The sequence below is a fragment of the Zosterops lateralis genome, assembly GCF_965231275.1.
Source record: "Zosterops lateralis genome assembly, chromosome: 15".
Lineage (NCBI taxonomy): Eukaryota > Metazoa > Chordata > Aves > Passeriformes > Zosteropidae > Zosterops > Zosterops lateralis.
In genome coordinates this window covers 6,992,159-7,062,665 of record NC_139775.1, presented here as the reverse complement: position 1 = coordinate 7,062,665, position 70,507 = coordinate 6,992,159, and the positions used below count along the sequence as shown (strand labels likewise).

Genomic DNA, 70,507 nt, shown 5'->3' with positions numbered 1-70,507 from the left:
CGCCCTTCTGGCCCTGCCCACGGCGCCCTCGGGACCCGCCAGCCGCGGCCGAGCCGTGCCCGCCTGTCCCTCACGGCATCCCGGCCATCCCTCCCCGCAGCCCCGGGGAACGCGCGGCGGCGGCATCACGGAGGGGACCCGCGTTCCGAAAGCTCATTAATCTTTAACGCGGCGTTCGGGTTAATTTGGAAGGTCACTCACCCGTCAGCGTGCGGGGCTCCCGGCGGGAAGGCTCCTCCTGCGCAGCCTTGGCGGGGAGGGGAGAGGAGAAACGGGACCTGAGCGGGAGCGCATCCTCCGCCCGGGGCTGGGGAGCGGCCGGCGGCCAGCCCGGCACTCGGGGACATCCCGGGGCCCGCAGCCGGACCGAGAGAGCCCCCCGGGCTGTCCCGCTGGCCCCGGGGCCGGACACTGACCTGGGCTGGGCTCGCTCCGGCGGGAGGCGGGCGGGGGGCGCACGGGGCGGGCTCGGCGGGGCCTCCCGGCTGCTCGCCCCCGTCCTCGCCATCCCCGGCCCGGCGCCGCGGCCGCTCACAGAGCGAGTCCTAAATCAAAACGCCGCCCGAGCAGCGCCGGAGCCGCTTCCTCGGCTCGGGCACGGCTCCGGATTTGGATTTAGCATCTACTGAGCCAAGTCCTCGGTGCATTCTGTGTTAAATAACTAAGGTTAATTTGATTTGATGCACCGCTTCATTACCATAAACAGCTCACAGTGTGTCAGTCCTCTGTAATTATGGTTCCTTACAGCCGGCATCTTGTTCATTCTCCATCAGTGCTGGAGCTTCCCTGCGATCCCCTCCCAGCCGAGCCCTCCTGCCTGAACTCCCCCCAACAGTAATTAGGTGTCATTTATTCTGCAGTTGACAGTCACACTCATTTGCAAAAATAGGGGCAAGGATATAACATTTACTTTTCACCGCAGCCACACTTGCCTGTGGTGGCCGGGACGAAGCTGAGTGTGCAGGGGGCTGCCAGGGAGAAGGGATGCTCCCCAGGGAAGGTGCTCTGGTGAGGGGAGGCCACGGCAGGGAGCCCCAGGCAGCCCCAGCAGCCACGGGCCAGGCTCAGCAGTGCCCGCAGAGAGGCAGAGGGCAAGACGTGGTGCCAGTCACTGCCCGGGTGGGATTTCTGCCTCTGCTCCTGCAGCCAGAGAGGGAATTGCTCTCCCACCACCACCAACATGAGAGTGGGTGCAGATCACAGCCCAGACAGAGCAAAATGAACACACAAAGCCACCATAAACACCTGTCTCTACCTGGGCCCCTTTTGGGCACCCAGAGCCTTTGCCAAGGTGGGCACTGCTGCCCTCCTCCTCCTCCTCCTCCTCCTCCTCAGCTGCACCTTCCCATGGCAGTGCAGGAACAGCTGAGAGCCAGGGACGAGGATGGGCACTCCAGGCTGTCCCTGTGCTGCTGGAGCAGGGAATGGGGCTGCCCATGCTGATCTGTCCTCCAAAACTATTTCTTCATCGTCTCCCATTTAGTTCCATCCTTGTGCTGGAGACCTTTGCCATCTATTTTGCTTGACAAACGACTCCAGGGTTTGGAATCTGCCTTATTTGCAGCTACAGAAACAGAACCACGCTGGCTCATCCCGCAGCAGAGCAGCTGGTGGGACAAATTCCTCAGCTCCACATGTTCTGAGCTCACCAACCTGCTGCAAGCCAGGAAAAATCTGGGAACTGACCAACGAGCAGCACAGAGGAATCTGAAAGCATCACACGTGGCTGTGAGCAGAGCTGCAGGTGCCACGACCAGCCTGACACACGATGGCAAGGCTTGGGCACCCAAAGAACACAGCAGCAGCCCTGCCCTGCACTGAGTAAAGCTGCTCCCAGTGCCAGCGCTGGAGAGTGGGACACAATGCAGGATGAGGATGTCTAGGACAGGAGAGGAATACCCATTATAGCAGAGCAATACCTGGTAAATGACAGGAATACCCTGAATGCCCCAGGAGCACCCAAAATCTAGCAGAATAGCCAGCACACAAGAGGAACACTCAGTACACAGATGAATCCACCAGAACAGCCCAGTCTCCTGACTGCAGGCTGAGCTCCATCTGCTCCTGCTGCCTGGGAGAGCTGGTGCTGGCAGTGGACCCATCCCTGTGGGGTCCTGTGAATCCCCCTAGGCTGGTCACCCTCCCCTGCTCCCCGGGGCTGAGGTTCCTTCCCTCCCCCCCAGCCGAGCTCCCACAGGCTGCCCCTGCTCCCCACAGAGCAAACAGAGCCCAGCCCTGCCCGTCACACCCAGGGATAATTTCTGGGGTCTGAACTGGAACATCCCTGGAGCTGAAGCCCTGGTGTTTGCACAGACAGAGGCACCAGAGCGGCACTGGGCTCTGACAATATAAAATAGATATTGTTAAAAGCCACTTAAGCCTTTCTGTGGGAGGATTGTGGACCTCTGGAGCAGAGCCCGGGGGACAGCTTTTTATTGCCATCGTGACCAGGTCAGTTTCTCCAGAACCCAGCAAATTATTTATGAGGTGGTTGGCCTGTTAAAACATTAACACATCCATCACCTTGCTGCTGATCCCGCCCCTGCCCTCACAGCACTCTGCTGGGCTTGGGAATTTACTGGCAGTTGATTTGCTCCTAAGCTGCATTTGGAAGAAATTCCCCACGCCCAGCTCTCACTGTGACAGAGTTACAGCAGGATCTGCTGGCTTCTCCAAAATCCACGAGACTATTTTCCCTTCTGGTTCTGTTTTTGCTGCTGTTGCTTTGTTGCATGGTCTAAGCAAAGGCACAAATTGGATCTTTATTTTACAGTGATACCTTAGAGCAGTAAAAATCAAATTCAGCCATTACCATTGGAGTCTGAGCTGCCCTTTAAGCACGAGTGCTGGCGGTGGGAGTGGGGATGAGCCAGCCCAGCCTCTCCTCTGGAAGTGATGAAGAATGGAATCTGGAGGACAAATGGGCTGTTAGGGCTGTGGCACCCCGTGGTGACAATCCAGCAGGGAGGGGCAGAAAGTGCTTCCCGGGGAGTGGGGGCATTCACTTCTGTCAAGACAGAGGAAAGATGGAGAACATACAAGGAATGGGAATTAGTGTCTTAATCTACCACGTTTACTCTCGTTACTCTTTTTCTCAGTGTCTTTGGCTACTCATTTTCCTGCATCTGATATTTTGTTATCACATCTTTTATGACATTTCCAGAGACTTATTGAATCAAAAGTGTGTGCTGAGGATCCCAGAGACCCGGTGGAGTGGCTGGGGATGCCTGGAGAGGGTGTCTGGGCTCAGCTGTCCCCTGGCTGCTGAGGGGGGAGTGGATGCCCCAGCTCTGCTCATTTGGTGAGAGAAGCGGGAGGAGGAACAAAACCACAGTCCAAGGAGAGCTGGGCAGACCCTGGCAGCCCACCCCAGCCCTGTTGCACAGCCTCTCTGGCTGGGGGGCCCATCCATCCCTGTCCCACACCAGGTCACAGGCTGCATAAACTGTCCCCAGAACCAGCTGCTGTCCCCTCTGAGATGGACAAAGAGCTGCTGCCCAGATGGGAGGAAGAAGCTGCTCTCCATGCCCACTGTGGACAGCCCAGGAAGCAGCTGGTGTGGATGGGTCCCTGTGAGGACACTCAGCTTTAGCAGAAGGGGCTGTGCCAAACCTGGAGCTCCCTCGTGCTCCATCTTCCCGAGGCAGCAGTCAGGGTGGGGCTGCCTCCTGTGGGCTCCTTCCCCTGCTGTCAGCACCCCAAAGGTGCTCTGCACATCAGCCACAGTGCAAAACACATGGCAGGGACAAACTGCTCACCCCAACTCAGTCCCCTCCCCAGGCTGCATGCAGCAAACTTGGTGTTTGCTGGGGGTCTTAATTACCCATCATTTCTCCACAGCCTCTGATGAACTCATTCTTTATTCTCTGAGCTGTCCCTGGGGGCTCTCCTCTGCTTCCTTGGCTCTGGGTTTTGCAAGGGCTGGGAAACTCAGGGTCCTGGCCAGGTCTGTCAGCAGAGTCCTGGTGTCCTGCAGAGTTCAGCTCTCATGTTTGAAGTTTTAATGTTGACAGCAGCTCGGGAGCAAACTCAGAAGCAGAAATGGGAACCTGCAGCACAAGGCCCCTGTGGATGGAGCACTGGGGAGAACTGCAGGGGGGACAGTCAGGAAGCTCCTCTTGGAAGCTTTTGAGGAAAGCTCTGGTTCCTGAAGGGAGGTCCTGGTGGAAGGTCCCTGGTGGTGGCACCCAGCTGGCTGCTGGAGGGTGGCTGCCCCCTCTCTTTGGATCAGGCACCTTCCCAACCCCTTGGGAGAGATCAGTGCATGAGCTGCACTGGGAGCAGCAATAGGAAGAGAAGCACCTGAGGGCAGCCCTGGAGCTCCTGATCCACAGGGAGCAGCGGGAGCAGAGCACAGAGTGACAGGGCTGGGCTCACTGCCGTCAGCCCCAGAGCTGGGAGGGAACTATTGGGAGGGAGGAGGAGGAGGAGAGGGGAGGAAGTCTCCCTGCATGGGGTGGCTCTGGCTCTGTGACTTGAGGAGCTGCTGCAGTGGGGTTTGGGTGTCCCTCAGCCAGCACAGCCGGTGCACAGCTGGAGATTTGCACCCAGGAGTGGCCCTGAGCCCTGAGACACGACATCGATGTCCCGGCACCTGTGGCACAGGGGAGACTCCCGTGGGCTGGGTGTGTGACACGGGGGCTGCACATGAGGGGGATGCCGAGCTGGCACCGGGGGTTCCACCACATCCTCTCCCTCATCCTTATCTCACTTTTACATTCACGGGAGCGGGTTCTGGTGGGAGCACGATTTCTGCCACGAAACTGTTACAGAGCCAATTAAACCCAATAAAAATCCGGAGTGTGAGCAAAGTGCTGCGGCAGAGCAAAGGAGCGGGCGGGGGCTGGTGCCTGGTTGGTGTGCTCAGGGACAGCCCCTGCCAGGCACAGACAATCCGTGTGAGCAGCAGGGAGAAATCATCCTCCAGCAGCGCCACCGCCGTCCCTCCGATGGAATTAAACGGGAGCCGGACTTGGGAGCGGCAGCAAATGTGAGAGCAGGGCTGGGCGGGGGCCGGTGCCAATTAAAAGCCTGTGGAGCTCATTCCCGCAGATGGCAAATCCCGGCTCCAAACACGAGCCCGCCTTTGCTGAAGGCGCCCGGCTGGAGATTGGCAGCCGCCTTCAGCAGCTCCCGGAAATCCCTTCCTGTGCTGTTCCAACAAGATCCTCAGCGATGCCTCTGCAGCATACGGATCCCTTCAGCGGCACAAAGGGCTTGCAGGGCCCGGGGATGCCCCGAGTGCTCAACACGGGATCGCAGCCGCGATAGGAACGGCGGCTCCTCTCGGTGTCAGCCCCAGAGAGCCTTGGTGAATAACTAGTTCAAGGACAGAAAATGTGAACTCGCTGCTGGCGGCTCAGCCTGCGGCGGGTGCAGGCGATGGCGGGGCCGGGCACTGCCCTGGGCTGTCCCCGCTCTCCCGAGCCTGCCCTGACAATGCGGGAACAAAGGGCGAGCCGGCACAGGGCGGTAATTCATCCCCAGCCCGGCCCGCAGCTGCCCTGGCCCCGCCGCCCCAGACACGACTCAGGGGCCTCCGTTCCGTGGTCTCCAGGGAGATGGCCATGGAGCTGCATCCTAATGCCGGGCAGCGCCCGCGGCGGCTCCCCCGGCCCTTCCCGGCCCCGGGGATGCTCCCGGCCTTACGGGTCCAGCCCCAGCTCCCGCACAGAGCCACAGGGACAGAGGGGGTGGCATCGCTGGGGACATCACCGGGGCGTCGGGAGAACACTAAAAACGCGCATTGTCTGAGCTTCACGACTGGCAGCCCGGCATCACCGCTGAGCACCCGGCACCGACAGCCTCGGGATGCGGGGGAAGAGGAGCCGCCCCACAAACCCACCCGGGCACGGCCCAAACCCCGGCACGGGGGCAGCAGAGCCGGCGGCGACAGACCAGACCGCCTTGGCCCCCGACCCGGGGAGCCCTTGGAGGAGCGTCTGGACATGAGGAGGACGGACACTCGGACACTCGGACACGGCCCTGCCGCCTGACCCCGCCGAGCCCCCGCGTGATGATGAGGCACGAGGCCGTTAATTGCTGGAAGGGTCTGTCCATTCACTCACCGGGTGGATGGGGAGCCGCGCTGAGGGCAGGGCTGGGCAGCGGCCCCGCCACGCCGGGCAGGTGAAGGCTGATATCTAATATCTTTGTATTTACCTTTTTTTTTTTTTTTTTTTTTTTTTTTTTTTTTTTTTTTGCACATAGGGTCACACGCTGCCGCGAGCATCGGTGGCACCATCACGTGCCGGGGTCAGGGCTCACGTGGTGAGCAGACCCGATAAAAGTGCCACCACCACCCATTTTGCGTCGACCCCCCAAAAAAACTTGGCTGTAGAAACCTAATTTATAAAGGGGCTAATGAAATCATTAATTTTCCAAGCAGGCTTGTAACCTTCAGGACCGAGCGATTTCGAGGGGAGGGGACAGGAGAGCAAGAGATGCGAATGAAGTGCCAAGATTTTGATGAATATTTAATAAACTCTCCACGCTCCTCAGCAGCTCCCGCGCTTGGAGCGGCGCCAGCAGCGGCTGAATCCGCCCTTTGTTAATAACCAAATGCACGCCGCTGTTGTGGGCTGGTGTTTGTGCCTCAATCAAGCTGGAATCTGTCACGGTGGATCGGGAGGGACTCGTTGAGCACCCGCCCATCCCCACGGCTGGACAAGGCACCGGGCTGGGCCCCACCCTGCCGCCCCTACAGAGCCCCATAGAGCTACATGCATGCGCTTCTGTTGAAAAATGTCTGTGCATGTCTTGTTTTCCCAGCCAGAAACAGCAGACGACACTTCCAAAGGCTTGTTCCTGCCATAGCGAGAGCAGAATTCTGCATTGTTTGAAATGTTCTTAATTTCGAGCAGAAAATAGCAAGGCAGGTAGATTTCTGTGATCCCACAAACAAATATCTGCCCCCTCCCCACCTGACCGAGCTTCCCTGGGTGGGACAGCAGGGGCAACAACAGGATTGTCACAACATCCCAAGTGCGGGCGGGCAGGGCACAGGGGTGTGAGGTTCGGTACAAGGGCAGGGTACAGAGCAGCCGCAGCCCCACCGGGCATCAACAGGCTGTAATTCCACCTCAGTTCTGCCTGCACACTGATGGATAGATCAGGGAAATCTTCCCTCTGGAAATCCAGCAGTGCAGCAAAGTCAGAAAGGCCAGCTCTGTGGAGAGGGTCGAGGCCCGGGCCTGGAGCGTGTCGGTGGGGAGGCTGTGGGTACCGGCCAGCCCTCCTCACTCTCAATTAGTTTAACTAATTGGGCGACAGCTCCGGCGTAACCGCCCGGATTCCTCCAGCCTGGGCTGCTCTGCATTCCGGGGGGATGCGCGCTGCAGTGCGAGCCCTGGGCCTCATTGGCATTCCCGGCACACGGAGCCGCGGGAGAGCGCTGGCTGTGCCTACAGCTCCTGGGAGCTGCGGGAGGGAACACCCCACTGGCCACAGGCCAGGGAACAGGGGAAGAGAGAGACACAAACCCCGTTTTCATCCCGTGCTCCAGCAGCTGGCGGATGGTGGGGAGTGGAGATCCCGCACTGGGCAGCTCCGGGCACTGGCACAGGGTTTGGTAGGGCAGTGCAGGGTGTCAGTGCTGCTGCCTCACCCCTTCGTGGGGTTATTTTGGGAGGTGCTGCTGCCAGAACACACCCACAGCTCCTGTAGCTTCACAAGGGCTCTGGTGCCAGAGGCACCAGCACAGCCAGGGGGAACGAGGGGTCAGGACCAGCAACACCCTGCTCTGGGGAGCCTCAGAAAGGCAACACCCTGCTCTGGGGAGCCAAAAGGGCTGGAAAACCACTAGGATCAGGCAACCTGAAGCTCTGGGTGCCCATGCATGGTGCCAGCCTGGCTGAGTGCCCAGCCCCAAGGATGGGGGTCACAGCTGCTGCCCCACAGCCCAGGTCACCTCTGCTCCCCCAAACGTGGTCACACACCTGCCAAAGCAGCTCGAGCAGCTCATTCCCATTCAGGATTGGGCTGCTCCTGCCCCTGAGTCCTCTCTGCTCCTCCAGTGCACAGAGAACTCCCAGCTGGGAAGGACAGAGCAGGTCTGGTGGCCAGGGCTGGTGTGGCTCCACGATGGGAAGGAGGTGCACCCATCCTTCTCTTCCCCCAGCACACTGTGAAGACCCTGCCCTCCGTAACTGCAGCACAAGGGCACGAAAGCAAGTCCCAAATTCCAGCCAGGTCACCACCATGCTGTCCCTCATGCTGCCCCCACTGAGCTCAGTGTGGTGGCTCCATGGAGCCCAAAAAGGGCAGGGTTTAACACCTCTGGTGCTGGGAGCAGGGGGTGCAAGGGGAGGCTGGACAAGGAGTGGGGTTGGCACTGTTGACCCTCTGCAGTGGCACCAGGGCCCAGTATGGGGGTGCCCATGGGAGTGATCCCAGCCCCTGAAACTGAAATTATTCCATTTCTTGTGCCAGACACCCACCCTGGCTGCCTCGTGTGGGACCAAGGCCGCCTTTAAAATCAGGTTCCAAGCACCTCTTACCCTGTTCCTCTTTGCTCCTAAGATCCCTGGTTACATTTTCCTGGGCATGATTTGCCAATCCTTCCATTGCCTACATGGAAACACAACACGGGTGCACTTGGTGGGTCTCTCCTTGCTCTGCAGCCTGCAAAGCTGAGGGGGCTCACAGGGGAGCCCCTTGCCCTGGTGTCCAAGGCCAGGCTGGATGAGGCTTGGAGCAACCTGTTCTAGTAGAAGGTGTCCCTGCCCATGGCAGGGGAGTGGAACTGGGTGGTCTGTAAGGTTTCTTCCAATCCCAACCTGTTTGTGATTCTCTGATCCCCTGCCAGGCCCTACAAGCATTTAGCAATGCTAATGGAATGGATTTCACTGCATTTCCCTAAATTAGAAAGGTTTGGAAGCCAAGCAGTTTTGCACTTACCCTCGAGAGCAGCTCTGACATGGAGGTTCCTTCTCGCTCGCTTGGCACTTTACCAGCCAATGTCACGTGCTATGACAAAAGAAGTGACATGTTGAGGTCCCTCTGGAGGGACAGGGTCACACCCTGCACAGACCCAGGACTGGTGCCAGGCACAGCCCCTCTCCTGCCTGCCCAGCCAAGGCTGCATGCAGCATCCGTGTCTGTCCAGGGTCTCCATTCCCACTGCCCCACATCTCCCCAGTGTCAGTCACCAGAGCTGGGCACGTGGAGGAACTGCTACATCTAATTAAAACATTTATCCAGTTAATTACTGATAATCATGCATTTTCCTCTCTAGTCCAGGCTCCAGCAAAGCTTGTGCCGAGGACAGCAAAACAAAACACTTTGTTTCCAGTAGTTTTTTAAAATGAAGAAGCTCAATTTGTCTTAACATGACACCAACAGGCAGCACAGCATTCCTGGGCTCCAGCCTGCTCTCCCCAGCCATCCCTGCAGTCACAGACCAGGAGATTCAATTATCTGGCAGAACATGTCCCAGAGGCATCCAGATAATTGCAAACATAAGTACAAAATCTGCCACTAATTATTAAAGAAACACCAAATAAGGAAACCAAGTGATGGAAAAGTTGCTGCTGGTGCAGAGACCCCCACGTGCTGGAGGAGCAGTGTGTCCCAAGGGTGTCTGTGTCCTGGTGGGACCCTCAAACCCTGCTGGGCAGGGGGAGAGGCCTGAGCCCATCATGGGCCCCTTGCTTCCAAAGAAAGGCTGCTCCATCTCCTCACACAGTGCCACAGGCTGAGCACCCCCAGCTCTCCCAAACTGTCTCTATGGGATGTAACTGTGATTTAAAAACCAGAAAAAGAAGAAAATAAACGAATGAGAACCAACCCCACAGGTGGATTTGGACCGAGGATTCACCACTGTTGGTTGGTTCTGTCAGTATTCACCAACTTCTACTCCTGGAGTTCAGCTCTCTTTCCTCCTCAGTTTTCCAAGCTCAGCTGTTCACCCTGCCCATGATTCAGATGCTCTTTGGATCCGTTCTCCCTCTGCCTCACAAACTCCTCAAGGAGCTTGGGCTCTGCCTGGCTGCAGGACAGTCACAGCCAAGCCCCTTCAGCCCTGCTATAAGTGATGCTGGAGGTGTATTTGGAAACACCTCCGCAGCTCCTGTGTCCCTCCCCGTGGCCAGAGGGCCGTCCTTTGGCACGGAGCTCACTCCTGGCTGGGGCAGGAGGATGCTGCACACGCTGTTGTGTGAGGAGATTGGAAGGCAGCCCATGTTTGAGGGCTCCTAAAGGGAAAGCAGCTTCTCCCTGACAGCATTTTGGCAAACCAGTGTTATTTAAACACAACAGTTTATTCAGTCAAAGGAAATAATAATTAAATAAACCAAATTAAAATCGGGAATACTCAAAAATATTCTCAGAAGAGTCTGAGCATTTAGCTCCTTGTGGGCTCATTTCAGGGCTGGAGTTCTTGGTGGGCTGGGAATGTGGCCAGTAACCAGCAGACAGTGGTGGGACGGGACGGGATGGGATGGGATGGGATGGGATGGGATGGGATGGGATGGGGCTGGGGGGGTAGGGATGGGAGTGCCTCTGCATCCTCCCCACTTTGGGCTGCAGGTGTCAGCCCAGCTCATCTTCCCAGCGCAGTTTGCTCCTGGTCTTCAGGGTCAAGGACAGATAGCAGCAGACAAACAGTGCCAGGGCTGCAGCCCAGCCCCAGCTCCCAGCTTTTGGGCTACCCCACGCCCATGGGGCAGAGCTGCCCTTGTCCCCCACCCCTGCCCTGTGCCCTGGGTTAGAAACAGCTGGAATAGATGTGCAGGACAAACAGCCAGGGAGGGATCCCCAAATCCTCTGATTCCAGACCCGAGCACATCCACTCCCGCTGGGCTGTGGGGACAGGGGACACACAAGAGCATCCCAGCCCTGAGGCACGGCTCACCAGCAGGATGTGTGTCAAACAGGACTTAATTATATCTCCACGGTGACTTTCCCCCCATGTTCTCATTTCCCTGCATTCTTAAAACCACGTGGAGTGTCTTCATCTGCAGCACAGAGCGTTTGGCCAGCTCAGGCCTCCCGTGCTGGGCAAGGCTCTCTGCTTCCATCAGCACAATCACAATAACGATAAAACCAATGAAAACATGATCTTTTTGAGAGCATCCTTAGGAAGGCCGGGATTCTGGAGAGTTGCCAGCTGCCCTCGGGGCACGGCTTCGGGCGGGGAGTTCCCGCCTCCCGTCTCTGCTTCGGTTCTCAGCTGGCAGAGCATTGCTGAAGGCCTCTGGCTGGGGACCCGCGAGTGTCACCCACGTTTGCACACATCTTTATCTGTTTTCCTGTGAAACATCACGATATGTCTGTGCTGCTGGCAACACTCAAAACAAAGCAAAACATCCCCTCTCTGGCGGCTCCCAACTCAAGGAGCTGGGGGCCATGCCAAGGATGCCGAGGCAGGGCTGCCCTGTGTGGTCCCCTGGGAGCCCCAGGGCACGGGCTGAGCCCCAGCAGGTCGGTGCCTCTCACCGCCCGGCCCGCCGTGCATGGCCACATCACTCCGTCGTGGCTGGCCTCGTGTCACCAAGCCAGCGCCAGCGAGCCCGGCAAATAACTGTTTGCAGCTGTCATTAGCTGAAAACAAGGCGAATCTGCATATGCTCGGTCTTAATTAGGCAGCTTGGCAAGGAGCCCTCGCTCGCTGCTACCAAACAGCCATTTCGCTCACAAAAGGGTGACAGCAGCCCCGGCGTGTGCACACACACACACACACACACACACACACACACACACACACACACACACACAGACACACACACACAGAGTGGATGGACGGCCAAGCCTCGTCCTATTCCGGCCCCTCGGAGGGTGATGGGGCGGAGGGCGCCCGGCCCGAGCAGCCCCATGCACATCCCCAGCCCGGTAGCGATAGGGGAGCGGATGGAAATGAAACCCGAGGAATTTCGCCCCTCAATGCACCATCGCTAATTACTCAACTCTCATTTACCTCTCAAAGGCACGGGCGTTGGCACAGCTCGCTGGGGCATTTCCATGGAGGACGAGGAGGAGGAGAGCCCGTTTGGAGGGACCCGCCGGGGCGGGCTCTGGCAGCAGCCTGGCGCGGAGCGGCGCTGGATTAGAGCTTGGAATTTGCGAGCGAAGCCCTCGCTCCGTGGGAAGGAAAGCGGGTCACGGGCTCGCAGCGACGCGCTGTCCCCATGTGCCCGGCGCTGACGTCACCCCGTGCCAGCACTGCCCGGGCTCCGCGCTGCACCTTCCTCTTCACCACCATCCTCCTCCTACTCCTCCTGGGGAACCCTCCCGCCGCTGCCCAAAGGAGCCGGGCACGGCCCAGCGGGCGTTCCTCCATTGCCGTGCACCAATGCAGCCGTGACCAAGGTGTCACCGCAGCCACAGGGCTGTCCCCAGGGCCACCGCGTGTCCCCAGCTCGGCACCCGCCCTGCCGGGGCACCGGGGCCCGGGTAACCCCGGGGATGGGCTGCAAGTAAACGCCTGGAGAGTCTCCAAATCTTCAGCAGAAGCGGCCCCAAAAGTGGATTTTGGACAAACCCATCCCATTATTCCTAACCTGATGCCCCCCTGGACACGGCAGTGCCAAGTGCCTGTGCTGCCTTTGTAGTGCTGGATTCCGAGCTTTAGCAATTTACAGCACATTCTGCACAAAAGGGAATTGAAATAAGGCTGGGAATCATCAAAACATTTCACTTTTAATTGAACTTGACTCCGAGATTACACAGCAGGGAGGCCAAATGAAAGACACTGACACCCAAGAAAACTCTACCTGAGGCAGACAGGGCTCCAGGCTGCGGCACAGCCCGGCCACGCCACACAACCTCTTCAACACCTCAACTGGCTGGAACTGGGCATTAGGACAGACTTCAACGACAGCTTTCCAGCACAAGGTTATATAAAAATACATAATATTACTGGATTTATGGAGTTATTCCATTAAAAAAAGTTCAGAATCTGATTTCAGTGCAGGTTTACTCATTAACTTGACTCTCAATAATAAAGCCCTTAACAGATGCCAGCTCAAGAATCCCATTTCCCCAATTCCTGAATTTTCAATTTCATTAGGCCAAAGCATCCAGAGCAATTTCATTAGGCCAAAGCACCCAGAGAAGTCCAAGATCAATCTGTTTTCCAGCCTCACCCTCACAAGCACAGACTGTGCCAAGGGAGACTCCGAGGGTGCTTTTCCTGTGCTCCCACCCTGCCCCACACACAGCAACCCCCTGCCAGGCACCTCTAACATCATCACCCACCCGTGCTTTTTCAAGCTGGAAAGCAAAAATGGGAGCAGATGAACCAGAAACCTGCTTTTCCTTGGGCAGAAAACACCTGGAATCCACCAGGAAGGCCTGATGTTAAAAGGCACAAAGTCCTGGGGTGAAATCCAGCAGTGATCCTGGTGTGCTCTTGTTTTACCTCTCAGGATGCTCTCTCTGACCCAGATGTCTGAGGTGCTGGCTCACCCCCAGGAGAACCAGGATGGATGTCCCTATTTTACCATTTCTGTGCTGCTCAGCCCTCAGGAGGGCCCCTCTGCATGGTGACACTTTCTGCCAGCAGGAAATGCCGCTTCCCCACACGGCATTTCCACACCAAACTCTGGGCAAATCCCACAGGCAAGGGCCCTGCCATGTCCCTGCTCAACCTCAGTCACAGGGATACCCTGCCCTTAGTGACACCCATTCCCCCCCCCCCCCCGTGCTGGCTTTGATGGCTGAGCAACACCTCCACTGCCACCTCTTTTTTAAAATTACATCTTAAAACTGTCCAGCTATTGATTTCCATTTTCTATCTCCTGTCACTGCTCAGAGCAAGATCCTGCCTTTCCAGGCTTCCCTATCCTGCCCCTTCTGAGCCCCACACATCAATCACAGAGGGGTCAGGGCTGTCAGGTGTCACCCCCATACCCAACACTGACCAAACAGTTCTGTTTAGAACATCAACACCTGGTGAGCAGCACTGGGAAAGAAAATGCAAATTACAGGGAGTTTAAGCCTGTGTACAAATGTGTGCTGGGAAATTCCAGACTGGTTTTGGCTGGAAGGGACCTTAATGACCACAGAGCTCCAACTCAAATGGACAACAGCTTCGTGTGTAACATGACCTGAGGCAGTCAGTGCCAGCACCAAGAGGGGCTGCAGCTTTGGGGCCATATACCATGTTCTACCCTACAAACCCCCAGCTCCTTGGCATACACCACCCCCAGCACTTCCTCATTCTCCACCAAGGGCAGGTCCTGCCAGTTTTCCCAAAATTAAACCCCTTTGTAAGTTATTTTTTCCCACACAATGGTTCCCAGCAAGCTTTTCCTCTGGCACTACTGTTAGAAACCTGGCATGGTTTGGGTTGAAAGACCATAAAGCCCACCCAGTCCCACCTCTCTGCCACAGGCAGGGAACACCTTCCACTACACCAGGCTGCTCCAAGCCCTGACCAACCTGGCCTTGGACACTTCCAGGAATGGGAAGGATTGATTGGAATGTTCTCTGCTCACACGCAACTCCCACTGGAAATCTCACATTGGGTCATTTACTGAAAATGTTTTTATTGTAATCAAAAAGTGACATAACAGGGCTGTAATGTATTCTGCATTTCACCCGCTGGTATTTGGTAACTGGTACCAGCTGCTTCTGCCAGGCAATTAAAAAAAACCCGAATGTGAGAATCTTCACAGTACAGTAAACTCCACCCAAAATAATTAACGGTGGTTAAAAAGAAGATGCCCCAGCAAAACCTTTCATGTTACATGGTCACAACTCACAATTCTGTACAAAATGTTCACTTTTTATAAAGCTCTGATGTAAAAATCAAATAATCAAGCAGCAATATTTTAAGTGCAGCACAGGGTCTTTCATGTTATTATTTACAACGCTTGAAGTCGTTTACATTTTAACAAAGATCATACAGATGACTTAGTAATTAAGTCATTTTTTCATTATCTGTCGGTTTATGTCGTGACAGATTTCACTTTTTGGTCGTCTTTCTCTTTATCTTTGCTCTTCTTCGATTTTTTCTTCTTGTGTTTGTGTTTTTGGCTCTTTTCCAATTCTGTTTCATTGCCCACATGTTTCTTATGCTTCTTGTGTTTCTTGTGCTTCTTGTGTTTCTTCTTCTCTTTCTTCTTTTTCTTTTTCTTGCTGTCCTGACTCTCCCCTGAGCTGGCACTGCTGCTGTGGCTCCGTGTCTGGCTCTCGGAGGGGCTGTGGCTGCGGCTGCGGCTGACGCTGGGGCTGCTCTGGCTCTGGCTCCTGCCCACTTCGGGCTGCTCGGTGGGAGCCGGGGCTGCCGCCTCCTCTTTCACCTTATCCACAGCCTTTTCCTTGGCCTCTTTGGGCGTTTTCCCCGCAGCCTCCTCGTCCTTTGCAGACACGTTGCTCTCGCTGTCGCTCTCGTTGTAGTCAGGCACGAAGGCGGCCTCGTCGGTCTCGCGGGTGAGGTCGGACGAGAGGCGCGCAGCGCTGCTGGGCGGCGGCTTTGGTTTGGCCGCGCCCTTATCGCTCTGACCCGCCACACTCTCCTTCTCTGCTTTCACCTCTGGCGAGTCCTGTTTCACTGCTGGTTTATTCCCAGCTGGCTCTTTCTCCTTATTGTTCTTCACTTCTGGCACGTGTTTCTCCTTCTCCTTGCCCGGGTTTTTATCCGGAGGTTTGTGTTCCTCGGCGGGGCGCTTGGGGTCGTGCACGGCTTTGTGCTCGGGGGGCTTGCGCTCCCGTGGGGGACTGTAGCTGCTCCTCTTGGCCTCCGCAGGGCCCTTCTTGGGTGGCTCCACACGCTCCTCCCTTGGTTTGCTCTTCTGCACTGCTGTGGAGTCTCTGACACGGGATGGGGAGTCTTTCCTCCGTGCTGATTCACTCTTCTCATCCCTGCGCTTGGAACTCAAATGCTCCCTGCTGCCATCATGGTCAGACTTCTTGTCTCGGTTGGGAGTGAAGTCCTTTGCAGCAGAGCCACGGCCACTATCGTGCTTCTCTGAAGATCTGCCATCTTTGGAAGATTGAGATACAGTTTTTCCATTTCCTTGTTCAGCTGCACGTTCTGAGTGCTCCTTTTCTGGCTGAACACTGCTCTTCCTTTTCTCAGAACCGTCCTTGTCTGACAGAGAATGATCCCGGTCTTTGGTTTTACCTTTTTCACTCAACACAGAACTTTTTGAACTCTTGGCATCGTGTTGGGTGCCTTCATAACTCGTCTCCTTTGCAGATTTCTGTGTCTTCTCCAGAGGCTCTGTCTCCTTTTCAGTGTGTTTGAGAGGGTTTGGTGCCTTTGCACTCACAGGTTTGATAACACTGGTGGGTTTTCCCATAGCTGGGGGCATCTGGGTGGTGGATTTGATGTCTTCCTCTTCAGACTCAAAGTCATCTTTATCCCACTTGGACTGAGGGACCTGGATCATGATAATGACATCCTCAGCAGGGGCTGTTATGTCATTGTTATACTCCTCCAGGGTCTTAATGACAGTTCGTTTGGTGTCTGGCTTCTCCTCAGGCTTCCTGACAGGGCTTCCCCCAGTGGAACTCGTGCTAGGAGGAAAAACATGGACATTAGTAACGGGATGCACAAACAGACAGCTTTGGGAACGTTTTATAAACTGGCTTGTGTTTCAATTCTAAATTCTCAGCATTTTCCTCAAGGATATTCAATTAAAGGAACAGACAAGAGAAAGGCTGAGTCCACTGGCTGAGATTATGAGCAATCAATTAATTTAGTATCTTGCTACTATACATTTAATTAATAAAGACACAAGATTATCAGATTGGAGACTGTCTGATCTGGTAATTCCTTCATGTCCTATTTCTCCCAGTGGCAGATAAATTAGATATCCATTCTTCTTTCAACATGAAAGCAAGCAATTATAAAGAGGTACAGACAGGCAAGGTTTTGTAAGTTTTATCCTCATGCTTCAGTTCTTCCTTAGAAAAACTGGTATTTTAGAAGTTTTTTAGATTACCAAGACACTATCTTAAGTCTTCAACAATTGTCTTGTGTTTGCATCACCAGTGAATTAACCCTACCAGCTTCCGTACAGTACAAACTGCTGTTTTCCTTAACAATACCTGAGTTTAACCCAAGTATAGTTTCATAAGGAAGACCACAGAATATTCCCTCATTTAGCACAAATTTAGCTGTTCCTTTCCTCAGGCATCATTGAGAATTGGAGAGGGGGAGAAGGAAAGAAAGAAAAGGAAAATAACTGCTGAGGTACCTTGTGTAATCCACAAGAGTCGAGCTAGCGCCGTCAGCTGCCGTCACTTTCCTCCTTGCTTTTCCCTTTGCCTTTTCTGCTTTAACTTTGCTGCTGCTGGGCTCAGGTTTCTCCACAGCTTCTTTTCCAGGTGGCACGTTTTCTCCGCTCACTATCTTTTTTCCAGTTTCTCGGTTAAGTTTAATCTTTTTGGACGGGTTGTTTAGAAAAGCAGCTTTATCCTTTTCTGGTGTCCGCTCTCCTTTCTCCCCCTCGGGCTCAGCCTTCCCCTTGGGCGACGTTTTCAGTTCTGCAGTTTCGGCTTTAGAGGCCTTTGCAGAAGTGGCTTCATGTTCTTTATCAGCCTTTTCCTCTGCCTTTCTTTTCCTTTTCTCAAGTTTGGCATCGGAAAGTTTGCTTTTCTCAGCAGGTTTTTTTGATTTATCCTCCTTGCTGGAAGGCTTCTCTGCCTTGGCTTCTTTAGGGTGTTCCTTCTTTGCCTTCTCCTCCTTGGCTGGTCTGGTTTCTGGGTGATCCTTTGCCACTTTGGGATGAGCCTTCCGTGGTGTACCAAGAGCCTTCTCATCCTTCTGAGAGGAAGAGGCTTTAACACTGTCAGTCTTTGGCAGCTCTTCCTTGACTTTTTTCACAGGAGGTTCTGTTCGAGGCGATTTCTCACGATCGGGGTCCACCTTTTCCTGGGAAGCTTTAGGTGGTTTTGTCACATTGTCCTTCTTCGGAGCAGCCGCTGCTTCCACTTTCCGCTTTGTTTTCTCAATCTTTGCTTTTGGCTTATCCTTCTCTTTTTTCTCCTTTTCAGACACTGGTTTGAAAGCAATGGAATCCGCTTCCATGGGCTCATCCCTTACAGGGGTGGCATCATCCCTGCTTGGCAGCATGAACAGAGAGTCTGTTTTAGCATCTTCTGTTGGAACTGGCTCTCTTGGTTTTCTTGCCCCTTCTAACAGCTCAACGTTGGGAAATCCTTCATTTTCATCTCCTTTTCTTCTCTTCCGGTGTTTTTTATGCTTATTGCCTTTGCCATCTCCCAGTGGATTTTCCACCTCCTTCTCTTTTGATTTTGTAGGATCTTTGATGCCATGGCTCTCTCTCCCAGGCTTTTCAGGGTAGTTTCCAGCTACATTACGATTCCTGTGGCTCTGCCCAGCGGGATACTCCTCCCTCCGTCCCCGAGCATACGGAGAATTCTCTCGTCTGGTCCCAGGCGGGCCAAACCTTTCCGGAGAGAAGTTCTCTCTGTTCACCGGAGGCCGTGGCTGAGCGCCCACGGCGTAGCCCTTGTAAAACTTCTCATACCACTCTCTGTAGTTCCTCTCCCACTCTCTGTACCTCTCCTTCTCAAAGGGGTCCCTGAAGTCCACCGAGCGGCCATAGTAAGCTTTCATGTCGTAGGGGGGCACCTCCCTGTAGCGGTTGAAGTACTCGCGCTCGGCGTCGCTCTGCGGGACGGCACGTTTGGTGGGGGACTGTCCGCGGAACACCGGGGACCGGGAGCGGGAGTGGTAGCGCCGGTACGGGGGTGAGCGGGAGCGGGAGCGGTGGTAGCCGTGGGACCGGGAACGGGATCGGTAGTTCCGACTCTTCCCTTTGCCTCGTCTCTGGTACGGCGGCGACCGCGAGTAGGAGCGGGAATGGGAGCGGCTGAAGGAGCGCGAGTAGGAGCGGGAGCGCGACGAACCTGAGCGTGACTTGGAGTAGGTGTACGAGCTTCTAGAGTAGGATGAAGCACTATAGGGAGACTTGGACCTTAAAAAAACACAACACAAAAAAAAATATGGATGAAGTTAATTCCAAACAGTCATTCTCCTCAAATATTTTCCTCCCACATTTATTTTTTTCTTTCCTGTCCACATGCTTATGTCAAAGCTTCTTTCAGCTGCTGACATAAAGCTACTGCAAATTGAAGAACTTGATAACACGTAAAAGTTTCTGCTCACAAGACAGAACAGCTGCTGCTTTGTTAGTGTCAGAACACAGAGAAGGGTCAGTCTACTTCCACTCACTCTATCACATGAGCTACCAGAGCTACAGACAGATTTCAGGTGGTTACACTGGCCTCTACTGGTACAGGAACACGCACATTTGTCACTACTTGGCAACCACATGCAGTGCAAATAATTTTTGTTGCAGTAAGATGCAAAAAGAACAAATCTGAGTGGCTACAGTGCAGAATCACATCGAGAAAACACCACGTAGCCTGAAGACAGCAAAGCCCAATGTTAAAATGCCAGCTTGGTCTAGTTAACGTCACTCTTTTTTGGGAATTTGGACAGAATGCACAATCCTAATACTGCAAAGGACCTATAGACAGGCCTATGAAATCCACACTGCCAGGCAGGTGTCCCAAAAACGTCCTGCACATCCCTCCAGCTCTAACCAAAGCAAGTGACTGCATTGCAAGGAAAATCCCATCTAAAAGCTCCTATCCTCAGTCTAGTCACATGCCCCAGTGCCACGACTCTGGGAAAGCTCCTGACAGCACTGCTAACAATCACTCCTGCCCAAGGGATTTTTGGGGACAGAAAACAGCAGCTACCCTCAGGTTTTTCTTCTACTATTTTTAATGAATCATTTCACATGATTCCTATGTTCATTAGCATCATTCCTCCTCTCCAAGTCCCTCATCAATTTCAGGTTTCCTTACAAATAAGTCTGAGCTTTTAATTCCCAAGAAAAATTTAACCATGTCACCCAAAAGTGAAAGCCCCCAGTCCACGTTCAAACATCTCATGTATCCACATGAGATGGACAAAAGCAGAAATGAGGATGATTTCTCTCACCTATCTCCTCCAGACTGCTTGAACTGCTTGGTTACAATCAGAATAGCAAGACACTGAAAATACAGGCCTTACAGCTATTCTGTTCCTGGCCTCCTCAGGGCTGTCAGGTAGTGAAGGACACCACTGCAGAGACACCTTAGCAAGACAGACCCTTAGCGCTCCTTCGTGCCTGCTGCCCAATGCTAATTCAGTCACCTGCAATCTCTTGCCACACTGGAGCCAATAACCTGCACATGACACTCTTGTCACTGCTCATCCCTCAATCATCCAATCCATCTAACGACAGGGAGGTGGAGTGGAACTCCTCCTGATTCCTCTAGACAATCTGCTTCTCCATTACGGACATGTAAAGCAGTTACCTGGAAAACGAACGCCTACGCTCCTTTTGAATCTTTTTATATTCCATCAATTCCTTAGCAAAATCATTTGTAAACTCATCAAGTTTGGACTTTTTCTTTTCCCTGTTAAAATAAGTTTGACCTTTATTACAATTATAGTTTGACCTTTATTACAAAAGACATCAAGAAACAAAACATGGCCAATATGAGAAAATGTTTACTGCATGCAATGCAAAAGGTGAACATCCTACTTAAGCAAAAACAGTTCCTACAAGTTTTAGGAAAAGTTCTAGAATTACATTTGTCTCGGTTTAGCTTTGCATATTTACCATCTGCAATGAAAAAGTATATTGGAAGAAACACTATGTCACTTTTGCTAGGTCAGATGCACTTTAGTGTAACCGCAGTCCAATACGCTCCCCCGATACAGACACAAAAACAAGGCAATGTTAGCGAGCCAAATACTTACTCCTCTTTAAGCCTCCGTTGCTCTCTGTAAAACTCCTCCCTAGAGAGAGGAGGTGCTTGTGTCGTTGGGATGGTGTTTGAATGAGCCGCTGGCACTGCTGTTGGGACCCAAGCTGATGACATGTTTGCAGGAGCTGGGGGATATCCGGGAGGGGGGACAGTGTACCCAGCGGATGGAGGCTGCCCAGGTGGAAACTGAGGAGGAAACTGTGGTGGTGGTACCCCCGGAGGAAGAGGAAGAGCATGGGGTGGTGGAGGATACAAGGGAGGTGGAGGCACAGGCACAAAGACTGGTGCTGATGCTGGCAGTGATGGGGCCTGAGTCCTTTGGGCACGGTCACTGTGCGGGCGTCCTCGATTTGAACTTTAAAGAAACCCAAAAACACGTGTCACTGTTTGTCACAGCCTGCCCTGAGCGTACAGAGGAAAGCGAAGCGGCAGCACGGCGGGAGCACTCCTGGTTTTCACTGGTCTCCGGCTTTCTGTTCACTCGAGACTACACTCAGTCCTGGAGCCTCATACTTGCCTTGCACATCCTGGCCCCAGCAGCTCCCTCAGCCTTCTCGCCTTACTGAGCTTTGGGACTGTGGGTGAGGCTGCCATGAGACCCCCATCTCCCATGAGCCAAGCACCCAGTGCTCCTTGCCCCTCCTGGACACACCTTGAGCTCCGCACTCCTGAGTCTCCAAGCACTGTGCAGGAATTAACTCACCTCTCAGACCTCTCCTAACCTCTCCCACATCTGTTTCCTGAGCTCCTGCCTCATGATGTATTTGGCCTGTTCTTGTCCCTGAATTGTTTTTTCTCTTGTTTACTGGATTTGAGATTTTAGATAACCTGGGGGATGGATCCTGGATTTTGCTTTGATTTATCTTTCAGACTTTATAAAAACAATGACCCTTACAGCCTGGCTATAACGAATCTCTAACAAATAAAGAACTAATTTGAGACTGTGATAACAGATAAACAGGCTCCTCTCTAATGAGAAAAAGCAGCTTGGCACTTTGAGATGACTAAACTAGAGAAATACAAAACTCTCATAAAAATAATAGCCTCTAATTTTTCAATAATTTGCTCAACCAATATCAACTAAGTTGTTAAAGAAAGAATGTTGGAGGGTGATTCCTACCGGGAAATCAATTTCTTCAGCCCTATTCAGTCAGCAATCAAAAGGGTGCTTTTCCATCTGATCTTTTAATTACATTTAATTTTTAGATGTATTTTAGGTTTCCCAAAAAGTGTTCATTATTCAGAATCTTCTTTTCAATTATGTACTGGAGTTTTATTTTTCAATAATCTGACTGTAAGCATAGGTCCCCTTTGTTAAAGCTAATTTAAATTAAGCCACTTGAAAATTAATTACCACTTGAATTCTCCACAACTATTATTTCATTATAAATCAGCTGTTGTCTAAGTGATGTGTTACAGATTAATATAACCAGTTACAAGTAGTAATACATTAAATTTCTGTTGAATACTTACAGTTCCCAGCCTGGCCTGCGAAGTGCACCAGCTCTCATTGGATGACCTTTTGCAGCAGGGACAGGAAAAAAAACAAAACCCAGTAAGTATCTGAAGACAACTTTTTGGACAAGGTTCTAAAGTTTTAGTTTCTTACCAGTTGTGGGTATTGATTGTCCTTGAGGGCCCAGAAGACTTGGTATCGCTGGTTGTCTCAGCACAGGAACCTGATAGCCCTTGGGAATAAATGCAAACAGTCACAAAATAAGCTCTACTAGAATGTAAGAATCATTGTATGCGTTGAAATAAAATTTACCTTCTCCTCCAACAAACTGCTGATTGACAAAGGGGAAGATTTGGAAAGCTCAGCAGCAGTCATCAGAGCAGGAGGCAAAACAGCATCGGCATCACTGTAAAAACAACACATTTTTATTATTGAAACACTGCTTTGAAGTGAAATATATTTTGAAATATAAAGTTCAAGATGAGAAAAGGCTGATTTTACTAAATGAAAAGATATTTAAAAATAATCTTCACCAGATTTACACCTGTGAAGTTGGCAAGCTCCAGAGGAACCACTGCTGAGGAGTCTAGATATTGGCATTTAGAGAGGAAGCTCTCTGGAAAAATATTTGATTAAGCAGCACTTGAAAGGATGAGAATCCATATAAGCCATGCACTGAACCTCAGCTTTGGAAGATGCAAGAACTGAAATTCCATTATAAAATGTTTCTGTGCTCCTCTGAATTGTGACTCTTGTACTGATGGCACAGCTGAGCCTGGTAGCCCTCTGGACACACTGGCTCTGTGCATCCAAGGCAGCATAGTTAAAGGATGTAACCCCAAACACTGGTACAGATTTTTGCATGAAAATATTATTTCCTCAGTACTAAAGAGAAATTAATGAGATTTTAAGGGCTGATGGAACTAAATGGCTACTCTAGGAATGGCTGTCCACTTCAGATCAAAGCCAGTCCCTCCTTCAGGGCAAACCTGTGCTGAAAGACTGGTAAGGGAACCAAACAGAAATATTGCCAAGAAAATTCTTGTATGAGGTGCTTGTTCTATTTACTGAAGTGTCCTCATTCCAAGTAAAAACAGACCCACAACTTCCACAGTGACCTGCAGCTGTCACTAATGATACACAGGGTGCTAGCTGTGAAACTGGAGAAAAATCTAACCTAAGCACATTGATTTCTTTAGCATTGTTGTGGATCTCCAGATCTCCTTACCGGAAAGGTCCATCTGGCTTTTCCCCGCGGAGAGAGAGGGACACAGCTGGAGGGAGATCAGAGACAACCACAGAGGAGGGATTGACGGGCAGCCCAGCTGCCATGGACGGCCCGGGGCCCAGGGAGGAGAGGGCAGAGCGGGAGGCCAGGGAGGCCAGCGGGATCATCAGCGGGTCCTGCTGCCGGGCCATGGCCGGGCGCATCAGCGGCTGCAGGGTGCGCGTTATCGTCTGCCGCATCAGGGGCGGCGGTGGGGGTGGCGGTGGTGGAGGCAGTGGCTGCTGCTGCTGCTGCTGTTGTTGCTGCTGCTGCTGCTGCTGAATCTTACGGAGCCTTTTTGTGTAACCAGTTTCATTTTTGAAGTTGTTAACAGCCTAGAGGTAAGGGAACATGTTTGAAAAGGTGATAATGAACTTCGGTAGAGATATGAACAAAAGCATCCCTACAGAAAAATCACTGTGTGTTCCTCTAAGTGCTATTTATCCTAAACCAACCAACACACAGCTGTGAACACATCCCAAACTCTGGTATCAATGACTGTACCTCAGAGTCTCTGGATTAAAAGTACTTTGCTGTTAACACCCAATTTGAAAGTGAAGACATCCCATTAAACATGAGTGTGTCCTGAATTTGCCAGATTGTCTCTAATGAGCCATAGGCTTCTGTAAAAATAGATAATGTATTTGAAATGTAAACTTAGCCTTGTTGAGTTCAGCCTTGCTTTAGGAGATCTAAATGAATACTTTTGTCCCTTCCAGCTCTTTACAAATAGATTAAACAAAGAGTTGAGGCTAAAGTCACCACGTTACCTGGCGCAGAAACTTGTTGGCAATTAAAGCATCAGGAGAAACATCTGTCTGATGGCAGGTAGGGCATGTGTGTTCCTCAGACTCCAGTAGTGCTGTTCTAATACCTGAGAATAATTAGAATATTAAAGTAGTTTATAGCCAAACTAAGTAAGCTTTTTTGCTTCTCATTAATTACAAAAACAAGCATATGGTTAATGGTGAAATATGCTCTTGAATGGAAAGCCTGAAGCCGTAAATGTTCTATAGTGCAAAAAACTGGCAGAGGTTGCCCAGAGAAGCTGTGGCATCCCTGGAAGTGTTCAAGACCAGTTTGGATGGGGCTTGGAGCAACCTGGGCTAGTGGAAGGTGTCCCTGCTCATGGCAGGGAGGCTGGAATGAGATGAGCTTTAAGGTTCCTTCCAAGCCAAACCATTCTGAAATTCTAAAACAATTTCTAGCATACAGCAGAGGGTTGATATTTCACTGTGGTAATACACAAAGATGCAGAACAGACTGGCACGTGACATCTCAACTGGTCTTTTTTCCACTCTAGTACAGCAAGAAGTTGTTCCATGTTAATGAATAAAACACATCCCAAAAAACCACAAGGAGGTTTGAGTTCTGAAGGTTTTAACTAGTTCTAGGGAAGAATGTGGATGAAATGCCTCAATGCCAGCTCTTTGGGCAGTAAGTGCCCAAAGTTGGAGACATAATTCTGTGTGAGGGGAAAGGGCTTTGGACAAAATAAATGCATTCGATATCTAATAAAGTAACCACCTGCACTAACATGCACTCCCCTCATCCTCTTCCTTCTGCAGGCAAAGAGGATTTAACTAGAAACTTAAGGAGGTAAAAAAGCTTTCCACCTCATCTACACAAGAAGAATCTTTCCCTGTTCAGGACATGCTGAAGTATTCAACAGAACTAACACAGCAATTTCCTTATCTCCTATTTCTGCTCTCAGAAGATCAAATTTGATGTTTGGAATTAACAAATCTGGCAGTAACACTTACATTCATCACAGTAACTGTTTCCACAGCAGGGAATAACAACCGCATCTGTCATTATATCCTTACAAATGAGACACAACAGCTCATCTGGAATAGGATCATCTTCTTCTGAGGAGGAGGATGGCTCCTCGGGTAGGAAGGGAGGCTTCTCCTTCTTTCCTATAGCATAAGCTTCCCTGGAAGTGGCATGGGGAAAGCAAAAGAAAGAAGTTAAAGGGAAAACTCTTCCAAGCTTTGAATTTTATCAAAGAAAAATAATATGTGGAATAATTCTCCCTCTCCATTGGCCTTCCTAAACACAGCTATTTAGTTTAAACCACTTTTCTACAGCCCTAACACAAGCAGAGGGAGGGAGGAATTCTCCTGCAGAACTATCCCGTTCATTGGATCAACTAAGAAATCAGTTCAGACTAGAAAACTATTTGACAGCTCATATCAGGTAAAATGAATCCCAGCTCTCCTTTGCCAGAGGCTAAATGTAAATTGGAGGCTCAGGATAAAGCTGGTCTCCCAGTTACTACATTTTCTAACTGAAAGAAGTTTGTGTTACAGCTTCCAAAACAAGGACATCCAGGAGAGAAAATCAGAAGGGATACCAAGCGTATTTTAGAACAGCCATTGTACTCAGCATACACAACTGTTTTCCTAGTTTAAAGCAACAGGAAAACTTGAGCCTGCTTCACAGGGAGGGAGTCACAGTCCAATAGCTGCTTTATTACATTTTACAGGAAATTTTTGAAAGACAAACTAGAAGCAAAATGAGCTCCCAGAGAGAACACTCACAATCACAAATGCTGCTGAAATGTTCTGCAGAAATAGTCTCAGCACACCCCACATTTAACCAGCTCCCAGGGCAGTGAGCACCAGGACCCCCATTTTAATGTCAGGCAACATCATGGATTTTAAAGCTGTGATCCAACGCCAATGCTTTCTCCCCACAATTCCAGATGCTGGCCAATGTGGCTGCACCACCACTTGTGCATTTCCACCTGGTTTCTCCCATTCCCTTTCTGGATCAGTCCAGCCAATCCCATACTTACGCATCTATGGTTGGAATTGCATATTTCCCAGTGTTGGTCAGCATGGCACCCTTTGTGTTGGGGTCCTTCACCTCCATCATAAAACTTCTTGGAATTCCTGTGCTTTTTTTAATTCTGGGAACAGACTCGAAATTTTTGTCCTGTTAAGAAATGCAGACATATCTCAAGGTCCACAGTGAAAATGAGATTTCAGTGACTATTTTAAGCACAAAAACCTTTAACCCTCTCCTCTTACCTAGTGTAAGGGTTGTTGGACTAAAACACTCTTTTCCCTACACGAATGCAGCCAGGATGTTCCAGAGGCCAAAGCAATGTTTTGAACTAACTGACATTCTTTGGCTTAACTACAGGTTCCTTGAGGGTGAAATCCCCCAAACTTGCTCCTTCTCCAAAGGGCAATTCAGGAGGGAGCTGGATTCAGGGCTTGGAGAAACTTATTTTGAGATATATCAAGCTATACACAGAGGTTCACAGAAAAAAGATATATGGGAATATTTGGTGCCTCTGATGTACTGAAAAAAAAAATTTTACAATTCCAAGTTTTTCTTGAATCCAAAGGGCTCTGCAACACTGCTATGTAACCTCTGTATTTCACACCAAAAGACACAATGCTTACAGTGAGTATTCACATTTGTTATGTGACTCTCCAGACAAAAATTAAAAACTGAGCACCCCCTAAGTCCCCCAAGCCTTACCCCATTTGTTGGACAGTTCTTTATGTAGTGCCCAGGTTTGCCACAGCGAAAGCAGGTGTACGAGGGTGGAGGTGGCCCCACGGGTTTCTTCATGTAACTACAAGTTTTTGGGGAAAAAAAGGAAAAGAGATTCATGCATCTCTCTTGTTCAAAATAAACCATCTCTACAATTTTTACATCAAAGAACGAGTTTCACATTAGCAACACTTACTTGACTGGATCATATTCATGGCCAGACTGTGTCATCATAGCTTTTATTTTATCCTCCTCGGAAGCATTGGCTTCAGCCAGATTGGCAGTCTGTGCAACAGGTAATTATTTGACACACACATTAGAAACACATTTAAGCCCACGCAGCCCAAGACAACACCACTCATCCAATCCTGTAAAGAGCAGCACTACACTAGCTGAGCTTGCATGAGAGCAGCTGCTTATACCAAACAGATTTGTGCTGAAGATGGTCTGGGGAGTCCTTATGCCATGACATGATGTTTATGTGCCTGAGAACCTACTAGAAAAGAGCACTCTTGGGCACTCAAACCTTAGGCTCTGTTTGTACCTTACAGCAAGACTTGTGTAACCAATCCAATTTCCTTCAAAGGACTGAAGCTATGTGTAGATAAATAACAATATCAAGTATTTTTTCGCTGATTTTTAAGCTCCAGACTATATGCAGGAGAAGCTCTCCACTGGACAAGGAATTAAGATGGATACAAGCAGCATTATTTACATTTTGCAGTATTAAAAGGACACAGAACTGCAGAGGTGGGGCAGTTAGGTTTGCTTGCTGAAACTCAGCTTCAGACAAACACATATTAAAAAAACCAAAGGATTTTACACTCTCAGCAAGGCAAAATTCTTTTCAGCAGAAATTTGCACAGTAGGAGCTGCAGGCAGTCCAAACTGCATCTTCTCCCCTCCTAATTTCTTCCTGTGAAGTGATTTAAACTACAGTGAAGATAATCTGCAGTTTTCCAGTTGACTATGTCCTTTTAACACACAAACTGTAATATAAACCTTCTGCACAACTAGATTCTTCAAATTACTGAAGCCAGCTGATTTTTAAGTCATATTTATTCAAATGTTTTTATTACACACTAGTCCAGATACAAGCAGGGTCTAAGGGAGTGACTGTAAATGACTTGGGCCTTCAAGCACCTATCACTCAGCTCAAGCACTCATGGTTTGGTTTTGTATGCATTCATTCACAAAAGCAACCAACTAGTTTCAACATTTTATTAAATGGTTGTTTCATATACACAGTGTTTCTCCACAGTAACAGAATCCGGATCGCCAACTATGAAATCATTTCCAGTAACAGTTACAGAAAGCTTTACAGATAATACTTGACTAATTTGTTTGAACCCAAACGGTTTACAAAACACATCCAAAAGCCACAAAACATTAGTAGGAATAGACCAAAATTCAAATATGGCATTTCATACATAGTAATAATCACCAGAGAACTGTTAACACATTGCCTCCGTGCTGAGCCGGGCTGCACTAGAGCCATTAGAGGGAGTAACAGTGCTGAGCCACTTGGTGTCACCTTCCTGCATTTTTCTGAAATACCTAAATATCCTCAAAAGCTTAAATGTGTACCCCCACCCCTTGGACAGCTTTGCATATTTTAGAGTAAAACTTCAAATGAGGTTACAGACCTGAGGACACATTTAGGGACAGCACTAATGGGGACCAATTCTTTGGGTGGCTACCTTCCAAACTAGAGATATTTATATATGTAATGGGTTTGGGGTTTTTTTGCCAAATGTATACAATTTAATTTCTGTAGTGAAGGGAGGAAAAGTTACCAGTGGGAAGAGATTTCTTTTTATTAGAAATGAACTCCAGTCTTTATCTTGATGACAAAGAACTAGCTGCTCTGCCTCAGACCCTGCCTACTCTACAGCCTGTAGCTTTAGGGACTGGTGGTTGAGCACTTGCCTGTCCACACAGTGCAGTCACTAGTGCTTTCCCAGACAAATTACACATTGGTGAGCAAAAATGCAAGCAGTTCCCGAGCAAAACATGGCATTACAACAGTTTCAAAAGGTCACAGCTGCTCAGATGCCACACATACACATTGGTATATTCCTATAAACAATGAGGTACATTTACACAATTTACACAGTCTGCGTTCAAACAAATTAGATCGGGTTGTCCACTGTATAGATCCCACAATTTATGAATTGTGCAGCATTCAGAGAATGGGTCTGTAACTATGACTAGGGGTTCAAGAATAGCCATGCAATTGTCCATGGTACAGAACCGCTTCTCTTGTGGCTGGTCACACCCCCCTGGAATGTCCATAATTTACAGCCAATTAAATTCTTCTGTACAAACTGGGTTAGTTTCCAACGCAAAATTAATGAAACGTATGAAAAACGGTAAAACAGCTTCTGAAGAGCTTCTTCTTTGTGTCTTGAGGATGAGTAATACTGCAACATTATGCTGAGGCTGATAAGGTACTCCCCTTCTATCTTCCCAAACTGAGAACTACTCTTTACAGGATAGTATCAAAATATACACACATTTTAAAGTAAGTACTTTTAAGTTAATAAAAATTGAAAGGGGCTTTCCAATGACAACAGTTATTCCCTTATAGATCACAGTATCAATTTAAAAATAGGAAGCAAACACTTTTTTAAGTATTTGACAAGAATATATATATACCTTAGTAAGCTGGGCCAGAGAAATAGATGCAGAAGAGTCATCAATCTGTTCACAAAAAATTAAACACATATTCAAGTTCTACAGTCAAAACACAGCAACAGCTATAGCCTGAATCTCTGCACTATATCCCCCTGAGTGTCACCCAAAAGAAATCCCAACCCAGTGTCATTTGTATTTATTCAAAACAAAGTCCAAATCTATGATGGCTTAATAAAATCTACATGCTCATGAGAAGAAATTTAAATAACCAACCCCAATGGAGATCTACTTATTGCTCAGAATATCTCAGAGAGGGACCTCTCTCAAAAGGGTAAGGAAGCTGTCAATTTTCAGCTAAAAAGGAATTTTAAAAAATTAAATTTAATTGAGGAAGAAGTATCAATCCAGGTAGCATAATATTAGTGTAGTTTGTAAATCAATCAGTGAATGCCTCATCATTTCTATATGCACACAGTGATGATTTTGTGAACCCACATCTGCCTGTGAGAATGAAGGTCATCCCCAGCAGCCCCAAAACACACACACACTGCCCCTTCTGTCAGTACCCAAATAAACCCAAATAAAAACCCGTCTAAAACAGCAGCCACAACCTGCCACTTTGGAGAAAAACCAACTGCTCAAATCATTTATATAAAGGTGTTTATAACAGAGTAGACTATAAAAATTGAGAAAACTAATTTCTTGTATGATACTAGACCACAGGCCCTGCCACCCACATCAGTGAGAATTTAGATGACTCCTTGCAATCAGACCAAACCTGATCTTTAACAGCAGCCCAGAGCTAAAGGAACAAAGGAAAGTGCAAAGCGTACTCTCGATGATAAAAACATGGATTGAGAGCACAAGCCTGGAATTTCTGCCTCCACTTTTCTCCTCCCAGCTGCCCATGGAACAGCTCTCAGAAATGACATCCTCAGGCTGGAGGCCAGAGAGCTACTGCTGAAGAGAAGTTTAGCCACAAGTAAAAAGGTTAACTCGATCTAGTTCCTTCTGCAGCATACTGAATTATATCATGCCATGAGCAGCACTTGAGCTAGCACAACAGTACCAGAAAGACACTTGAATCACTGATTACATCTAAATTGCTCAAAAATGTAAAATAAAATTTCACAATGTGAACTGAACAGCTCTCCAGGAAGTCACTTAACGGGGCAGCAAAGAGATTAAAACCTTTCCTTAAAAAAGGTCTTGTCCTTTACTACCTAATGTAACAGAGAATTTGAGGGAACCAGTTTTAGCAGACTGGGAAAAAGTATTTCCATGCACAAGATGATTCCTCACACCACTAAATTGTTCCTCTTCTGTGTTTTCAGGAAAACACAAACAGCATTCCTGCATTACTAACTAAAGAGTTCTTGAAAATGTGTCTTTGGAGAGAAACACGGAGACCTAGACAAGAAAACCATCAATCTTCTGCAAGTCTTACCCCAAGATCCATCTTTCCTTCCTTCCAGGATGCTTTGTACCTAATTCTGTTCAAAAGGTCTGCACAAGCATTTTGAAGCTTCACGCTCCATATGCCACGTGAAAAAGCAGGCCAGTGTTCTCTCAGGGCAGGCACAGCTATAATTTTGTGGCTTTTTCAGAAACAAACAAGAAATTAGGAAAGCTCTGGTGTTAAATGGTCTAGTACTGACCAGGAACTGAAATCCAACAGTTAAACTATTAATTCTTTCCTCTAGTTTTTTAGGAAGCTGCTATTATACAGTCTGCAGGCAAGAGTCTAATTTCTTAAAGGAGGCAATACTGAACAGCTACCAAAAGCAGCAAACAAATAATTAATGCACTCTTCAGTGCCTTTGCCCATGGCCATCTTTCAACCATCCTACACTTTTGCCATTTTTCCCTTTTTAAATTTCTACAGAAGTATTTCCTGGCAGTCCCTCAAAACTGTCAAGTAGAAACAACATCTCTATAAATTTGTAGTCGACCCTAAGATAACACTGCAGAAGTATTGTTAAAAAAAACCCAAAATACAACCCAGAAAAATAACCCCCAAACCCTAAAGTCAACAGCCAAGGTTTTAACCCCCATGTGGTGCAGCAGACTGAACAGAAACTGACAGGAAGCCAAGTGGGTGAGGGGACAGGAGAGAGGAGGAGAAGGCTGCTCTCACTGCTGGGGTGCTACACTGAAATGACAGGGCTGCCCCAAAGCCAGAGCTCAGCCAGGGAGGCTCAGCTGTGCCCGGGGGCACTAAACCAAAGAGCTCGGCCCCTGTGCAGCCTCCAAAGAGCCCCAAGGCACCCAGACACTGCCCCACACCCTGGGCTTGGCTGTGCCAGGGGTGGGATGGCAGCTGGCAGAAAAGGGTGACAATGAAAAGATATGAAAAATAAGCGGCTTTTGTGCATCCTTTAAAAAAAGAAAACTGATTTTAACTTTGCAGCTTCAGTCTCCATCAATAGCTGATAAGATTCCTAGTGATTTACTCCAACTGCACAAGACCCAGCTTCTACTCTGAAATATATGCAGAAAAATGTGTGTTAAAAAAAAAAAAAAAAAAAAAAAAAGGACAAACAATCCCCCACACCAAGACCTGAGTTAGCCTTAAGGATAAACTATTTGTCTCCAGCCCCAGAAGCTGCAGAGGCTGCAGGGCTTTTCCAGTGGGAGAGGGCCTGTACAGACGGATGCAAGGCTTCCACCCTCCCAGACCAGGGACAGTCAGAGAACACCAGGGAATGGCTTTGCTTTGCTTTTCCTTTCCTGCTGTTAGTTCTCACTCACACTGTCTTCCCTCCCACTCTGCGATTTTTCCTTTTTTCTTTTTGACACATCTACATTAGCTTATGGTAAGATGCTACTGAGCAATGTAATACAGACATGCCAGGGAACACACGAGGCTAAAAGAATGTTAACTTTATTTATGAACATGTGGTTTGTGTTTATACACATGCTAGTAAACAAAAAGAAAAAGAACTGTTTTCAAGAAATAAAACCCCATCTGAATTAGATCAAATACTATAAACGTGGTTTACATAAATGCATTACATTAACTGCTAGGGTCACTGGGCCAGTTCAACTAACTCCAACTCATAATGAGAGGCATTCATCTCCAAAAGGAATTGCAATCAATCAGCAATAGAATTATGGATGTTACATTTAGTGGTTTTAGACCTACACACAGCAAGTTTTCAATTTGAAGTTGATTGTTTCCATGGGAACAAGAAGCTGTATTCTTCCCAGAACACAGCCTCACAGTTCAGGAATTTCTGGATTAAATTATCCTAATAGCTGATCAAGTGATCAGAACCAATGATCCAGGGTTAGTGTAATGCCTCACACCAGTCTAGTGAAGGAGAAGCAGTTATACTTAAAATAAAGGTAAAAAATAAACCCCACCAAATAGTACTTTGATACTCTAAGGACTATTGGAAAAGCACAGTTGCACACAGTACTGACCCAAGTGAAACACCAGGATCTAGCCCATCCCCAGGCACGGATTTCCGTGTGGGATTATATGTTAGCAGTAGTACAAGTGTTTGCAAACCTGAAGGAAAATACTGCCCTTTTCCAAATGTGAATTCCAAGTGGTGGTATACTAAAGAAAGGCTTAACGTTTGGGAATTACAGCAGCAGCCAGCCCCGGAGTCACCCAGACCCAAAAATGTGCTGCAGGCAGAAGTTAAGAAAAGTGACAGGGATTGCACCCTCAAATGCCCCAGGCTATAACAGGGTGCCAAAATTTGTGTTACATTTGCAGACAAACTGTTGAACTAAACTGCTTCACCAGATAAAGGGGAGAGATCAAATGCAGAACTTTAGAATACCACTCTGTGTAGCAGCGATATTGAAATTCACGTCAGGCTATTAAAGACATTTCTGTACTCAGGGGGGCCCAAACAGTATCACTTCAATTATACAGTTTTAAGAACAAATACCCAAATATTTAGGGACACAGGAAGGAATCATTTAGCTGCACAGAACTCCCCTGAAAGCATCTGGGATATGCTGGATTTGGTATTTGTTTGAACCCCCAAGTCAAAAGTAAGGAACAGCACCAAGTTTCACAATAATGATTTCTCAGTGGTTTTTGATAACATTTTCAAAAACCATTAGGCAAAAAAAAAAAAAGTTATTTAAAAACAAAAGCTAAGTGATACAATGTGAAAATGGCAAAAAATACACTCCAAACAGTTTTTATTGCAAGAAACAAAAAGCACACAACAACCTATACAAACATACATATCACTAGCTATAGACAGACAGATGTAGAACATGGCACCATGTTCAGTGTGCAAACCTCGAGCCTACAGGATCTGGAAACGATCATACATTATCTGTACAACACAGAGTCATACAGGAGAGATTCTGGCATATTCAATATGAAATACAATGCATTACTAGGCACAAATACCAATATTCACATTAGAACTCTGCAAATGATGGCATTACCCAGTTTTTACTATGCTGAATCAAATACAATGTATTTACAACATACACTAAGTTTTACTGGAAAATATATTAAGTTAACGTTTGGCAAATTAATAAAAGGCTGCATTGTTTAGAACTAAGTGCAGTGTGTAGGAAAAAAAGTGTGAGATTGTGTTTTTACATACTGCTTTTGATGTTCCACTCACTGGCTCACTTCGACTTCTAGAAGAAGAAATAAAGGTGATCAGAATTTAAAACAAATCACTTGTACCCAACACAAAGATTCCAGAACCTGAACATCACATTATGCTCCAATACTCTAGTGAATGTAGACATTTATCTGTAACATAAACTGTTCTCTCTTGGTACATTCACTGAAACTAAAAAAAATCCCCCCAAAAAATCACATTTCTACATAGTCACAAATTACTCAAGACTTACAGATCTAGAACACAACAGTGCAAGAGGAAGTGCTCAGACATTTTGTCTCTGCTCTCTAAGTATCAAATCCATGAAGTCTGTACTAGAGTTCTGTGTTCTCAAATAATCAATCACCAAAGCACGGGGCAGCTTTGGCCAACACGTACATCCCTGGTATCACACACAGGTACCAGGGACAGGGCTTTGGTTTCTATGAAAGAACAGTAAAAATCTACAAGTGCAAGTTTTCTGGAGTGAAAAACACAGTCGTGTGACAAAGGGGCAACAGAACAGTGTCAGCAGCACAGTCTCTAGAACAGTGTCTCTTTGTGGAAGCCCAAGCACTGTGTTCAGAGATCTACTATATTTAGCCATCAAAGTGCCAAAATATTAAACATGTTACATTTGATATATTGACTAAAAGTAGTAGTAGAAATGTCACCTGAAAGTAGTTTCTAGGATTTTGTGCGATTTAGGAGTCCTGTGACAAAAAAAAAGGTCTTAATTGCCAGAATTTGCTATAAGATAATCTTGAATATGTTACAATGTTTTAGGAAATATGTATGACATTTGAAAACTTGCTGAGATTCCACATACTCTGTGGTCTGGACCTGCATGCTCATCATGAACCACACATGCAGCCACTGAGAGAGCTAACAAACAATCCAGGCATCATCCAAGGAGTCCCATGAGCAGAAGCAATGCAAAGGCTGCTGGGGAATTCACATGCCAAAGGAGAGGCTCAGCTTCCTGCCACTGCTAAACCCCCCTAGGCTCCCAATTACACTTCCTGAAGGTGAGGGAGCACACGGAAATACTTTGGATTACCACACAATAGTTGCTTCAGCCATTTACTGCAAGGTGAGTAATGCCTTTCTGAAGGCCTCTGCAGCATCCCCCATCCCCAAACATTAACCACCCCAGCAGTGGTTCCTGCAGTGTTTCCAGCTGAGGAGCAGAAAGCTCATCTGCCTGGTTAATTTTCAACTCTCCCACAGCAGTGTTGTTCTCTCCTGATGCCCCACAGGTACTGAGAGAATCTTTGATGCCAGCTTTGACTCTCTGGAGCCCTTTAAACCACCAGATGAGGTGCACTGGCAGGACAGCACTCAGCTGGAATGAGCCCCAAAGCCAGGCTGTGTTTACGGGCACAGTGCTGTGGGTGCAGAATCCTGAGGGAGAGCTGGGGAGCACTGCACCAGCTCCTGCAGTAACATGCCCCAAGGTTACATGCAGAGCCACATCCATTCAGGGTTTTTTGCTTGCAAATGGTTCATGGGTACCAGGATGCTGCTGTATTGTTTGTTCAAGACACACTGTAACTCCTCAGGGTACTTTATTGAGAACCAACATCAGAAAGACATGGCAAAACCACAAGCTAATAATATCTCCTGCTGGTGGTGAAGAGGCATGGCTTTAAGGAGGTTGAAAAACATGCCCATTCCAAGAGAGCTGATGTAGCTATTATAGATCTGGACTGTATGAAAACATCAACGCAGCAATAATCCTGTAGTCAGGATTGCGTTTGCATATCTGTGATTTTAATCAATACTGAGGACAGAGAATCAGGTGTAAACCTTAGAAATACAGAATTAAAATCTGGAGCACAGATTGCCCAGCTTGGGTACAGACAGAAAAGTAATCAGTACATTTGATAATGTGCTAAACTGCTTCTGAGATTTGAGTTTGGACAGGATTAACTATTCCTTCATGGGACTTGCATAAAAGCCAACACCCTTTAGGGTTCTTTTTCTCTTGCCTCAAACAGATACTGTGTGTTTAGGAAACACACAGGAATCACTTAGGAATTAAACTTCTTGTTTGCATGGCTCACCAGCTGGCAACTCTTGGTCTTTCCTCTACAACTACTATACAACCCGCCCAGACCTGAGGCAGAAAAATACCTGTCATATCCTGCCCCACCTCCCCAGACACAGGTGACAGTCCAACACCCAGAATCACTTCTGAGATAGGAACAAATGCTAAGTTTACACTGCAATGTGAACCTGTCTTTGTGAAAAAGGCAGACATGTATAATAAGGAATCTCCCCATGTAGAGGAAAAAGGATCTGCCCTTGAATCTCAGAAAAACAAACCCCAAACCAAACTCAATAGAATTATCTCCAAAGTTACCACTGTTGCTGTCTGAACACCAAAATCCAAGTCTCCTTTGGGACAGACACACTGAAATCTACCCCATGACAACAAACACCAGCAGCAGCTTTACCAAGCAAGTTACACCCCCAGTGCCTCTGCAGGTGCTGTCAGTACCAAGGTGGGCACAGTGACCCCCCCAAAGGACACAAAGTTTGCAGAACTTACATCACGTATGTTTTGCTGGTTGCTTTGACTCCTCCAATGGGGATTCTCCTCACAATCACCGATGAGTTCTTGGGAATCAGAGCACTGTCATCAGTGTATTCTGGAAACAACATCAATACAGAAAAAACATTAGTCAATTTGTAAGAATGCATTTAATATGTAATTACAGAGCACTTTTGAGAATCCCTTTACAGATCTAAAAGCAAAATTTTATACATAACATCAGGCTTTCATCCTCTCAACACACCAACAGCACCTGTCAAGGAATCTTCAGGTTTGATTATCAAACACAAGCAGCAAAATCATTTTCAGTTTTTGTAGTTAGTTTGAATGCCAAGAGCAAAATAGTTTCAAATTACACTAAAGTAGAGTCTGATAATGCATGAGGTTTTTCCCTCATCTGTTTTAGGCTGTTTTTGCTTCTGACTGGCTATGAAACCAAGAGATCTCTGGAGAAAAACAAACCAGAGCCAAGCCTCACCTGCATAAAGCAGACTCTGAAGTCTGTGACTGCTGGTCCTGAACAAACCAGGCACCAGCTACAGCAGAGAAACTCTGCTCCAGTGTTTTCAGTGTGTTAAGTACACCTGACTCCCCTCTGCCCTGCTCAGGCCTGGCAGAACAGCAGAGCCACCAGCTCAGTGCTTGGAGCTGCACCATCCCCAGCCAGGCTGGGCAGCTGCTCAGGGCCTGACAGAGAAATGCAACTGAAACTGGCAGCACTGCAGTTTGGAACACAGAAATTTGGGCGTTTCTGAGCCTGCTTTCACAAGTAGGACAGAAGTGGCTCAAACTAAAGTAGTACCTCATTCCCTTAAAATCACCATCTAGTCTGAAGTAACCAAAGGGATACAAGTTCTTTCCACTCATTTTCTGTAGAGAAGAGAGACTCAAATGAAACGACTTCTGAAGGCAGCCTTGAAAAGCCTTTGGGAAACAGCATGTGCCTGAAGCCACCCCTGCCCTGCCTTGGCCTGTCCTGGGCTGACTGTCTAAAGAGAAGAAAAGCCCCCTGACCTTTTGCATAAGGCCCAAACAAAAACCCAACTCTCAGACACACTTTGAATAAGCCTAAAACACAAAGCCCTCTCCATAAGAATGGTTTTTATACGGACCTTACACAGGCTGGATACAAGTAAATACCGTAAAGCACTATGAGCAGTCCTTCCCTGTGATGTGCCTGCAGTATTAGTTATTCCAATCCCTTCCCTTTGCAGACTGAATCAGAACACTGCTCTGAAACTCAGGACTGTTGTGTACCTAGTCAAGCTCTGTCAGGATGAGTTTGCCCAGTGATCACACACAAAATACAAGTATCTCACGATTTATGCTCCATTTTTCAGTATATTGTTCCTACAGGCAGGAACCTCCCTTAGACCAAAACATACCTAGCAGAAGACATCACTTCAACCATGAAATTAAAATTTTACTTCTACTTCCAACTAACAGAACATTTCTTCAGAAAACTGAGAAATCATTTAGCTGAAACTAATTCCTGATCTTCCCCCCAGGGAACCAAACAGTGAGACTCCTCTGGACTGCAGAGTAGTTTAAAACTCTGTGTGAAAGGACCAGCAGCGACAGAAACAGCAGCTCTTACAGAAGTCACATCCTGACACAGGCCCTGGAGCTCTGCTCCTCACACAGGCACCTGTCAAGAGAGGTTGCACTGGAACTTTCTGATGGGGAAGGAGCTCAAGCAGTGCTGAGGCCGAGACAAACACCTGGAGGATGGTGCCAGCTGCAGTTCTAGAACCAGAGCAGCTGTTTCTACTCGTGGACCAGAGCCAAACAGGAGTGTTATTCCTCAGATCACAAACCACTGGACTGTGATTTCAGAGATACAAGATAAGCAACAGTGGCTTTCCAAAAAGGCTTTCAGATTAAACTGGCATCTCCCAACAGGAACTGCTGCTCCTCATGGGCAGCAACATCCCCTGGACAGACTCAAGTATCCCAGGGCCTGCACAGCCCTGTCACTGTCTCTCCATGACTCCACACCTCGAGGTGAGCAGTGAGGCCAACTCCACACAGCTACTGCTCACACTGGTCCAAGCAGAACTTTAGCAGAAAAAGCTGGAGGCAGCAGCACTGCTCATTCCCACTACCACATAGCACAAATTCGTTTTACCACCAGTGATGGCCAGGAAGGGGCTACTGGAATTTTTCAACCTCAACTGTGACTAAAAGTACACAACTAACCCAAAATGCCTGCAAAAACAAAGAAATATCTTGATATTAAAGACAAGAGCAGAAGAGACACAACAGTCTAAAACTTGCTATTTATCCTACAAGAAAACAGTAGCTTGAAAGAGTCCAGAGAAAGAAGTATTTCAAGGCATGAATGGAGGCAAACTAGTTAACAGCAGCTACCCTGACTGCTGCCTCACACTGACACAGAAATCTGACATCAACTACTGCATTAGTGTCCACAACTTTCTTACAGCTAAGTGCAAAGAGCTCTGATTTGCTGACAAGTTTATGCTGCTTCACATTGAATGAGCAATTTAAAACACCCACCTTTTAACTTATCTATTTTATGAATTTCTGCTAGTTTTAATGATTTGTGTTTATGCATGCTATAAACAAATTACTGACAAAAGTTCCCATGTTATTTTGTGGCCTGCTTTCATCCACAGTTCCATCTGACAGCATTGCCCAAGCGGCTCTGAGCACTCTGAGTAATTTGTCACCCAGGTGAAGTACAGAACTCACCAGGAGACCTTGGAAGGCAAGGCCAGGTGTGCCAGGGCAGGGAAAAGCCTTGCTAGGCAGCTGCTTGGGGAAGGGCTGCAATGCCTGCCACCATGCCAGGCTGTCCCCACCAGGACACAGGGACTCCCTGGAACACGGTTTCTCCCCAGACAGGATTTAACTCTGTTCTCATCACCACCACTTGCTCACCTGGGGACAAGCTATCACTGTAGCTGGCTAGTAAGCAGCCTTGAAACTTCCCAAGCAACAGACTGGGCCAGTCCTGTTGGATTTTCTGCTTCCCCAAGAACAGGAATCCCTGACCTCATCTACAGCAGGCAGATCATCACTTCTGGAACAAGCTGGCCCAGGAGGCCAAACAGCCCAGGGAATCTCCATTGCACTGTGCCCCACAGGAGCCCTTGCACTGCTCTGGAGGGATGAGTCAATCAAATCCACCCTACTTGCAGTCACTAATCCCATTACACCACCCGGGCCCTGCTTTAAGGTGCTCCTGGCTCTGCTGTGGTGTCACTGTGGGGCTGCAGTGCCTGAGCACTGTCCTGCCTTAAAACCATTCAGCCATCCCACACCAGTTCACAACTAAGGTTTGGGATTATTTCCTCTGTATTTTGACCTGTAAGTATGGCACATTCTCCAAGTGCTCCATTTCAGAATGTCACAGTGCAGGAAAGAGCACTCAAGAAACCTCAGCTGTGGAGCTTGCAGCTCTTTCACAATATTCTGGGAACACTTGTTTTAGAAGAGAGGTAAAAAATCCAGATCCAATGAAATGGAGGCAAGTTTAAAGGCACCACTCTAGAGTGCAGGCTCTGGAGAACATGCCTCCATAGCAAGCATGGGAGAGGAACCCCCTACACAAAACTGGTCCCACCCACCCACTCTGCATTCCCAGAATCTTACACAATCCATCAGATCCTTTTTTCCCACTGATATTTAAAATCCTTTGTACTTTTAGCCTATAATAGTTCTTCTATTGCTAGCCTTCTATTAGGAAAAGTAACAGCTCCAGAACTGTAAAAGCTTCCAGGATCTTGGAGCAATCTGAATATCCAGCACATCTCCACTCATGGCTCACTTTGTTCTTTCCAAATACCATTTTAACATTTACTCAGGACTCCTGAAGAGACAAAGTTATAAAACCCCAATACTTACGTCCACATGTAAGAACTCCTAACATCCCACTTAGGTAGAATACCCCACCACAGTTGTTATTTTTATTTCTGCAGGTTAATTTAAGCATCTACATCTGATTACTAAAAACTAAGATTCACATTTATGCATATAAACCAAAGATTTGACAGACATAAGTTTTGGAAATACATTCTCTAGCTATGCTCTGCAAACCACAGAGGGATTTTTGCCTTTTCACATGGAAAACACCCTTAGGAAAGGCTCAATAAGCATCTGTGTCACTAATATAGAATTTAAAATTATACATTTTACATGGTTATATATTTATAATTTAATACTCATTTTGCAGAGGTTAAAGTGTAACACAACATGCCTACAGGAGCCAGGACAATGCCTTTTTACCCTCACCTTGAGGCAACACCGCATTTAAAACTTCTAGTGAGGCACTTTTCCTTCCCTGAACTCCGGTTACATATGAAAACAAAGTAACACCCTGGTAAATCTAGTCTCACGGATGCTGCAGTAATACTTTATGAGGTGACGTTTACGAGCATCTTTTTTTCTCTTAACAGCTTTGCTTTCTGTCCACCTGCTAAACCCAACTCCGCGTGTTTGGTCTATTCCAAAGCGGTTGTCGCGGTGCCCGTGGCGGGGCCGCAGCCCGGGCTCTGTCCCCACAGCCCCGGGGACAGCAGCGGCTCCTTCTGGGAGCCCCGAGTGCCCCAGACACAGCGGGGACTCCCCAGCACAGCCCCCACAGCCAACCAAACCCAGCCCTCAAAAGCTTCCCGCAACTTTATTCCATACTGTTAAAAAATCCAAGATTTCTGAGCTGTGTCTCTACCTACGTTTATCACACAACAGCGTCCCCTGCACCCCTAATGCTGCGCTGGGAAGGCTCTTCACACTCTCCTGGAAATAATTTAAATATCTGTAGATAAACAGATGCTTAAACTCCAACCCCTCTGAAGGTCAGGGCTGAAGTTACAGAGCATTCTGTTTAAACGTCAACACATAACACTGAAAGAGAAAAAAATCCGCCAGTGCACATTTTAAAGAAAAGAACTATTTAGACACAGAACCACAGTGAGGGGAAATAAAAAGGTTTAACGTTGCAGGAATGAAAACAAAATTCTCTTTATTTCTGAAAAGTCACACTCTGAAGACTTTAATCACATTCAAACTTATCAGGATGGCAGATTACCAAATTGAAGCATCATAGTAACAAAAGGCCATATTCACACCGCAGAATCAAGCACTATTTATTCGATTTAAGAGAATTTATGACTTCCTGAAGAACATTTCTTACACATATTCACTGTAAATGTTCTGCCATAAAACTTCCAGACTGTCCTGATACAGCAAACGCTAAGTGCCAGGAAGAAAAGAAATAAATTAGACAAGAATGATGAAATGATGCTCAATAGTATGTAAATTATGGCGTCTTTTGTTTGAAAAACTTACATTAACCAGGAATGCCCAAGAGTAATTTTGCTACGCAGAACGCTGACTGTGCAAGAGGCTTTAAAGGTCTGCAGAAATTGTAACTCACTGATACACTCAATACAAATTGTTGCTTCTAAGCAATTACTGCAATGGCCACTGGCTTTCAATGAAACAAAGTTCAGTCATCAAACACACTTTTTTCCCCCCATTCAAATTAGCCATGTGCTATTTACTCCTATCGCCTTCACATTTCTCCGCGAGATTTCAAAGAAAGCTGGCAGGTTTGTTATGGTAAAGACATCCTTCCCTCCCATTTTACCTACAACTCCAGGAAACCCAAACTTTTGCAGCACCGTGGCACACGAAACCATCCATGCTCGCCCGCTGTGAGAGCAGCAGCTACAAAGGAACAGCTCCGAGCTCGCGGGAGCCGCCGCTCCATCACCGCTGCCCCCCAACCCCACGCACCTTCTTTGGTCTGCGCGTTGGTGATCTGCAGGTCGCAGTCGGCCGCCTTCAGCTTCTCCCGGCCCATGATCTGGCGCTTGAGGTCGCTCAGGGAGATGTGCAGCCCGTCGAAGGTGACCGTGTCATAGTTGAGCTTGGAGGAGAACTTGTAATGCACGCACGACATGGCGGGGCGCGGGCGGCGCCCGCTCTGGCGCGGCGGGGCCGCGGGGGTCGGGCAGGGCCCGCGGGGGCCGGAGCGGCGGCGCTGGGGCGGCGAGCGGCGCTCAGAGCCCGCGGCGCTGCGCCATGGCCGGGCCGCGGCCTCAGGGCTGGCGAGGCCTCAGGTCTCCATCGTGGCGAGCCCGCGGCCCCCGCCCCGCAACGACCGCGGCCCTCGGCGAGCGCGACGCGCCCGCCCGGCTGCTGCTCTCGGCCCCGCTCCACCCGGGCTGGGCCCCGCTCGGTTCGGGCTCGGCGCGGGTTCGGCCTCGCTGGCTTTGGGCTCGATTAGGACTCGGGCCCCGCTCGGCCCCTCTCGGTTCGGTTCGGTTCGGGCTCGGGCCCGCTCGGCCCGGTCCGGCCCCGCGCGGCCCCGATGGCGGCTCCCGCGGCCGCCCCTGCCCTCAGCGCTGCGCCGAGGGGTTTCCCGGCCGACACCGCACGGGCCGCGCGAGCATGCGCAGATTAAGCGCGTCCATCACGCCGCACGTGACCCGGCGCCGCGCGTGACACGACGTCACGTGGGGGCGGCAGGCCCCGCCCCTTTGTCCCGAGCGCCCTCTAGCGGAGTTCGTGGCGCGCGCCCCTCATGAAGGCTCGGGAAACGAAAGGACGGGATTGAGGTGAATATTGACATTATATCCCAGAATAGTTACCCTCCTCTGGACTGCGTATCGCCACCGTGCCATGCTTAAACCCCCGCCTCGTTCAAGTCACGCAACTGCTGTCGTGTCTAACCCATCTGTTGAAACTTACAAACAATAGTCTTTCACTTTACGAATATTTATTTTCCAGTTCTCAGATCTTTACGCAGGAAACCTTTTGCCCATCAGCTGCCGCACTGCTGTCTCAAAGGAATCAATCCAAAGGCAAGTTTATTTTTCAAATAAAAACAGTGAAGCCTTAGAATAAACTATTCTCATCTAAAATTTTAGTCTAAGCTGTGGGTGGCGGGGTCCTGTGTCCAGCAGAACCTGCCTGGCTGCTGCCTGAACGTTTCAGCCCAAAGGGTCTGACCTGGTCATGGGCCTGGACGTGGGGGAATTTGGACATGGCTGGACAAGGGGGGATTTGGACATGGGGGGATTTGGACATGGCTGGACAAGGGGGGATTTGGACACAGCTGGACAAGGGGGGATTTGGACACAGCTGGACAAGGGGCTTTGGACACAGCTGGACAAGGGGGGATTTGGACACAGCTGGACAAGGGGCTTTGGACATGGTTGGACAAGGGGGGATTTGGATGTGGCTGGACATGGGGCCCGGGACACAGCTGGACAAGGGGGCTTTGGACACAGCTGGACAAGGGCCCCTACCACAAGCAGCTGAGCTGTGAGATCACAGCAGGAACCTCAGGCAGGAGTATGCTGGCTCCCTACTGCCAGAGGGTAGGGTCAGATAGGATATTGGGGAGAAATCCTTCCCTGTGAGGCTGGGGAGCCCCTGGCACAGGGTGTCCAGAGAAGCTGGGGCTGCCCCTGCATCCCTGGAAGTGTCTCAGGCCAGGTTAGGCAGGGCTTGGAGCAGCCTGGGATAGTGGAAGTTGTCCTTGCCCAGGGCAGGGGATGGATGTCCTTTAAGGTCCCTTCCCACCCAAACCATTCCATGACTCCAGGATGTGTCACCAGGTCAGGATTTAGGGAATGCTGCCATACCCTGGACAAACCTGTCTGACCCAAAGGAAAGGCCATATGTGCCTGTTCCAAGCTGTTTCCTGCCTGCAACAGAAACGCTCATGTCACATCCAGTGTTCTCAGCCACCCACATTCATAGCTTTAAAAAACAAAACATGAACTTCCTGATGAGGCAAGGAAATACCCTGTGGTTTTCAGAGGGACTGGGTTACTCTAAAAGCCATTAAACACTAGAGCAGTGTTGAGGCTTGGTAGTCTCTGCACAGCTGTAGGCACCAGGGTTGTTTTTGTAGCTTTAAATTAGTTCTGAAACTTTAAACTCTTTCACTTCAAATGCATTCAGCAGTAAACTGTTCTCTAACTTCTGCAAAACAACATAAAATGTGTTGGCACTTTTTTAGGTCATGCTCACACATTAGTTAAAGAAAGATCAATAAACAGAAACTATTTGCTGTAACATGGAGTTTCAGTGTTTTGCCATGATGAATTATTGGGAGCTGTGTGGGAACTTTGTCTCATTTAGTACTTTAGTGATTTACGAGCAGTTTTATCTGAGCACAGTTCTGCTGCTCAGAGCACCTTTCGCTGAGCTTTGCTCTTTGCTGTTTTAATTCTCAAATACACAAGTGCTTGAATTGTAGAATCATAGAATAATAGGATGGTTGGTTGGGAAAGGACCTTAAAACTCATCCAGTTCTAACCCCCTGCCATGGGCAGGGACACCTTCCACTGTCCCAGGCAACTCCAAGCCCCAATGTCCAACCTGGCCTTGGGCACTGCCAGGGATCCAGGGGCAGCCACAGCTTCTCTGGGAATTCTGTGCCAGGGCCGTCCCACCCTCCCAGGGAACAATTCCTTCCCAATATCCCACCTATCCCTGCCCTCTGGCAATCTAGGGCTGTGACATTTCTTTTCAAGCCTTGAACTGAGGCTGACACAGAATTTTCCCTGTTGTACAACTGAACAGCACAAAAAGAAACAAACAAAACTTCAAAGCCGAGCAGGACAAATCAGGTCTGGCACCTTCCCAGCCCCACACAGCAGGTCTCCTGGACAAGCAGGCTGACAAGGTGGCAGGGTGTGAAATTGTATTTCCTTCTCCAGTTTGTTTTGTCAGCAGCAATGACTCGTTTTTATTTTGTGACTTCAGCTGTGAGCTCTGCATGAGGAAGGGAACTCACCTTGCTCTGAGCACTCCCAGCCCAGCTCAGGACCTGCTGAGGCTGAGCCCACGGGGCCAGTTCTGCTGGAACATCCACACTGCGCCCTCAGCCCCAGCCCGGGGTCATCACTCCACCCCAACTGCTGTGGGCAGGCACTGGCTAAAGCTAAGTTTTAGTTAAGAGTGCCTGGTGGTTTTCCAGAGTTCCTACCAGTTTGCAATCCAGGAATGTTTGCCAGCTCCCTGAGGCTCAAGGGACTCAGAATTGAGGGAAACTGAAAGAGTCATGCTGGAATACTGAAACAAACCCAGAAACCTGCTTTTAGGTCATAGGTAGGGAGCAAACAAGGAAGCAAAGAAGCAAACCCAGCCTGTAATTACCCAGAGTCCAGGCAGCTGCTCCCTCCTTGGTTTTGCTTACAGCCTCCAGCACAGCACTGACCTGCTCACTCATGTGGGCTGGTGGTAGGTGATGACTCCATTTTCAGAGGGTCCCAACCCTGGACAGCCCCACTGCAGCCTGACTTTGACACCCTGTGTACTGAGGAGAAGATTTGCCCTATCAGTGAGTCAGAAAGAAGATGAGAGCCCATTCATCATCACAAATGAATCAGGAGAGGTATAGCAGGACAAGCTCCTCCTTGTGTGAACAGCGTAAGAGTTATTATCAGAGTAAAATGAACTTCTTCCATAATAATCAGAGCTAATTTAACTCGGGAAGCCCTAAAATCATCCAGAGGACTCCAGCAGTGTCCCCCAAGGAGCCTGTCCTGGAGCAGGGCTGCTCCCACCTGAGGATCCCAGCTCCAGCAGCCCACAGTGAACCCATCCTGCATTGTGACCCCAAATTAAAGCAAGATCTTTGCAGAGGGTTTTCCTTTGGTCCTACCCCCGAAGAATGCCAGGAGATGAGCTCAGCTCCGGTGTGGCACTGCCCATAGAGCCCTGTGCTCTGGCAGGGAGGGCTGGGAGCAGAGCCCACAGCATCTCCTCTCCTGCCGCTCCTGGTGCCTGAATTGTGGGCACAGAGGAGGATTGTGCTGCTGGTGGGCACAGCTCGCCTTCCACCCGGGAATCCAGAGGCTCTGGGAAGATCCAGCTCGTTATCTCACCATCACTGACACTGACGGCCATCCCCTCCCAACCGGATCCCCCTCAGTGTGAGAGCACCGGGGTGACCTTGCTTGGTGAATTTCGTGTCACTGATTAAACTGCTCGGCGAAAGAAAAGAGAAAATTAACCGACCATTGCTATCTCGGGAGAGAAGGAGCCCGGCTCAATTTGCTTTTTATTTCAGCTTAGTTTATTTATTTATTTATTTGTTTATTTATTTATTTTTCAAGGAAAGCGAACCCGCCGCCCCCGTCCCCGCCTGCCACTAGAGGTCATTTGAGCACCGGGATAGGGACGGGCGGCGGCGGCTCCTGCCGTGGGAGGAGCCCATGTCCAGTGTCCCAGGCTGCTCCAAGCCCTGTCCAACCTGGCCTGGGACATTTCCAGGGATCCAGGGGCAGCCCAGTTTCTCTGGGCACCCTGTGCCAGGGCCTGCCCTCCCTCACAGGGAAGAATTTTTTTTCCTCATACCTAATCTAAGAGTTTGGAGTCATTCCCCCTTGTCGTGTAAAAAGTCCCTTTCCAGCTCTCTTAGAGTCCCTTTAGACACAGAAAGGGGCTCTGAGTTCTCCCCAGAGCCCTCAGTTCTCCAGGCTGAACAACCTTACAGCTAAAAAAAGCTCTGCTGCCGGTTTGGCTGGTTGTTTCTGTTCAGAAGGGCAAGAAATGTTCCCCTGGTAACACTCAGTCATGTCCAGTGGCAAACTCAGCTGGTTCATGCCCACGCATGCAGCTGGTCCCAGTGTCCCAGAGACTCCCACGGGCACGGGGCAGCCGGGGCTGTGCTGTGGTGTCTGAGCCCTCTGCAGAGGGCAAACACCCCTAGGCACCACTGACCGGGCACTCGGCAGCTCCTGCGCTGTCCCAGTGCCACCAGCTCCTGTGGGAGCACCAGTGTGTCCATCCCCATCAGCGCTCACTCCTCAGCCCCTTCTGCCCCAGCTCCTTGCCTCCAACCTTTCCTGCTTCCCGAATCTCTGCCCTCTGTGCAGCCTCTGGTCTGCATCCATCCACTCACACACATCAAAGCATCCCAAACCTCTCCCCTCATTCTTAACTCCTCAATACATTTGAAACCAGAATTGATTAGAGGGATCAAAGGCCCCTTCTGGCTGTCCTCAGGAGTCCTCCCTTCCCCAGCTGGCCGTGCCTGGCTGGCTGCACACAGCAGCTATCACAGGCTGCAGATGCCGAGGATCAGGAGAGGGAGAGCCAAACCCGGGCACTGCTCCTCTGCAGCCCCTGCGCGGCTGCACTAATCGCTCAGGAGACCGTGCTGACTTTGTGGAATTGGCTGCTGATGGGACCGTGGTTGACTTTATCCCTGGATCCTGCCTGTCTTTGAGTCATCTTCGTTGTGAGTCACAGCCGCCGTTAATCCCTTGGAGATAACGGCCTCATCCAGCTCCCTCCACGCAGGTACTGCTGCCTCTGCCTGCTCTTCAAAACAGAGAATAAATCCGTGTGAGCTGAGGTTGTGCTGGGAGCACTCCAGGACACACTTGTGGGGTGGCTTGTCATGCCAGCTCCGTATCACCTTCAGAGCCAGCCTCACCAGAGCCGGGGCTCTCAGCCACTCCTGCTCAGCAGCCCTGGGGGCTCCTGTCTCCCCAGAACCATTTACCCCGTGGTAAACACTGCCTGTTCCTCCTCTCCTCCAAGGCCCTGGGGGTCTCCTCCCTTCCCCAGCATAGCTCTGCATCCCCAGGGGCAGGAGCAGCAGGACCTTGCTGTGCCTGGTACACCTCCCTCAGCAAGGGTGAGCTGAAATCCATCTGTGTCCTTCGTTCTAAAACCTTCTATATGTGTGTCAGTGAATTGTTCCCAGTTTACTTTCTCCCTTTGTTAAAATGTGTTTTATCCCAGCTTAAATCTCTCTCAGTTACACAACTGCTTGTGCCATCCATCACCAGAAGCTTCCCACATGGCAATCGGAGACCACAACTGAGTGATCTTTGACCCTCTTGACTCGCCTCTTTAATCTTTCACCCCCTGGTAGATTTCCAGCCCTCAAACTGCTCTCACAGCTCCTGTCAGGACTCTGCAGCTTCTCAGCCTTGCTGGGAGCAGAGAGACCAGCGCTGGCTCCCAGATGTTTCTGATCTGACTGGTGCTGTGCAGGGAAAATTTCCTCTCTGAGAATTGCTTTGGTATTTCCCTGTGGATCTCCAGGACCACCATGAGCCGCATCACCACTGGGCTGGCGTGTACTGGTACCCACCCTGTACCTCGAGCCTGTCCCAGTTCCCCATCTCTGGGAGGTGCTCCCCTCTGTCCATGCTCTTTCCTGGCCATGCTCTCACCCTCTGCTGCACCCACTGCCTGCGAGGCAGGGCCCAGAGTGGGTCTGAGGGGCATCAGCTTCTGGGAAACCCCCTTTGATTCCATCTTTTTTATTTCCTTTTGGTACCTGTGATTCATGAAACCTCTGCTGTTTCCAGAAGCAGCATCCCTTTTCCCAACCTCACCTAAGCCCCAGAAGGATGAGGAAAGGCCCCATCCTCTCTTGCAATGAGGCACAGGGGAGCGTTAGGTGCTGCCTGCCCTGATCCAGCCCACTCACACTCCCACAGAACCCACCCTGGCAGTGAGCTCAGCACCAGCAATGCTGCTCTGCCTTCCCCAGCTTTTCCACCCACTCACCTGGTGGGACACCCTGCTGTGCTGGCATCACCCATGTCATCACGGATGATGTTCTCCTCCTCTGTTCTCCCTAACCCAGGCAGTGGAAGCCACATTTGTATGCAGAGTCTGAGAGCAATTAAATTGAATTCTAATTATTGTATATCGCAAATTAGCAATTTCTACCATGCTAATATTAATTGCTAACACAATGATAAGGTATATCAGGCAGTCAGGATGGAGCAGGAGTTGCTTGGAGAGATGTGTGGAAGCAGAAATTGCTGCAGACATGGATATCTCACTGCAGGGAGATGTTCCTGGGCTGGGGGCACTGAGGTTTGGATTCAGAGAGCCAGGGCTGGGGCTCAGAGGAGGCTGGAACTGCCAGGGCTCAGGAAGGGCCACTGTCAAGGGCACCTGAAGCACAGAGTGTGATGCAGATGTGCCTGCTCCCTCCTCCCCAGCTCAGGGAGTTCGGGGGTATTGTTGCATTTGTGGAAAATTCAATTAAAAAGCCAATGACTGGTTGGTTCTTGAGAGACAGCTCCCTAATCTTACCTGCCTAGAGCTGCTCTCACAATTCCCCTGGGATGTTCCTCCTCTGGAGAGAGGGAGGTGGCAAGAAGTGCATGGGCTAGGAGACTCAATGCCATAATTTTATCATATTCCATGAAGTTTCTGTAGTGCCCTTCAGTGCTGGCAGGCTGGAATCACAGCTAAAACCACACTGGGACTGTAGGGACGGGGACTGGTGTCTGTGGGGATGGACAAGGACATCCAGCTCCAGCTGAGCCCCGGGGCTTACATTCTGCTTCGGCAGGACCCGCTCTGAGCTTGTCACAGACGCTGTGGCCGTCAGAAAGTCCTCACCCTATCAGAGGCAGCACGTACAACATCCTTACATCACATGGGGAAATCCGAGGAGATCAGAGCCGAGGCAGCTGGACACGCCGCTGTGGATAAGCTCCTCCCTCGGGAGCGTTAATCAAGGACACAACAACCCCTGCAGCTGTGGAATGAACCCCGACAGAGCCTGCACTGGGCACCAAGCTGGGATTTGCCAGGAAGCCCTTCCCGAGGAGGTTGCTGCGGGTCACTCAGTGCCCCTGGGAGTGGCTGGGCTTGTCGGGGCTCCCGGGAGGGAAGCCAGGAGTGCAGGGATGTCCCTGACAGCTGGAGTGGCAGCTGGGATAAGTCCTCAGCACGTTTCTGTGCGGGTAGGGAGCAGCGAGGCTGCAGGCAGATGGAGAGGGCTCTGGTGCCGGGCAGGCCGGTGGCACACAAGCAGAGCTGGGTGAGGCTCAGCAGGCAGAGGAAAAGCAGTGAGCATCCCCCAGGACTGGCATTTCCCATCACTCATCCCCCTGGGACTGGAATTCCCCGAGGGGCTTGTCCCAAGCAGGCTCTGCTCACCTGCAGCTAGAGTGATTTAATATCAATGAGGTCATTTTGTCCCGAGGGTTATTTATCTGTCTGTTGAAAACCCCCAGCCCTGTATGAGTCACCAGGCTGCACTACAGCCCTGTGATGAATTACACTTGGACACATGCTAAATGACATTTACCAATAAATTTATGCAGATTTCTCCTGTAATCCTTCTCCTCATCAAAAGTAGTAATGCTTTCTCTAATGCAAATGCACCGCGAGAGCCTCGCCACATCAAACGGGAGCTGGGCTGAGTAGCTCGGAATTCAGAACGATAATCTTCATTGTGCTCATGAATAACCATTTCCTACGGATGAATATTCAACAAAGCCTCGGCAGAGCCTGGCGGCTCCTGCCAGAGCCCCTCGGAGGCGTGTCCAGTGCCCGTGTCCAGCGGCTCCGGCCAGCCCTGCAGGCGGATTTCACACTCCGCTCCCTCCGGGCTTCGAGCACCGCATTTCATGGGCTCCATTAACGAGCTCGGAGTGGGTGCAGAGCAGTGGAAGGCTTGCAGCTTTGTGGGTGTTGTGCTGAGCTCTCCTCCCCATCCAGACCTTTCCACACCACGGCCACAACCTCCCCTGGCATCCTCAGCCCAGCCTGTGGGCCCCAGCATGGGGTCACACCATTGCTGAGACCAGGAGGATCCATCACCCAGCTCACCCTGTGCCTTTGGCACTCACCCAGGCTCTTGACCAACACTTCACTGGCCACAGGGTGCCCAGAGAAGCTGTGGCTGCCCCTGGATCCCTGGCAGTGTCCCAGGCCAGGCTGGACAGGGCTTGAAGCAGCCTGGGCCTGTGGCAGGGAGTAGAATGAGATGGGCTTTAAGGTCCCCTCCAACCCAAACCAATTTGGGATTCTCTGATCCTTTCTCTGAAGACTCTAAAATATGGCAGTGTCTGCTCCTTCAGCTCCCAATCCAGCTGTGTGCTCCTTGCTGTGTCACAAGGAAAGGCTCCAGCTTCTCAGCTTCTTTTCTTGAGAGGGCAGGAGAAGGCAGGGGGAAAGGTCAGGACAGCAGGACAGGTTTGCTCAGTGATGTTCCCAACACCCAGCAGGAAGGACTTACCCTGTAACGCCCCAAGCTGCCCCCAGGCTGGGCACACCAGGCACCACTGAACACCCTCAGGGTGCTGGAGGGGGGAAGCTGAATGTGTAGAGCCCTCAGCAATCTCTGATGTGGGGTTTACATTTTTATTCATTTTAAAGATGATTACATTCTGAGCAGTGATGATCCAAGCTAATGAACTGCCTGCCACTTTGTGGCTTGGCAGGAGAAGTTGGATTGTGGGCTTTTTCCTTCAGTCCAAAACACAGACAATATGGAAATAAATTATTTCTTTCACAATTGTTTAATATAATTTTCTCTGTTCTGGGTTTTACGTCCTGCCAGTCTCAGTTAACCCAAGGCAGGGGCAGCTCCAGCACTCTAGAGAGTTCCCTGCACCTGGATCAGCAGCCAGGAATGGGAGAAGAGCCAGGAGAGGCTGCAGCTGAGGCTGCTGAAGGGGCTGCCTGGAAGAGGGGCAGCTGTGCAGGGCACTCGTTCTAGCTCAGCTGAGACAAACTACCCCAAAGGCTCCTTTTGGAGCCAACAACCCCGGCTGCAGGATCTCCGTGATCTGGGAGGTTAAAAGACACTTGAGCCCCGAGGTGAGAGCCTCCGGGACACACTCTGAGGGTGATTTATGGCTTCTCCACTCCAGTGCCAGCTCAATGCCCTTCTTCTATTTATTTTTCTTGTTATCACTGTGAAATAAATATGAAGAGGATATAAATTTAGACTCTCAACCCAGACTTTGCTGCTGCAGGACCAGCAAAGAGGGCTTTTGTTCTACAAAGCTTGTGGGGCTGTTCCAGGTGTGCTGGACATGGTTCCCCACCATCCTGGGTGCCCAGCACTGCCTGGAGCTACAGCTCCCATCTGTCCTGTGCCAACCTCACCTGTGCCACTGCTGCTTCACTAAGATTTCTGAAGGTTCAGGCTATGAAATCCTGCCCTTGGTATAAACATTTTAATTACAAGTTTCTGGGACTTCTTTCCTAAGATAAACATATTTTAATTGCAAATTGCTTCTGCTGTCTTTACCCACCCCCCCAATGCTGCCAGCAGCTGCTGGATTTAATATTTAATGAGACTGCCTCTGGGTTGGGCTGGGCTGGATATGGCAGTGGGGGATGCTGGAGCACCCCGAGAGTGCCTGGAGTGAGCCACGGGGACAGCCTGGGATGGAGGAGAGGGGCAGCTGCTTGTTCCTGGAAAGAAAAGCCACCACAGCTGGGGGTGACCCTGGCACAATGACCTCATATCTGGAGCCCAGCAGCTGTGACAGGTGCCCCTGCCAAAAGGGACAGAGTCACCTGCGGTGAGCATATCCTACCCAGCAGTTGCAGGGAGGCTCTGGGCAGTTTCTGGGCTCGGCCCCCATGGCAGAGGGCCTGGCTGTGGCCACCTGCCCATCACTTCCTATCAGCCACATCATGGTGGCACAACCATGAGCGGAGGCTCCATGTCCCCAGTGCCACCTCTGCCTGTCCCCGGAGCCGCCCCGCGACAACGAGGAAATGCCATTAGCTGCTCGTGTGGCATCTCACGTGCCACCACTTGTAGGTCAGGTCTCTGGGCACGGGGCAGCACGTGTCAGAGCCCTGCAGCACTGAGCCACCAGAGCTGTGGCCACGGCAGCGGGTCCTGCAAGCTGGGGGTTTGTCCCCTGTGTGGTGCCTGTGTGGCTTCTCCGGTGACACCTGAGCTGGCAGAGCTCAGGGGACATCAGCACAGGGTGCTGTGCCATGGGGGAGCTTGGGGTGGCCCCAGGACCACGCTCTGGCATGTGTGTTCAGCTGCCACCCCCCCAACCTGAGTGGCACCGCATGTGTCACCCTTCCCAGGCACGGCTGTCACCATGGCTGTCACCATGGCTGTCACCTCAGCTGTCACCTCTGCTGTCACTGCAGCTCCTGGGGGATCAGCTCTGCCCATGCTGTGGGGTCTGGCTCCAGCTCAGGGAATGTGATCAGCCCCACACAGGCCCTCAGAGTGTTTTAAACCCACCCTGTACCACCAGAATCTCACCAGGAAACCAGCTGAGAGCTCCCACTGCTCTGCCTTTTATTCCTTCACTTTTCTTCCCCTCTTTTCTCTCTTGAAATCTTCCTTTGAAACCCAAACTTCCTGCAGTGTGAAATGGACAATCAGGCCGCCCCGGCAGCTGCAGCCCAAGAGCTTCAGCTCTTGGCAGGAGGATCAGAACTACAAAACTATTTCTTTGAGGCAAATTATGCATTCATCCAGCTCATTTGAAACAAAATATGATTTGCAATTTAACTTTCCATAATGAGCTCCTGCTATTATACCGTTTCCATAATGGCTGGTTTCATTGGAACAGATTGTTGGTGCACATGGTTTACAAAACATTTTCAATGCAAGCCCCGTTTTTTCTTATTTTAAATAGCAACAGCTGCTAAGCATGATAATTATTGTATTTCATCTAAATAAACTTACCGAGTTACTTCTTGGTGCCACTTGTCACAATTTTCCAGTGGACCTGCAGGTTATTAAAGAAGCTGAAACTTTAATTCAGCAAAGTGAGAGCAGCTCCTCATCCAACTCTGCCACAGGCAGGGACACCTTCCACCACCCCAGGCTGCTCCAAGCCTGGCCTTGGACACTGCCAGGGATGCAGCAGCCACAGCTTCTCTGGGCACCCTGTGCCAGGGCCTCACCACCCAAGGAAGAGCTTTTTCCTGATATCTAATCTCAACCTACTCTCTGAGGGTTTGAAGCCATTCCTCCTTGTCCTGTCTCTACATGCTCTGGTAAATGTTCTTCCTCCATCTTCCCTGCAGGTTCCCTTTGGGTACAGGAACTCCAGGAGCAGGCAATGACAAGCTGTAGTAATTAATTCCTAATTGTATTTACCTGCATCAGTGTTTCCCATGGTGTTCCCAGGGCACCTGTCAGGGTTCCCCAGCTCTGGAGTGGCCCCAGAGCTGCAGCCACAGGCACAGAGCTCCTGTCCCCAAACACCCCCAGCTCCTGCTGAGTTTCTCCAACATCAGCTCAGGTGGTGAAGGAGGATTTTCTCCTCTAGTGACTGGAGGGAGGGTAATGGCAGAGGGACAGCAGTTTATTAGTAAAGAGCAGGTAAAAGTGGTATTTGCTGAAAATTTTCTGGGGAACTTTTGAGAGCTGTGTTTAGTGGTTGTAGTCAGCTGGAGATTTACAAATGTGCAGGATAACGATGCTGGAGAAGCTATTCCAGTCCCCAGTGAAAGGTTGCCCTTTACAGCACCTCAGCGTTTGGATTTAGATGGCAGGTAGTAATGGCACCACAGAAACCATTACTGTCCATCAAGTAAATAATCAACACACGATATAAACGGTTTGGCCTTACCCAGACTCTCATGAACTATGGCAAACACTAAAAAAATCCCCCCCAAAAAATCAAACCCAGAAAGGACAAAAGACGATTTTGAGGAAAGAACAGCCTGCAGGATGAGGGAGCTTCCCTTGCAGCAAACGGCAGAGAAGGCAGTGCATTTGTCCTGATGTAAATGTGGAATCAGGGAAAAAAGGGTGACACTCAAAGCTCTGTGCTGCAGCCAGGACCCAGCTGCCATCTCCCCTCCGCGGGCTCCGTGCCAGCACCAGCTCCCTCAGGCTGACAGCGATTCGCCGCCGGGTTTGTCATCGCAGCACCAACACGGCAATTAAACCCCTCCCTTGGGAGGCACATGGGAACGGCAGCCCCCGGGACCGGCACAGCACCGCCCCAGCCGGGACTGGAGCCATCCCCGGGTCCCCCGGCCAGAGCCCTCTGTGTCTGCAGGGCAGCATCGGTACCCGCCAGGGCAGCATCGGTACCCGCCAGGGCAGCATCGGTACCCACCAGGGCAGGGCCAGCACCCACCAGGGCAGCATCGGTACCTGCCAGGGCAGAGTGAGCACCCATCAGGGCAGTGCCAGCACCCATCAGGGCAGAGTGAGCACCCATCAGGGCAGAGTGAGCACCCACCAGGGCAGCACCAGCACCCACCAGGGCAGAGTGAGCACCCACCAGGGCAGCACCAGCACCCACCAGGGCAGTGCCAGCACCCACCAGGGCAGTGCCAGCACCCACCAGGGCAGCGCCAGCCCCGGCCCTGAGTCGCCACCATGCCCTGTTGCACCTGCAGGGAGCTGTGAGTGACACCGAGTGACACCTGGATCCGGCAGTGTCACAGCAGCTTTTCCGAGGGCTCGTTCGGGGTGCTCTCCTTGCTCTGCCGTCCGTGGGATCCTTCCAAGGGTAAAGCCTGCATCACTCCAAGTCTTCTGCTGTGGCCAGCAGAGCCCACACGCCCGCGCTCATTTCGCAGTGTTTACAGTGCTCCCACGATGATCTAACGCTGCACAAAGCCATTGTCGGATAAATATAGAGCTCTGCAGCACCATCAATCAGCCGGCTCGGGAGCGCGGCGAGGATCGGGCTCGCGGGTGGGACGTGGGTCCCTGGCACCCGGACAAGGGCAGCGTGTGCCTGTGCACATGGCAGGGGTCCCTTTGTCACCCCCCTGGGCCGCTCTGCCCGCGCTGGAGGTGACCACAGGCACTGCCTGTGGCTGCTGTCGGAGCGGCGCTGGCAGCCGCCCGCAGACCATGGGCTATCATACTGTTTATCAAGGTCTGGCGGAAAGAAAACAAGGTAATGGGGCATTTGCTGATTCAATTCGTTGAATTTGAACAAATCTTTTTAATCCTCCTCCCCTGGGGATTGGAAAGGTCAGGAAATGGGCAGAATGTGCACTTTCAGGTATTGAAATTAAACTTGTTAAGAAATCCATATTGATTTGCACTTCTCTGAGAAATATTGAAGCCTCCAGATTTAGCCTGGGTATCGATTTTCTCTTCCAGGGGAAAAGACATCGGCACAAAGGGAAGATATTACACGTGGCAGTAAACACCTTCAATCACTGCCCGCTCTGCCTCCCTGAACACAAACAAACGGGCTGAGCACCGCAGCCTTTCTGCGCCCCCGGGGAGAGGGGGTCAGTGCCCCACGCCTGGCAGGGTTGAAAAGGGCTTTTGGTTTGACCCTAGGGCCTTAGTTCAGCTTTTGGTCAGCCACAATCAAAACCGATTGCTCGGGAAGCTCGAGATGGTCCTTGTAGGTCCCTTCCAACAGAACTATTCCACTCCATCCTACTCTGTGTTTAGCACTGCCAGCCCTTTCACTGCTTTGCTTTTAAATATTGCCCTAAGATGGGTGTGCAACCCTCCTTTGACTGTTTTTAACACAGGCAATCAGCAACTAGGCAATTAAGAGGCCTAATTAGCATCTGAATCAGCCTTCTCGAACAACCCCCTTTGCAACAGTAGCAAAAAAGGGTGAGGGAGTTGAAATTCTCCCTGTGAGGATGATCTGGCCCTGGCACAGGGTGCCCAGAGCAGCTGTGGCTGCCCCTGGATCCCTGGCAGTGCCCAAGGCCAGGCTGGACAGGGCTTGGAGCAGCCTGGGACAGTGGAGGGTGTCCTTGCCCACGGGACTTTAAGGGCCCTTAAACTCAAGGCATTCTGTGATTCTGTGAATGAGGTGCCTGCAGCCCTGTGCTGTGGGACAGGCGGCCCCTGCTGAGCTCCAGGGAGGATTTCACTCCAGCAAAGCTCCTGTGCCAGGTTTCCCACCGGCCTGTCCATTATTCCAGGAAGGATGAAGATGTGCTCCCTGGGCAGCCAGGCCCTGACTCTGGGCAGCAGACCCAGGGTGAGGCTGTTCAGCCTCACACACTGCCCAGCACATGTTCCCCGTCTGCTGAGAGCAGAGTGAACGAGAGCCCCTCTGGCCCCACATCACCCCGGGGACCCTGTGGGAATCTGCCACTATTGTCAGAAGGTTAAATAAGATTTCAATTAAGTGACACATCACCACAGACCAACTGCTTCAAAACTGCCTCCACTTAGACGGGCTCATCTCCAGGGGGAGAGTTTAAAGCCAAACCTCTGTGTGCTCACACACTCCCTGGCAGGCCCAGACTGACCTCCCTCCTCCCTGCCGGCCACGCTGCACCATCCTCCAGTGCCCACTGCTGGGTCAGTGCGACCTACTCAGCCAAGGAACTTGCCAAACTGGACAATTTTATTGTTTTTCTCATGGATCTCCCAGCCATTAGGGAATCACATCCCACCCGCATGCGGCCACAGCCGCTCCCGCAGCACCACCCGCGCGTTGCCCCCTCGGCTGTGCCCAGACAGTCATCTCTGACTGCGTGTGGATCAACTGTAGGGAAGTAATTCATTTTCTTGCAACATTAGAGGTGAGTTAAATGCTGGATACTTGCTACCAGTCACTGGAGTAATTCTGCTCCTGAGTCCTTTCATGGGAAGGAGGGAAGGAAAGGAAGGAAAGGAAGGAAAGGAAGGAAAGGAAGGAAAGGAAGGAAAGGAAGGAAAGGAAGGAAAGGAAGGAAAGGAAGGAAAGGAAGGAAGGAAATAAGCCCTTTCGAGACCACAGAAAATTGCAAAAGGATGTTTCTTCCAACCCGACATGACAAAATTGAATTCCAAGCTATTTAATGCATGCACGAAACGCCATAGAGGAACCCAGCCCGAGCACTCCATCCAGCACGACAGGGAAAGGGGTTCGGAACACAAGCATTGCTCCGGCACTAGCTCAGTGCTTCCAGCTCCAGACTTCCAGGCGATTCCACTTAAGTGTAACTACCGGGTTAAGGGTTCTCACAGACAGGGCTATCGCCAGCATTTCCATGGACACACAGCTATGGGAACACTGCGGTTATGATCACACGAATGATGGAGACCTCGGGAAGCCGCTGTCCCCGGGGGATGGAGCCCACTCAGTCCGCAGGGCACCGGGGCCAGGGTCCCCTCCCCGCCGGAGGTCCCGCTCCCACCGCAGGCGCAGCAGCCTGGCCCAGCCAGTGGCATTTCAGGAGTGAAAAACCAGCCCCACGGGCAGGGCCACAGGGAGCCTCTGGGTTTGTCCTTAAAAACGGGGTTTCACAGGTTACACCGTCACGAGGGTGATGCCATGCAGCCTGCCCACGGCCCGGCCCGCCTCAGACCGGCGTGGTTCGTCTGTTGGCCGGGTTGTTGTGCAAAGACTCCTTGAACTCTTTGGGGATGGAGTTATGGACCTGTAAAAAACCATGGTCCCGCTCCGAGTTGAGCAGCGTCCCCATGGTGACCTTGGAGGGATCCCTGGAGAGGGTGAACATGGAGATGTCGGTGGAGGGGATGGTGCTGAACCCTTTGCTGATGGGCGACATGTCCCGGGAGCGGGGCTCGGTGGAGCGGGAGCTGGACCGCCGGCGGAAGCGGTACCTGTAGGGGGGGAGGCGGGTGAAGGCCGACTTCTTCAGCAGCTCCGAGTGGGACCTGGCGCGGATCTGGCGGTGCTTCTCGATGTACATGTGCACGGCGATCACCCCCACCATCTCGGCGATGATGAAGGACAGCGCCCCGAAGTAGAAGGACCAGCCGTAGGAGTAGCTCTTCTTGGAGTCGCTCTGCCCTGGGTCCCCCGCGTTGGCGGAGATGTAGACTATGATCCCGATGATGTTGCTGAGGCCTGCGGGGGAGACAGGTGGGGCAGGTGCTGACCTGAGGGGCACGAGTGGATGGGGGGACGTGTCCCCGTGGGGCACCAACCCCTCTGCCACCACATTCGGACCAAATCCCCTGGCAGACCTCTGCCAGTCTCCCAGGATACCCATATATTGCCTTACACACTTATTCTCTGACACATTCCTTTATTCCTGTATATTCCCAGACACTGAAAGGGAAGGAGGAGTAACCTCTACTTTGTCTAGAAGAGGGACATGGCAGGAGCTGGCTGTGCTGTGCTTTGCTGAGCAGTGAATGCAGGAGCCCGGCTGGTGTCATGCAGCAGTAGAGCCAGCCTAAGGGCTACAGAGGGATTCCCTCCAGCATGAGCCCCAGCTCACCATGGCCCTGGGAGCAGAGGAAAGCTGGAATGGCTGTCTCTTTCTGTTTCTGGTGAAGTCCTGAGGCTTTGTTTGGGACAGGGGCAGCCTGTGCCCCGCCAGCAGCCAGCGGGGCTGTGCTGCAGGCTGGGGAGAGGCTGGTGCATTCCCAGATTTACTTAATGAATCAATTATGTTCTCTGCTGTTTTCTCATCTGCATCAGCAGCTCCTGCCAGCCAAGGAGGGAGAGTCATTTGTCTTTTTGTGGGGAGAAGAAAAACACAAAATAGAGCGCTTCCTTGAGACAAAGACATTGTCACGCGATAATCAGGGGAAGTGTTGGGGAACAGCACAGAGAAATGAGTAATCCAGCAGGAGCAGCCTCTCCAGAGAGTGATTTCCATGTGGGACTGAGGCAGCTCCTCTGCCTGGTCCTGCTGCTGCTGGCACGGTGCCCACTGCCTGTCCAGGAGGGAGGGCAGACCCCCAGTTCCTGTCCCAGGGCTGATAACCCCCAGGGGAATGGATGCACTCCAGGAGCCTCTCCTGGGCTGTGCCCCCACATAGGCCGTGCTCCAGGCAGAGCAAGGGGCACCTGAAGCCCTGTGTGGCACAGTGACCACGGCCAGAGACCTCTGACAGTTTTTCCCTCCTGTGGGAATTCTCCAACAGGGCTGGAACAGCTCTCAAACCTCAGAGTCTCTGTGCTGACAGCCTGGGAGGACCTATACCCCACCTCCCAGGCTGGAGGAGCCCCCTGGGCAGCTCCTACCTGCAGAGACGAAGAAGATGCCGGCGCTGAGGATGACGTTGTGTTTGCTCTTGTAGAACTCGCTGGCGGCCACACACAGGCCCCCGAAGAACAGCAGCCCCACGCTGAGGATGGGGAAGATGCTGGACGCTCTCACTGCTCCTGTGGGACAGGGAGAGGGGCAGGATCAGCCCCAGCACTCCCTGCACCAACACCAGCAGGGAAGGATCTGTGCAAGGGCACCCCTTGTGCTGCCAGGATGGATGGGGAGACCCAGCACCAGTCACCACTATTCATCCTCTGCTTGTCATGGAGTCCTGGGATGGTTTGGGTTGGAAAAGACCTTCAATCCATCCAGTCTCACCTCCTGCTATGGGCAGGGACACCTTCCACTATCCCAACTTGATCCAAGCCCCATCCAGCCTGGCCTTGGACACTTCCAGGGATGGGGCAGCCACAGCTTCTCTGTGCCAGGTCCTCACCACCCTCACAGGAAAGGATTCCTTCTGCATTTCTCACCTAAATTTCCCCTTTCAGTGGAAAGCACGGGCAGCCCCAAGGCTGGGCGAGGGTGACCCTGTGGACGAGGGGCACAGTCCCCTCAGTGTGAGCCTGTGACAGAGGCTGGACACAAATGACACCCCGGAGGTGCAGAGCCACATGTGTGTGCCAGGGTGCTGAGGGCTCATCCCAATCTCTGCATTTCCAAACATCCAGAGAGGCAGCAGGAACTAGTGGCAGCCCCGGGGGATGTGGCAGCCCTGTGTGCTCCCTGAGCTGCTGGGGCTGGAAGGAATCCTGAGAGAAGGGCCCCGTGCTCAGCCCCAGCCCCCTGCCTGACCCAGCTGCTGCTCATCCAGCTGTTGCTCGGGACTCTCAAATTTCCACATCTCTGCTCACCCAGTGGAGAGGAGAGCGAGTTTAATGAAATGGCTTTGCAGTTTTAGTAGATTAGTGCTGAAGTTCTCCCACCCCCTCTCACATTTAAAGTAAAAAGTCTATTTTAAAGCCCCTAGGAGTGGAATTTTAATGGAGCTTCTCTGTATTTCTCTGCTTTAATAACGGCCCTAATTGAGGGAAGAAAGCCCAAGCCAAGGCACAGTGTATTTTTGGTGCAGCAGGTAGTGATCTGCTGCATTCATTACTCTCTACTGTCATTTTGGAAGCTGATCCATGTAGGAAAGTAGATTAGGCTGGGCTTTAAGGTCCCTTCCAACCTGGGCCATTTTGAGATTCTGTGTGAAAGCCTGGGGTTCTGCTGGCCCCTGAGACAGGAGGAGCCACTTTGGAAATCTGCCAGTCCAGTTCTCCTCTGTCTCCCTGTGCCATGGCAGAGCACACGGCAGATGCTCACTGTGCTCTCCCAGCAATTCCAGCCTGGCTGGAGGTGGGGGAACAGGGACAGGGCATCAGGACGTGTCCCTGTGGTGCTGCACCTCACACCTGGGAGGTCCCAGTCCCCCTTGGGGGGCACCAAGAGGCCCAGGCTGTGCAGCAGCTGCTGGGACTGGCCGTGGGGACAGTGAGTGCCAGGTCAGTGTGCCATGATCACGTGGCACTGCAGGGTGGCATGGCCATGCCCGGGTACCCCAGAGGGTCCCTGAGGCTGCATGGGGAGCCTGTGGGGCTGTGACCCCTCAGCCTCCTGCTGGGTGACACCAGGGGACGGGGAGAGGGTGCCCTGCAGGGTGAGGGGGCCCAGGGGATGTGCCACAGGACAGCAGACTCACGGAGGAGATACTCGGCCGTGTCTTGCTCGTAGTCTGCATCCTCAGGGAAGTGGTCGATTTTCTTGCACACTCCTCGGAAGGTTCCTGGGGAGACACAAGCCAGGAAAAGCTCAGAACCCTGCACTGGCCAGGGTGTGCAGCAGCCCTAGGGCCTTCGTGTTCTAAATGGGGACACTGAGGCACAGAGCAGGACTGCTCTGGAGCAGCAAGGGGCAGGGAGAGGTGGCAGGAACTGCAGCATCTGCCTGGAACAAGGGCATCCCCCTCAGCATCCTGGCTCTAGAGCACACGGTCAGGCCATACTGGCCCTGTCCCCTCTGCCATGGGACTAGGAAGGACATGTCACCAGGGCCCAGGGCTCCAGACAGGACAAGTCAACCCTCGGGTGTCCTGCACACTCCCAAGCTGTGCTCGGGGGAGCTGAGCAGCACGACAGGCATCAATTAAAGCCTGAAGATGAAGCTCTGGAGGAGGCAAGCTGTCATCCAGAGGGAGACACAGCATCCGAGGGAGAATTGCCCGCTCCCGTTGCTCTGGGAACTGTGGGAGAAGGGGATGCACTGGGCACGGTGAGGACACCAGCTCCACAGCACAGCCCCCAGCCTCCTCCTCCTCCTCCCAGCTTCGGGCTTCCACCCACCTTCTCCCGGTACCCAGAGCCAGCAGACCCTGCCCCACGCGCCCCAGAGCTGCCCCCCAGATCCCTTTGCTCTGCAGCCATCAGGCACTCAGAGCCCCGCGCTGAGCAGGCAGGGGCGGAGCAGCACGCCCGGCTGCCCAGGGGAGGGGGCGGGCAGGGGGCAGCCCCGGCTCCACAGCGTCTATTCACACTCTGACATTTATTTTGTCTCCTTTACTCCCTCTGTTCACCAACTGATGCTCGTCGTCATGGCAATGCTGAGCCACCTGACACACAACTCCAGCCTCCAAACACACACCACAACAAGGCAGCAGTCCCAAAAAGATCCCTCTGACCTCCAAGACGCTCCCCGGGGAGGGAATCCTGCCCCTGGGAGCTGCGGCTGGAAACGGCTGCAGGGATGGATGAGGCAGCTGCTCGGGGTCCTGCCTGGGCACACGGCCCCCGCAGCAGCTGGGCCACATGTCACATCCTCAGCCACCACCTCCCGGCCCCCTGGGACAGCAGATGCGGCTCCGTGTGCTCCTCTCCCGGCCCTACAGCCGGGCACGGGTGAAGGACCCCGGGATGATCTCAGGGGGACGTGCCCTGGCCCTGAGCACTCGCAGTCCCTGCTGAGACCCCTCCTGGGTGTCTTTCCCCAGCGCCCAGAGAGCCAGGCAGGCCCCAGGCACGGCTCCAGCAGGGTTTGTGCTCTGTGGACAGGCTGGGCTGGGGCTGCTGCCTCCCCCAGACACCGCCCCGGGTGCTGCCAGCAGTCAGGCTCCTCTCCCGGCCCGGAGAACGCCCGGCTGCCGGTTCCAGCACATCCCAAGCCTCTCCTGAGCCCTTTCCCGGGCGCTGGCCGTGCCTGTGCCCGGCTCCGTGCTGGCACCTGAGCCACAGCCCGCCTTGGACTCCTCTGCGGCCGCTGAGCCGCTCCCCGCTCCGCTGTCTCGGTGCTGGATCTCAGTAATTTCCTCTCCCTATTAGTCTGAATCCCAATTAGCCAAGTTGGCTATTGGCCACGGTTCCTGCCGGAGCCCAGCACGGCAGCGGCTGGCTCTGCACAGCGCCGGGAACACAGAGCGGCCGCTCCTGAGCCCCCCAGCACCGGGGAGCAACCAGAACCGCCTGTCCCCTCCCTCAGCAGGAGCGGTCAGCGTGAGCAGCCCCAGCCTGGCCAGCAGTGGGTGCCACCAGGCTGGTGTCACCTCTCTGGTCACCCCCCGCAGCCGCCACATACCCCCGGCAAGTTCTGCCCCTGCCTCACCCAACTGCGGGACAAACTCTCCGTGTCACGGCCTCACCTCAATGCAGGGAATCCCCTCCAGCCGGGAAACCTTCCAGGGCTTTCTGTCCCTATCAGCAGCGGGATGTCCCTGTCTCCCCTGCCTTTGAGGAGAGTGACACCGGATTTCATTAGGAAGCGATGAGCTCCCATTTCATCCTCTGCGGCCGCAGGTTGGTGCGGACATCCCTCCCCTCCCCTCCCCCGGCCGCCCGCAGGGTGTTCGCATCCCGCTCTCCCCGTGATCCTTCGATCCTCCCCGGCCCCCGTTGGGTGCTGGGACAGCCCCCGGAGCCCCCGGCCCCGGCTCAGGGCAGCGTTTGTGCTTTCCCCGCTCTGCTGAGCTCCCGCACCGCCGTTATCGGCACATGCAGAGGCAATTAATTGATTTGATCTCAGGTTGTTTTCCTCTCAGAGCCCTTTTCCCCAGGGAGAGCTGCGGGGACGGGGAGGGGGTTGTGAGGGAAATACGGCTGCAGTGGTGGAAATACAGCCGAGAATATCGATCCCAGCCCGACGAGCCAGAAGACTAAAGAGCTCCAGTTATGGTGTTAAAATCTCATTACTTTTCATTTGGCGGAACAGTGTTCCAGGGACCGTTCTGGGTGCTACTGGTGTGTGCAAAGGAGGACTCAGGCTGAGGAGGATGAGCTGAGGCCACTCTTAAACGAGAAGAAAATTCCTTGCTCCCCTGGTAGTGGCTCAGCCAGGAGTCAAGGTCACATTCCAGCCCTCAGCTCTCTGCTCCTCCCGATAAATCCAAGTGCTTTATCTCCCGAGTTGTGGTTTCCAGTAATGGCCTTCCCAGAGACACTGTGTCACACGAAATCCATCTGAGGGAAGTGGCGGGTCGTTACGGTCTAACTTCTCTGAAAACTAATGTTTTGGAGAATCAGAGGTCGGAGCTGAGCTGGGAAGTGCTGGGGTAGGAAGGGCCCTGCTGCACAATCCCAGAGATGCTCAGGCTCTGCACTCCCTGAGTAACAAGAGCAAGCTACCTAAATATCTCCGAGGAATTAAAACTTCAGGGCTCATCTTTTTTTACCTCCCACCCACCTCCCAGATGCTTGGAGAGATGGAAAGAAATTCATCCCTATTCCTTCCCTTCCCCAGCTCCAGGCTCTGCAAGGCATCCTGAGGCTCTTTGCACAAGGTCCCTGCTGGGAGATTGCAGAGCTGCAGGGTTTGGGGTCTGTGTTAGCCACGGCCAGCACCCAGTGGCCACTGCACAGAGCTCAGAGGGTGGCACTGAGCAGCTCCTGTGGCCCTGAGGGGTCTCAGCCACCCCCCAGCACCTCGTTTGCCTCCTGCATCACCAAACTGTCAACACAACCTGAGCTCAAAGACACACAGCAGCTTAGAAGAGCATCAGAGGAGGCTGGTGGGATCCAGACTACAGGTCCTTGATCTGCAGTACTGAGCAGACAGTTCCCCTCTGGAACTGCTACTGGACCCGAGGATAAGGGGTGCTCTCCAGCAGGGCAGAGAAGCCCTGGGGAGCCAGGTGACCTGTCCTTGCCATCCCACCAGCTCTGTGGCCCCTCAGCCCGTTACTGCCACCACCACCTCACCTTCAGCCATTGGCCCCAAGCCTATTGGATAGTGAAATGAGAGAGGATGAAGGCAGAACCTGAGAGCCCCCAGTCCTGCACTGGTGTGGGGATGGGTGCTGGGCTCCTCAACACCTGGCAGTGGGAGGAATCCTCCTCCTCCTCGCCGGCACTGAGCTCTCCTGCAGCACATCCCCAGCGCCCCAGCAGCCCCACACCAGCTTCCCCAGGCAGTAAGGGTGGGATCTGGCTCCAGCTCCATTTCACACCCTCTCCCCCTCTCTGCGGTGGTGGCTTGTGGCTGAGCAGAGGCACCTACACAGATACGCCTGTTCTGAAGGACATTTTTTCCTGTTTTTTATATATATATACATTAAAAAAAAAAAAAAAACCCTCCAGTGGAAAAAACCCAAGTCAGAGGAAAGGAATGCAGGAGGCAGGAGGCAGCAGAGGTGGCTGGGCTGTGGAGCAGAGGGCGGTGTGAGCACACACCTGAGCACACCCAGCACGGGGACAGAGCCCTGAGCTCCCCCACAGCTGGCAGGGTGTGGGGAGCAGGAGATGCCCGTGCTGGGCATCCCCACGGGGGACACGGTGAGCACAGCTTGGCACTCACACCACGGGTGGGCTGGGAGCTCCTGGCGGCGCGAGGTGCCAGCGATCGGCGCGTGGCACAGGGACATCACTCCCTCAGTGGTGCTAAAAGAGAGAAAAAAAAAAAAAAAAAAAGGGGGAAAAAAGAAAAAAAAAAAAATCTACATTTTGACAGTGACTCATCATCTCCCATTCTGGAATCTGTGGGGTTGGTGCAACCTACACAAGGCAGTTCAGAAAAGCAAAACAATTCTGAATAATAGAGGAAGGGGGAAAAAAAAAGTTTGCAGCTGATGGGTAATTTCCAGCCCTTTGCTCTGAGGGTTTTCTCATTTTTCCTCATTAGAAAAGTAATCAGGTAACACTCTGGAGCTGCTTCCAGGGGCTCCCCCCACGCTCTCCTGAGCTTCCTTCCTCCCTGCATCCTCCCAACCTTCCTCCCTCTGTCCTTCCTCATGGCAGGAAAACACCACGCTCCTGGGGAGATGCTGGGATGGGGTGGGAAGGTGCAGGGGCTGAGGGGAGTGCAGGGGTCCTGGGTGGCCCCTTCTCTGCTGTGCCCTCTGTGGCATGTGGCATTGGGCAGCAGCTGCCAATGCTGGGAGCCCTCAGATCATGCTGGGGAGGAGAGCACTCATCAGCACGTCTTAGGAAATCATTTCATGTTTTATCTTTAACAGTGGATAAACATTGATTTTTATTTTAAAAGGTAATTGACATTCCTATGAGAGCGCAATGAGTGCTGGAGCAGCCGGAATCGGCGTAAATAAGCCATGTGCTAGAAATTAATGAGCTTCACTGATTGAGTTTATCTGTTTAAATTAATACAATTCTGGCAATTATATAAAAAAATAATGATCTTTGGTTGGTTTGCCTGCTTGGAGACATTGATGATAAGAGATGGGGCAGAGAGGGAGGCCTGGCCCCAGCTGAGCACCCCAGAGCCTGAGGCACCGGGACCTCCCTCCTACAGCTGGGGCAGGATCTTGCTCTCCCTGTTTAATGAACATTTTAGATTTACTTGGGTTAACTGATGAGCTTCTGGGAAGGGTTTGCCTTCCAGCCTCCTCTTTGGCTGATGCTAATAGGGGTGGCCAGCTCAGCTCTGGGAGATTCCTGGATCCCACATCTTTTACTAACAGGGTGTGGGGAAGGTGGGTCTGTCCTGCAGGGTGGGAGTTCTGTGCCCATTTGGCAAAGGGATCCTGGGCTCACCCCCATCCTCCCCTTTCCACCACTTCAAGAGCTGCCTAGAGCTGGCAGAAGCTCCCAGGCCAATCTTGGTATGGGTGCTGGTTCTTAGGGTCTCTTCCAACCTAAACTATTCCATGATTCCATGATCCCATTATCCAGCTGGATAATTAACAGATGGATCCAGACACACTCATTTGTAGGAGTGAGCTTGACCCACAAGTTTCATATCCAGAACACTGGGGACAAAATCTGCCCAGCTGGCACCAGAGGGAAAACCAAGAGTGTAAAACCTGGGATGCTCTGGTTAAACAAGGTGCCAGTAATTCAGACAAAGAGAATATGTGGGTGTGGGTGCTCTGGTGTCTGCTCCCATCCCAAGCTCGGCACAGGCCGGATCATCCCCAGGCTGCTTAAGCACCTATTTATACTAAGGAGGAGAGAAGCAGCATTATGATGAGGAGCTGGAGGTTTCACTTCACCGGTATTAAAATGTCCTCTGAATTTCTAAAAACCTATAAATGACAATTTCATAGCTGTGAAGCGTGGCATCCAGCACAGGGGAGTGCTATTTTCGACTCCGTGTTGACAGCTGAAGGGGAATGGATCACAGAATTAAAAACTAGTTGCTGCTCAAGTCCAAGCAATCATGGCTTGATTATGCTTCTTATGGGCACACAGAGGCAAGTCCGAGGCACTAGCACAGGCTCCTGGTGCTTTGAGAGGTCAATTCACAGAGCAGAAAACAATTATAAGCCAAATCACTTAGGAGAATGGATTTAAGCATAAAAGCACAACTGTGTACAGAGAATGATTTAAGAGTGTTTTGCCCGAAAACTCATCACCATGACGGGAGTTTGCATTGGTTTGGAAACTGCCTGGCTAATAAGCAAACAGCTATAAAAATAAAAACAGGCCCAACAAAGAGAAGAAAGGAGATATTCATAACTCTGAATATAAATCAGCAACTCAGAATTGTAGAGCACCGATAAAGGCTCGAGCAAACAGCGGAAAAGCATCAGAACGTCCTTCCCCAGCGCATTGGGATGAGCAGCAGCAGCAGCAGGAAGGAGCAGTGCCACCGCCCGTCACCACACAGCAGCAGCCTTAGTCACGGGCCCCAGAAATGTTAAATAACTGATCACAGCCACGGCATTTCTCATGCAGCACATTCCCATCCTGCAGCCCCGGGGAGGGAGGGAGGAAGGAGCTGGCTGAGCAGTTCCAGCCTCATGGAATGCTGCTCCGGGGAGGGAGGAGAGGCTGAGATGCTGCTCTGCCCACCCTGCCCGGAGCAGGGCCCCTGCACCCCCTCCCCTGCTCCAGGGGCTTGGGCTGGCACCTGGCAGCACAGGCAGGGACTCAGAACAACAGGACAGGCCACAGAGTGACAAGGTCACTGGTCACACTGGCTTTGGTGGAGCCACCAAACCTGCGGCAGGGACAGTGACCGGCACAGACCCTGGCAGGTGACAGTCAGCCTGAGGGCCAAAAGGAACCCTGATGTGGTGATGTACAGGAAAAAGAGGTTTATTCATAGAATCATCACAGAATTCCAGAGTGGCCTGGGCTAGAAGGGACCTTAAAGCCCATCCAGGCCCACCCCTGCCATGGGCAGAGACACCTTCCACTGTCCCAAGTTGCTCCAAGCTCTGTCCATCTGGCCTTGGGCACTGCCAGGGATCCAGGGGCAGCCACAGCTTCTCTTAGCACCCTGTGAAGGGCCTGCTCACCCTTAATATTCCCTATTTCAAGGTGAAGCAGCTGCCTAAATTTGCCATCAACACCACGGTGGGTGTTTGAAGGAGGGTGTTACTAAATCTATCCCATAAAGAGAGGGCTCAGGGCAGAGGCTGGACATGAGCCCCTCCATGCCCTCAGCACAGCCCGACCTCAGCCCAGCACTGCAGGGCCAGGGCTGGGGAAAGCAAATCATTCTCCAGAGGAGCCCCACAGTGCAGAATATCCAGGCTAAAAATATGTAAATGGCCATGAAAAGCACTGCCAGAGCTGCAGAGAGACGAGCCAGTCGCCAAAAGGCAATTGCGAATTTCCGAGCTCGCTGCACGAGGCATTAAAAAGGTCACTATTTCTGAAATCAGGATCTTTACAAATAAACACATTTGCTGAGGCCTCGGTGAGTCATGCCAGAGCGGAGCACAGAGCATTTCCACCCTAATGCTCCTGACAGGCCGGGAGCAGGGAGATCTTTTCATGTTTACAGTTCATCAATAGTTATTACAGCTGCACAGTCAATCTTTAAAGCACATTTAGCCTGGGAGGAGGCTCAGCAGGTTGTTTTCCCTGAAAAAAGTGATATTAAATTTATTACGTTCTTCCCCTTTTATAGCATGGATTTGAAGGTAAGTATTTGAAGTTCAAATACACGACTGCCACTCCAGCACCTGTCTCTTTTAAAATATATCTATACTTCTGTCACATCTTCCTGGTATAAATATTTGAAGTTTTCAGCTGATGTGCTAAAAGGGCCTCGATCCATCACAGCCTATTTATTGCAGGGAACGCAGTGGGCATTGTGCTGCCGGTGTGGGAGGGAGGGAGGGAAGCGCCGGCATCCCGGAGCCGCAGCTCCCCGCTCTCCTCCCCGCCGGTACCGGGCTCCCCCTGGCCGGGGGTGCGGGTCCGGTCCGGCCCCGCGGGTTCCGGATTTAGCTCCTGCCTGCCGGGAGGCAGCGCCGCCCCCTCACCATCTGCGGGAGGGAAGCAGCCCCGGGGTGCAGCTCCAACGCCCCAGATGGGGAAAGCGATATTCGGGAGTAGCACCATAGTTTCACTCTTGGCTTTTTTTGGAGAACAAGAAGGAGCTCTCCCGCAGACGGAGCATCAGGAGAGAACTTTGCTGGTGAAGGAGTGAGCAATGCCAACCTCATCTTCCCCAGCCAGGAAATAAAAGCTGCCCTTTTGAGCTGCCGGGAGAGGCAGAGCCATTCCCCCGGCACAGCACTCGCTCTGCCCGGTGTGTTTGGGAACACCCTGGCACTGCTGCACTGGTTTTCCGGGCAGGGACAGTGAGGGTGCATCTCGTCCATCACACATCACTTTGGGGTTTGACAGCACCGAAATCCCCCAGCACGTGGCAGCCAGCTGCTGCAGGCCCCTGGAACCCTCCTCTGCCTCAGGCAGCCCATGGGAATCCTTTTTTTAAGGCTGTGATGTCCCTGC

General features: G+C 51.2%; 2 protein-coding genes across 6 annotated transcripts in view; both read right to left on the bottom strand.

The window, feature by feature from the left end:
- Positions 1–14,466: 14,466 nt before the first annotated feature.
- On the bottom strand, positions 14,467–43,162 carry RBBP6 (RB binding protein 6, ubiquitin ligase). Of its 4 annotated transcripts, XM_083872538.1 has the most exons (18): positions 42,513–43,162; positions 36,750–36,849; positions 34,870–34,908; positions 34,193–34,229; positions 29,631–29,675; positions 27,169–27,257; positions 26,958–27,054; positions 26,263–26,402; positions 25,226–25,398; positions 24,233–24,336; positions 23,424–23,797; positions 22,508–22,601; positions 22,349–22,427; positions 22,213–22,258; positions 20,732–21,094; positions 20,284–20,385; positions 17,145–18,890; positions 14,467–16,461 (listed from the first exon to the last, which is right to left on the bottom strand). In XM_083872538.1, exons 1-18 carry the CDS (start codon positions 42,676–42,678, stop codon positions 14,889–14,891), a joined length of 5,367 nt encoding a protein of 1,788 aa, XP_083728664.1. In that variant the 5' UTR covers positions 42,679–43,162; the 3' UTR covers positions 14,467–14,888. The 4 variants fall into 4 exon arrangements, with proteins under 4 accessions (XP_083728664.1, XP_083728666.1, XP_083728665.1 ...); XM_083872540.1 differs by lacking the exon at positions 20,284–20,385; XM_083872539.1 differs by lacking the exon at positions 34,870–34,908.
- Positions 43,163–58,135: 14,973 nt separating this feature from the next.
- CACNG3 (calcium voltage-gated channel auxiliary subunit gamma 3) overlaps positions 58,136–70,507 on the bottom strand; it is a 25,484-nt gene continuing 13,112 nt past the window's right edge. For both annotated transcript variants that reach the window (XM_083872723.1, XM_083872722.1), the window contains 3 exons: positions 62,080–62,163; positions 60,371–60,511; positions 58,136–59,242 (listed from right to left, as the gene is read on the bottom strand). In XM_083872723.1, the coding sequence (XP_083728849.1) occupies positions 58,731–59,242; positions 60,371–60,511; positions 62,080–62,163 (737 nt within the window). In that variant the 3' untranslated portion in view covers positions 58,136–58,730. The remainder of the gene's footprint in view (positions 59,243–60,370; positions 60,512–62,079; positions 62,164–70,507) is intronic.

Bases quoted from the DNA above. Each gene is read 5' to 3' on its own strand.
- RBBP6 (XM_083872538.1), bottom strand. From the start codon at position 42,678: ATGTCGTGCGTGCATTACAAGTTCTCCTCCAAGCTCAACTATGACACG. The intron at 29,676-34,192 runs GTATGTAAAAAC...TTTTGTGAACAG, and splicing joins TGAGTGGAACATCAAAAGCA to ATTGATGACTCTTCTGCATC. The intron at 22,428-22,507 runs GTAAATTTTATT...TTTATTCCCAAG, and splicing joins GCAGTTTGTTGGAGGAGAAG to GGCTATCAGGTTCCTGTGCT.